The sequence below is a fragment of the Xenopus laevis genome, chromosome 3L (assembly GCF_017654675.1).
Source record: "Xenopus laevis strain J_2021 chromosome 3L, Xenopus_laevis_v10.1, whole genome shotgun sequence".
Lineage (NCBI taxonomy): Eukaryota > Metazoa > Chordata > Amphibia > Anura > Pipidae > Xenopus > Xenopus laevis.
In genome coordinates, this window is record NC_054375.1 from 113,261,718 (window position 1) to 113,333,806 (window position 72,089).

Genomic DNA, 72,089 nt, shown 5'->3' on the forward strand with positions numbered 1-72,089 from the left:
TGGGAGACTGGGGCACAGAGCCCAAAATCTGTTAACTCCTGACTTCTACACAAGTCAGTCCTATTGCATGCTGGGTATTGTAGTCTTACATTAAACTTGGCAGTAGTGAAATTGTTAAACAAATATTACATTACCCAACATGCACGGGGAGACTTAGGCTTGGTACATTAGGGCAAGAAAAAACTGTGGCTAGTTTCGAAAGTACAAAGTAGCCAAAATCCACACCTTGGCTAGTTTTGTAGTTTCAAAACCCGCCTGTGCTTTAAGTTAGTAGCCCAATTTGGCTGGAAAACCACCAACATGGCAACCCTGCCTGCTTCACATTTTAGGGAAAGGCCATACTGGGCGTATCCACAAACAATTTCCCTCACTCTGCGCCCGCAGGCGCTAATCACACGAGGCGATTGGTTTTCCGAAGTCGCCGGAAGTTTCCTCATGAGGCAATTACACTAATGCAGTGATCCCCAACCAGTAGCTCATGAGCAACATGTTGCTCTCCAATCCCTTGGATGTTGCTCCCAGTGGCCTCAAAGCAGGTGATTATTTTTGAATTCCAGGCTTGGAGGCAAGTTTTGGTTGTATAAAAACCAGGTGTACTGCCAAACAGAGTCTCAATGTAGGTTGACAATCCACATAGGGGCTACTAAATGGCCAATCACAGCATTTATTTGGCACCCCAAGAACATTTTTTATGCTAGTGTTGCTCTCCAACTCCTTTTACTTCTGAATGTTGCTCACGGGTTCAAAAGGTTGGGGATCCCTGCACTAATGTAACCCTGGCACCCACCAGTTCACACGCTGCAGACACTCCCCCATGACCATCCATTGGTTAGGACGCCGAGATGGGCGGAATGGTAGGGAAGCTCTACAGCTCAGGTGCTCTAGACAAAACATTGATTCCTCGTGACTGGGATTAGCCAATAGCTGAACGCGACTGAGTGTGAAACACGGAGGAGGAGTAGGAAGTTGGAACTAGACAGGCGACTCGGTTAGGGGACACCGGAGAGATGACTCGTGAGTATCCCCGAGAATATTAGCGTTTGGGAATATAGGACTGCGCAGCTTCTGCAGTAAATCTCAGTAGTTTCTTGCTGACTCGAGGGCTGGGGGTCATGTTAGAGACTGCGGCCTTGTGTGCCACGTTAATCAGGGCCTGGGAGTGTGGAGAGAATGTTGAGAAAGCAGGGCTGTTCTCTCAGCCTGTGATTGCTGTGTATTTATACAGTGCTGCTGCTGCAGGGATAATGTGTGAGAGCTGCTTTATACAGACACTCCCTGCCCCACAGACACTCGCCCATAGCCCGTTATCTTTATATGCCCTGGGGCTAACCCTGTACCTACATCCACTCACCTGTACTACATCCATTAGCCTGCCCCTGCACGCACTCACCTGTACTACACGCACTCGCCTGCACTACACGCACTCGCCTGCACTACACGCACTCGCCTGCACTACACGCACTCGCCTGCACTACACGCACTCGCCTGCACTACACGCACTCGCCTGCACTACACGCACTCGCCTGCCCCTACACGCACTCGCCTGCCCCTACACGCACTCGCCTGCCCCTACACGCACTCGCCTGCCCCTACACGCACTCGCCTGCCCCTACACGCACTCGCCTGCCCCTACACGCACTCGCCTGCCCCTACACGCACTCGCCTGCCCCTACACGCACTCGCCTGCCCCTACACGCACTCGCCTGCCCCTACACGCACTCGCCTGCCCCTACACGCACTCGCCTGCCCCTACACGCACTCGCCTGCCCCTACACGCACTCGCCTGCCCCTACACGCACTCGCCTGCCCCTACACGCACTCGCCTGCCCCTACACGCACTCGCCTGCCCCTACACGCACTCGCCTGCCCCTACACGCACTCGCCTGCCCCTACACGCACTCGCCTGCCCCTACACGCACTCGCCTGCCCCTACACGCACTCGCCTGCCCCTACACGCACTCGCCTGCCCCTACACGCACTCGCCTGCCCCTACACGCACTCGCCTGCCCCTACACGCACTCGCCTGCCCCTACACGCACTCGCCTGCCCCTACACGCACTCGCCTGCCCCTACACGCACTCGCCTGCCCCTACACGCACTCGCCTGCCCCTACACGCACTCGCCTGCCCCTACACGCACTCGCCTGCCCCTACACGCACTCGCCTGCCCCTACACGCACTCGCCTGCACGTTCTTGTGCCTGTGTACAGAAACAGACTATCATGTTTTCCTTTCAGACTTTGGAATCTGGTATGTTTGGTATAAAACAAAATATTTAGCTATAGGAGTTAAGATAGTGTTTGCACACCTTTTCTGCATAACTCCAGCTGATTGAGCTCATGCCAAGGGGAATGGGGAGATATGTTACCATTTATTGTAAATCCCTATTAAAGTGCTTCTTCTGCATTGAAAAACAATCCCAACTTGGCCAACTGTTTTATAACTGAGACATATCATTCCCTTTATCAGATTAGTCACTGTTTTTGGACTCTCTCTCCTCCTGCAGGTCTATGCCCCTTGTGATACAAGCAATACATTGCTGGTCCTTCTTGCTGCTGACTGGTATTGCCTCCTTGCTTTATTATATTCAAGGAGCCCCAGGCCCTTCTCCATGAAAGATTTGCTTAAGGTGTTGCTTCACCTAAATAAATACTCACCCAAGTTCTAATCATTCCTATGGGATATTTAGAAGCATATTTATCAATAGGTGAAAGTTAGAGCTAAAAATCCCATAGAAATTAATAGAACTTGAGGTATGAAGCTCTAAACTCATATTTTAATAAGTTTGCCCCTAAGTCTTTGCAGGACATGGAAACTCAATTTCACTTGAGTTTGTTTCCTAGGCCAATGCACTTTTTGGGAAATAACAGCACAGGCTCTGGAAAGTTTCTATCACATCGCTGCCATCTTACCTTGCTTTTCCAGTCTCCCCTCAGTTAGACTAGACTTGGCCATGCACAACGTATAAACATTTTTCCTACTGAGCAAGTATAAGGTGATCAGTATAGATGCCAATTTAAGAGGTAGGTGATTATGATTAGACAAGTGATTTTTCCCTGTGTATTGGAACTGAACAATAATTCTTGTGCAGGTGGAAACCAACGTGAGCTTGCCCGACAAAAGAATATGAAGAAAAGTCAGGATAAACAAAAGAAACAAGATGATGGCTTGTCTGCTGCTGCACGGAAGCAAAGGTACTTATTTTAACGTTCTGCCTAAAAGCTGTTGCACATATCCACTGGTAAACTGCCAGGCAGCTCCTTACCCGGGCCCTGAATGTACGAAGCTTCTGCCATGTTGCAGCCCCTACGCGTTGGGGCTAAAGTTCCCGTTGCTTCTCACTGCAGTTCATTTTATTTGTGGTGCCGCTACCCTCTGTCTCCCACTGTATTTACTGTGTTTTGGGTGCCATCATTTCTGCCCCTCACTGTATATTGTATTTATGATCTGGATTTATTGTTCCCAGAAGTCAATTTGCCATTATTTACACTGCAAGGTACAAGCCGCTCATAAGCATCAAGAATAGAAAGGCTACATTGGACTTTGCTAAAAAAAAAAAAACAACAACAACACATAAAACAGCCAGCACAGTTCTGGAAAAACATTCTTTGGACAGATGAAACCAAGACCAACGTCTACCAGAATGATGATAAGAAAAAAGTATGGAGAAGGTGTGGAACAGCTCATGATCCAAAACATACCACATCATCTATAAAACATGGCACTTCCACTTACGTACAGGAACACGGAGCAGAGGTTGGCCCGAAAATGCTACAACAAGCATACACAGCCGATAACCGACGCCCTCTCTACAATACCATTGTATTCTATTACAGAACTTCTGTTATCTGCTAAGTAGCCTGTGCCTTTTCTTCTGTTTCAGCTTGAATGGCATACATACATAGTTTATATAAACACTATATATTCGTATTCTTTCTAAACATAACACATAACTTTTACCAATGCAGGGAAACTGTTAAAGTAATTAAAATATCACGAAGAAGCTTTAACTGTTTACAAAAAAAAAAGAATCCCTTTAAAAATGACAAAAACCAACAAATGTTTAACCCTTTAAGTACCATAACTTGTAGAATTGATAGCACCTGAGTAAAAAGACCATTGTGCCGCATCCATAGATTCTATGTGTCTGGCTGGCTCTTTGATCTTCATGCAGCATGTTTCCATGTAAACCAAAAGGGCATTGCAGCACTGAAAGGGTAAATAAGGCTTAGTAGATGTAATGTAGGTGTGTGCCACTCATTGTGTTGCTCAAGTATTCATTTTGGGGGTATAGTTTTCCTTTAATAGTGTCTGCAAAGCATTTTCATTAAAAAAAAGTGTCCTGCAGTTGAGTGCTCTTTATTTTTTGTGCTTCCAAACTGACTGCACATTTCTGTTTCTGTAGAGATGCTCAAATAATGCAGGAAAAGCAGAAAAAGGCCACGCAAAAAAAAGATGACCCAAAATAGCCAATGTGGAATGCTACAAGTTACGGCAGAAGATGACAGACATTTTATAACATGATCCAGTGCTGGATAAGGACATTAACCTGACCCTTTCACCAAACCACAGTGCTCTCACTGCTATGTACTGTGTTCAGCCTTTTTATTTGTCACAGGCTTGTAGCATAGCTCCTTTATTGCCTCTTGTACATACTATAAATTCTCCATATGATTCTCTTTATTTTCATCTATTCCCCACTGATGGCTCTCTAACTGCATGCTGGTTTAGCATTGCTTAAGTCTGCTCTGGAAAATACATGTTTTGAGGGAGTACAAACAGATCATGTCCCTTCCTTCAACTCAAATGACCTTTTTGTATTCACGGTGACCCAGTTGAATATTTAATAAAGAATTTTTTTCTGTGAGTTGTGAATGTATTTTTAATTTTGTCTTTTGCTGATTTTGATGATGCTTTTATAATTCAGTGCTCCAACAATTTCTCCTCGGTTTTACGGAAAATACAAAGGAAAAATGTAAATTCTGTAAAACAACACGTTCACTATGTTGGCATGGCTGTAGGATTAGACACGTCACTGTCACTTTAACAAACAGCAAAATGCGTAAATGAGGCTTTTAACTAGAGATGCACAGAATCCACTATTTGGGATGCGGCCAAATAATATGAAAGATTTGGCATATGCAAGTTAGGCACCAGAAGGAGAAAAAGGGGAAAGTGGAAACAGTTGGTTTTTTTTTTTTTTTTTTTTTTTTAAACTTCCTTGTTTTGTGACAAAAAGCTGCACGGGTTTCCCTTTCTGCCCCATATTTGCATATGCAATTTAGAATTCGGTTCAGCCAGGCACGAATCGTGGTTTCGGTGCATCCCCACTTTTAACCCATTAGGAGTACAACCTAGACACTGGAGGATCAGTCGGTTTAGCTTTCACCTTTCACTGTTGGAAGTGCTAAAACTGTGTTGCTTTTTGTGTGGTGTGGATGAATTTTTCTCTTTTTTTATTTTTTTGTATTTTATTTTTTTACAATTTTTAATAGCAGTTAAGCTGGCCATAGACGCAAAGATCTGATCGTACGAATCAAGGATTGGTACGATTTTCGGACCGTGTTTGGAGAGTCCCGACATTTTTCCTCCGGCGGAGATCGGTCCTTTGGTTGATCGGAACAGGTTAGAAAATTTCTGTTGGCAGCCGATAATATCTCTGCGGGTATTGCCGATCGTACGATTTTCAGTGGGAGACTGTCACTAGCTTTGATTGGACATAGATATCGTACGATTGCTGTCAGGGGCAGAACATTGCTGATCTGTTCTTTTGTACTTTATTTGATCTGACTGGTAAGACTTTGATCTGAATGGTTAGTGGCGGGTCAGGAGATGGGAAAGTCCGATCGTACGATGATTCGTACGATCGGATCTTTGCATCTATGGCCAGTTTAAGGAGTATATAATTCTGTTTCCAGCCACCAGCATTTTTTTCTTCATTTTATCTGCCAATTGTACATTGTGCTTAAGGGGTGGTGGCAAACATGCAGATTCGGGGGAGAATAGTTACCCAGCGACAAATCTCACTTCTTTGGGTGACTAATCTCCCCAAAAAGCCTTCCCGCTTGCAAGAATGTTTATCCCGGTGGGATGGCATACAGATTGCTTTGTTTTCCCAAAGTCGGCCAAAGTTTCTTCGTGAGGCAACTTCAGAAAACCAAAACAATCCATATGCTGTCCCGCCGGCGATTCAGATTCTTGCTGGGGGGAAAGCATTTTTGGGGAGATTATTTGCCTGAAGAGGAGATTTGTCACTGAGCGGCTAATCTTCCCCCCCCCCCCAAATCTGCACATCTACCACCACCCTCAGCATTGTCTACTTTTGTAGTTGTGACAGGTAGCTACTACTAGTAGGGTTTTCATCCTTAAGTCTGCTGATTTTGGTGGGGGTAAACAGGAGACTAGGTTGCTCAGCATAGGGCTATCTGGCTTTGGTAGCTAACTTTACCAGCACTGCCACGCAGCTACTTACCACAGGCTAATACACTGGAGCTCTGCAAATGCCAGCGTTAATGTTAGAACTAAGAGCTATGACATGGACCAGATATGCTTTTAAACATTTGATCTAGATTCCTGTGAGGCAGAATGCAGCAAGAATTACATGGGGGCAGATTGTGGCAGAGCTCGCCACAAAAAACATAGCCACTTTCTAGTCATTCTTATGGGAGTTTTAGAAGAATATTTATCAATGGTCGAAAGTTAAGCTGGCCATAGATGTGCAGATATAATGGTACGAATCCTCAATTTGGACCGTGTATGGAGTCTCAACATTTTTTGTACTAGAGCTTGTTCGATCAGACAAGTTGGAAGATTTGTCAGCTAACTCTGCATGTATTGCCGATCTGACGATATCCAAGGGATTGCTGTCACGGACAGGATATAGTCTGATTTGTTCCCTTTGCTGCTTTTACTATTTTATTTGATCTGAATGGTTAGTGGCAGGTCAGAAGATGGCACAGAACGATCATTCGTCCGACATGAAGGCAATATCTGCACGTCTATGGCCAGCTTTAGAGTTCACGGTTTGATAAATGCAATTCTAAAAATTCCATTGGAATGAACAGCAAAGACCAACCGTTTTTCTGTGGGGAGCTCTAATTTCACGCTGTTATTAATAGTTCTCTCTCTTCTCCCACATTCTTTCAAATGGATCACACCTGGAAAACTGACCAGCAGGTGGAGCTGTTAGTGTAAAACTTGCTGCACAACCTATGTGAGTGCTGTCCAGAGCTTTTCCCATGCAGTGGGCCAGCTGATAAAACATTTCCTGAACTGATTAACTTGCCACACATGGACCAATGTTTCTGCATAATGTGGGAAACCTGTGGATTAGCCAAATTGCGCTAATGATGTTGTGTGTTTTCATCCAATCTAGTCAATGAGAAGGCAGTTCAGGGAGATTAGTCGCCCGAAGAGGCATCGATTTGTCGCTGAGTGACTAATCTCCCGAAATAGCAGCATGTGTCTCTGCCCTAAAGGTGAAACTACCCCCTGTGTATAAGATAGGCTATAAATGGATACCACCAGTGACAGTGGAGCAGGGCCGCCATCAGAATTTGACAGCTTCCGCTCCTGCATCAACTTCGGCGACTCAAGGGAGGCCTGGCTTATCTATTAAGCACAGCACGGCCGGGCCCCCCATAACACTTAGCCTCTGGGCCCCCTGATGGCAGCCCTGCAGTGGAGTAACTTTGCAGGACATATAAAATCACTGTGAACCCACCCGTGGGGGCCCCTGTATAGAGAAAGCAGTTCTGCCCCCCACAAATGCAGGGGATGCTTCCGCTATAGTTATGCCACTGATTAGTGACAAAATAATTATCTTTAGGCTCTTCATACAATAAGTATTTTTAAACAAATAAAATATTTATTAACAGTTTTAAAAAATTCCCTGTAATGCAGTACAGTTGCATTGTACAATTTCTATTACAGTCTCCCCCCCCCCCCCTTTTTTTAGACAGTTCATTAAAATGTGCAGACATACATTCAAAGTAAACATCCTGGTGGGGCATGTAACCCCCAGTAAATACTTATATACGATTAGGTATATTAAATGCCTCATAGAGGAGTGAAATCCAGTACGTTTTGCCATCCATTCTAGCAGGGCAAAACCTTAAGTACTAAAAAAAAAAAAAATATATATATATATATATATACTTTACATAATTCTAAAAGATCTTTTGTAGCTTCTCAAAATATTCAAGTTCTGTGGAATTTACGTTTAATGGCAGGCAGTGAAGCGAAAGATCCAATCAGAAGAAGGAAAAACAAAGTGCACTTTTGTAAGTCGCCTAAACGCTTTGTGCTCCTGTGCAACCATTTCTCTTGATTTAGCCCAAGGCTGTCAATGTCGATCTTCAAATTTCTTTTCTCAAAAGTACAATCTTTACAGTAAATTCTGGTGCAGACGTATAGCAATCCTTCATATTAAAAGCATTGACTTCAAGCCAATATGTCTCAGTTTATAGATGAGGTTACATCTTGCAGCAATTGGACTTCTTGTCCTGAATACCGAGTAACGTCACTGGCTCCTTGTTTTCTACTTCCAAGTCTGTACATTTCTTCACTTCTCTGCAATGGAAACATTAAGTAGCAAATTAATATTCTAAAGCTATAGAATGATCCAGATAAACCGATAGATGTGTCCTATGTGATTCCATTTTCTTATACCTGTACAGACCCATTCCCGCAACCCAGACCCACAACTTTCCCCCACTGATCTGCTACCTGACCAAACCCGCAATAGGCCAACATATTTTCCGACCCAAGGACATTCAAAACCGGAAGTGACGTCACTCCAGTGGTGAACCCACACAGAAATTGAAAAAACTACCACAACTACTGGGGAGGGTGGGAAGGCTCAAGTTCACACCTATGTTGGGTACCCAGCCAGGTTACCCACGGACTGCCCTCACAGCCAGGGAATCTGGAACTTTTTGCCTGAAACCTGACCACTTTACGGGTATTCCGCAAGTACCCAACCTATGCAGGACTCTAACATGTAGTGTATACATGATAACTGCAGCAAGCTGTTTAACTTTAGTAACACAAAGTACCAATTTATAGTTTATCAGGGCTCTTTTTCTTACCCCTCAGAGCAGGAATTGTCAGTGAATCAGACCAGAGCAGAACTCTGCATGTTGTGCTTACCTAGCAAGGTGCAGAACAGCTTCTACTACATTGGTACCGTCTTTTGCACTGGTCTCACAGAAGAGGGCGCTGTAAGCCTACAATAAAGGAGTTCTGAATAAGGCGCTGGACAAAGTCACGTCTGGTAAAATACCTACAGATCACATGACTGGATTCTGTACCTACCATGGCCAACTTTTCCCCCATTGATGTCTGAATGCCATTCATTTCTGTCCTTATGTCCGTTTTGTTGCCAATTAGCATCATGGGAATGGGTTTGTCAGATGTGTTCTGTAAGGAGAATAGTAGACACAGTCAGACACCATGAAAAAAAAAAATGTAACTTTTATTTAACTTACATGATACATAGATGATACATATTAGAAACATCAACGTTTCGGTCCATGGTCTGGGACCTTTGTCAAGATGCACTACCTCATTGACATCTTGACAAAGGTCCCAGACCATGGACCGAAAAATTGATGCTTCTAATATGTATCATCTAAGTTAAATAACTCTTCTACTACTCAACATTGACACAGCACCCGGAAGTGGAACACTCGAGTATAGCGTGTGCGGACGCCAAAGGCATTATAATTATAAATATATATCTATATATCACTGTCATGACTAGGTATCCAAGCCATAGGACTAGCCTGCCAAAACCTGGTGGGCCCAGATCTGAAATTCGTAAGCTTCTTCCTTCCATGAAATATATTTCGTGAGTGCGCGCATGTGCACACACGCGTCACAGCGTGGTTCGACGATCCGGTGCGCAGGCTCAGCAAGGAAGGCCAGAGGGGGGGCCTGGGACAGCAGCCCCGGTGGGCCCCCCAGTGCGACCCTGGCTCTATATGACACCTGTCTATATCTAATTAAGAATGGGTCCTGGAAGTTACGTGTTTGATGGGCGCAACGGAGCCAAGTCAAACCCTAAATGCTATGACAATACAACAAAGTTGAGGTTATTATGAATGATATGGTTACCTTTAAGGATAGATAGCAAGACAGATTCCACCAAATACTGAACTGAATCTGGATTCTAATTTGCATATGCAAATTAGGGTCAGGAAGGGAAAAAGTGTAAAAAAAACAACCCAATTTTTTCTTTGTTTTGTGACAAAAAGTTATGCGATTTCCTTTCCCGTCCCGTATTTGCATATACAAATTAGGATTCAGTTCGGCCAGACATGAGGATTCAGCCAAATCCGAATTTGGATATGGTGCATCCCTTGTTACCTTACATATAGAGCTATAACCATATTGCCATATTGATATTGACCTATTTTTTGTGACTCTATTAACTGGACCAACAATAAGTTGCAGAACCTTACCTTGATCTCGTCTATCCACTGTCGCACGTTAAGGAAGCTCCTCTCAGAGGTAACATCATACATCAGCAGAACGCCATGCGCCTTGCGGAAATAGGACTTGGCAATACTGCGGAACCTTATGGAGAATACACAGAATGAGACTGTATGACTTTCCAGAAGCACAAAGGGAAAACAAAGAAAACCCAGTGGCTGTATCAGGAAGGTGAATTTAGTTTGTCTCTGTCAAACAGTGATTAGCAGCCTGCGACTATGCACTAGAGTTGTAGTTTGATAACACCCGGGGGTTCACAGGTTGTCCAACCTAGCTTTAAGCTAATTCTAAATATAGGTATATACAGTAGATCAGGGATCAATCAGGGGTGTTCTAATCTTGCACTGGCTGGCTGTGAATATATACTGAAATTACGTTGTACTGAGGACCACAGGCGGACTACAGGATCCCAAATATTTTCAGTATGGCACACTGGTCAGACACGTCAGAATGTTGGCATTTTATGAGCTAGAAATTGGAGGTCTCTAGGACCTGATCTATCCCAAGTTACCACCCTGTGTGCTCGTGGGACATTGTAACCACTAAGGGCAAGTCTTACTCCCCTAGGTGCATTCTTGTATACCACTGTAAGCTGTGCTTGGGCAAGAGAAGTAGTTCATGGCCATCATTTATAAGACTCTATCAGTGCTATTTTCAGCCACATTTTCTTATCAAAGCAGTGAGCAGAACACATGCAAGGTCTGTTCCCACCTCTCCTGGCCAGCTGTGTCCCAGATCTGTAATGTCGTGTGGTCTCCATCAACCATGAGCTTCTTTATCTGGAAATCAACACCTAAGGGAAAGCAAAGAAAACGTGTGGCTGCCTTTTAATAGCCTAAACAAGTTCCTAAAAAAAAATCGCCAATGGTTATTTAGAGATACGTCAGGTGGAAAGACAAATAGAACAGGCAGGCAAAGGTCCCATGAGGCTGGGAAATCCACAGTATGATGAATCTTTTTAAAATCATTTGCATTAGGTTTTCATCATTCTCTTGCATATGTTGATAAAGAAAAACTGTATTTATCGTTGAAAAAACATTTAGCGAACCTACATGCTTCAAAGAATATATTTAATATGGATAGGAAGGTTTTGCCATCTGCCATACTACAACCTACACAACATATACAGTTTCAAACAGCTAAATTTACCCTTTAATAATAGTAAAGTTGAACTTGATGGATGTACATTATGTTACTCTGTAATACATTTGTTTTGGCATACTAGGCAATATGCAATCTATAATATCAGATACCATATATTATATTTTTGAATTACGGCAGCCATACTCTAGTCTAGATGAATCTGAAGTGTACCTGGCCAATCAGCCAAATGGATGAATGTCATGCAAGGGAGCAGCAGATATGGAGAGCTGGACATTTAAACTGTATGTTCACATACATAGATATTGGTGAGACTGGCCAGTATACCATAAGGACCAGTAACATCAACATTAAAAAAAAAAAAAAAATTGTTAGTATACTACGAAAAAAAAAAAAAGAACCACCAACAGATATTAAACTTTAAAATCGCAAAGTCTTTATTTGGAAATAACTTACTGAAACTACGCTTGCGCTCCTCTTCTCTTCAGAAAAGGCGTCAGGGTGATGATCCATCATGCGGCACTCCATTTCTCCTCCCTGGCTATCTCCTATAAGGAAGGCAGGGAGGAGAAATGGAGCGCCGCACGATGGATCACCAAATCGCCTTTTCTGAAGAGGGACGCAAGTGAAGTTTCGGTAAGTTATTTCTAAATAAAGACTTTGTGATTTTAAAGTTTAATATGTGTTGGTGTTTTTTTATGTAGTATAATAATGTATTTTTTATGTTGTTACTGGTCTTTTAAAAGAGAACTAAACCCCCTTTTTATTAAAACCCCTACCCTCCATAGTACTCGCCACACAGGAGTTAACACAAGTAAATACTCCTAAGCCAGTAATTACCCATTATTGCAGAGTCAGTGCAGTGGAGCTCAAGCCTCGCGCAGGCCATCTTCAGCCGCTAAATGTTCTGAAAATTACCGAAGCGTTGGAAAAAGACCCAAAAATTACTGAAGCGGCTGAAGATGGCCCCTCTCTCCGCAACAATGGGTAATTACCAGTTCAGGGGTATTTACTTGTGTTGACTCCTATCCGGGGGGGGGGGAGCAGGGAGGGGGACTAAAGAGGGTAGGGGTATTTTATTAGAAAAGGGGTTTAGTTCTCCTTTAAGACCAGCAGTCCTTATGATTTTATTGGTATATGTAACTAAAACATGAAAAAAAAAAATGTATGGAAGCTTTATAACAAGCCAGAAGATGACCTCAATAAAGACATAATGCTGAGTAACAACAGATTACACAAACAAGGAAGGATAAGGCTGGATCAAGAGAGAACAAGGGAAAGGGGAATATTGATCAATATTACTAGAAACTGGGTCAGTCAGATGGAAACAGACAGAAGTACACCCAACCTAATGTTGTAGGAATGTCTCCCCGGAACTCGTTCAGGCACAGTCTGAGAAGGAAACTGGATTTCCCAGAACCAGCGTCACCAGCAAGCACAAGTCTGTATATTGGGCTGGACGCCTGTGAAACCTCTTCTGCTGGCACCCCCTGTTTCTGCAAGGACATGAATCACAATGTGAGTAACTGTATCTGGAATGTACTCTGAAAAGGCAACATAACCTTCATCTACAAAATAAACGATTTGCTGGTTACTAAATTGCTAGTGTTGATGGAGTTGCCTGCCACACCTCATTTTCCCCTGGTCTTGTTTATTCTTGTGGGGCAAATATCTTCCCTAAGGGAAATCTCAAACTTTTCTGCATCGGGCAGCCTAACCGGCAATGCAGGAAGCAGTAAATAAATCAGAAATTGACATGACACTTGCCCTTTAGAATAGAACAGGAACTGAAAGTGTGTCACTAATGTTATCAAATCAGTAGTAAACAGGCATATATATACGGTACCTGCATGCCAATTATGATCCCAGGTCACTTTTGGAAACTTATCAGTTTATCTTGTATTGGGGTATCCATAACACTTGCAGCACCACCAAACTCAAACTTTTTTAGCTTCCTCAGTTCTTCAGTGATGCCTTCTAGCCATGCCACCCATATCGCCCTTTAACCCTTTAAAGGAGAAGGAATGTCTGTTTGCACTTGCGGATGCCAAATGTTAGGAACCCCCAAGTGATTGTATTTACTTACCCGAAATCCCCCCGGGGATTTTCTAGTGAGCACAACGGAGAGATCTTCTTCCAGCGTCTTCTTTCTTCAAATTTCCCCGGGCAATCGCATGCGCAGTAGACCGAAATAGCCGGCTAAGTTCCGCTTTTCGTTCTGCTGCTCATGTGCAACCGCGAGAAGAAAGAGGAAGACGGAAGAGGATCGCTCCGTGGTGCTCGCTGGGGTAACCCTAGGCCGGTGCAGTTTTCTGCTGATAGGAGCACCGGCCCGGGGTTTCAGGTAAGTAAATACAATCACTTGGGGGTGCCTAACTTTTGGCACCACCAAGTGCAACCAGACTTTCCTTCTTTAAAACGACCAACTATATAAGGAGCCTGAATAATCTGAAAAATTTATTTTAAAGGACAAGGAAAGTGTAAATCACTAGGGGCTGTTGAGGCCTTTCAGGGGCAGGGTTATACCCCAATGTCAGTGTGGTATTCAGCAAAGAGGAGCACCAGCCCAGTGTTTAAGTTTAGGAATTGTAATCACTGGAGGGTGCCTTACATATGGCTACCCACAGGTGATTTAGAATGATTTTGTCCTTTAATGTTGTGGCCAGAAGTTTCATGTACATTTCAATAACAGTGCATAGAATATGTCACAGCTACGAATAGGAAATCTAGAGCTTATGTTCAGCTGCAGAACACAGCCTATACAAAGACAAAATATGCCTACAAGCAAGATACTAAACAAAAATGCTCACAATTTATAATGTACAGGAGACCCACGGGAAGAATAGTTAAATATCAAAATCTTAATTTATTCTCAAACCCCAGAATATACTCTATATACTACAAGCATCTCTACGGGGATGCTGGAGCGCACACACAGGATCACTTCTACTCACCCTGGGTGTAAAGGCAGGGAGCTTTCTCTTCGATGAAGCTGAAGAATCAGCGCGGCTTAAAGGGCGAGACGGGCTCCATTTGAGTTTTCCATCTACTTCTGACTAGAAACATAATGTTAAAGAAACTGTATAAATCATTTTGGGCTGCAATAATTAGTTGTTGAGTGACGGGCATGAAAAAAAAAAAAAAGTTACCTCAATATCTGAGTTTGCATAATGGATGCTTCCATTCCAGCGTTCCTCTGAGCTATTGCTGTGCTCACTTCCAAATTCACTGTCCACATCACTGTAGCCCACGCTGCGTGGCAGGGATACCCCACTATCTATACATCTGTCCGCCCAAGTGGCTACATCGGAGAATTTTCTGTAGGGATCATCATCTACTGTGAAACTGAAGGAAAATCTATAGTGTGAGTGGTGAATGGACCAAGGGGACAAAGCACTCATGTCTATTTCATCCACTGTCTACATTTAAGTGGCCATTTGTCATTTGTGGGATTGGCTTTAATATGGATCTCCCAACAGTTGCTTTAGGACAGAGACACACGCTCAGATTCGGGGAGATTAGTTGCCCAATAACAAATCTCCTCTTGACTAATCTTCCTGAACGGTCTCCCGCCGGCTAGAATGTAAATTGCCGGCGGGGTGGCACTCGGATCGCTTCGTTTTCTGAAGTCGCCCGAAGTTTCCTTGTGAGGCAACTTCGAGCTACTTTGGAAAACTAATCGGGGAGATTAGTTACAATGTCTAGCCGCAATTAAAAAGCTTAAAGTGCTTAATCCCTTCCCTTAATTTATTTAAAGAGATACGGACACCTGAAATTAAACCTTTTTTACAGTACATCTATCATAACATTGTCTTTGCATGTTATTTGTAATTTTTCCATAAAAGTATTTGCCTGATTTTTTTACTTATTACTTATCTGATCCCCATACTCATCTATGAGGGGGCTGCCACATTTGTGCAGCAGGAGTCCGTTAGCATTAGAAACTGTAACTGACAAGCTGAGGTGGACAGTCAGGTTGGCAAAACAGTCAGGTTTAGGAACTTCAAGAAATAATTACTAAAGCAGCCCTATCAGCAAAAAATGATCAACATGACCTATAGGTGACTTTTAATGTAGTAGTTTCATGGTTTTAGTGTTACTATAACTTTAAAGGTCGGTGACACATGATAAGATTCTGGGGAAATTAGTCGCCCAGTGACAAATCTCCTCTTCTTCGGGCGACTAATCTCCCCGAACAACCTTCCTGCTGGTGGACTTCAGAAAATGAAGCGCTCAGAGTGCCATCCCATCGGCGATATACATTCTAGCCTTCGGGAAGGCTTTTCAGGGAGATTAGTCACCCAAAGAAGAGGAGATTTGTCTTTGGTCGACTAATCTCCCTGGAATCTTAGCGTGTCACCACCCTAAGAGTTATTGTTACACAGCATACTGGGCTTAATAAAGGGACTGGTTGGTGGCACGAAGAAAACTATTTTCAGTGCTGCTGAAGTGTTCTTTTTTTGGCTTATATCCCCTTTAATAAAGACTTGTGGCTTCAAAAGTTTAATAAAAACAAAATTATCCAGGCACATGAGAACTTGGTTACTCCTGTATATTGAGAAGAATATAATGCTGTCTTGATAGTCTATAGATCACTAAAGTAAACATGAGGTGCAGGTTCATATGACCCAGACCAACAGCAACCGGGATAACCAGGAACAAAAGAAAAAGCAGGCACTGTTAAAATGCTATATAGTCAGGCATAAAGTTAAATATTTATTGAAACATCGGTCAGGTATAACCCCTCGCTCATTCCGTTCTTCTAATGCGCCTAATAATAGCCTATGTGTAGGTGCATTAGAATATGAAACATATTATATTGATGCATCAATACATTTGCAGTTTTAATTCTACACCTGACTATGTGGAATTGCATGAGTACCTGCCCTTAAAAATGTAATCTTTTTATGTATTTAAGGCGTATTAGGGCTGATTTACTAACCAGTGCAGTGTGTTAGTAAATCAGCGCTGGTTTCTATAACAAACAAAACAGAGCATGTTCCTACTCTGATACAAAAAATATAGAATGCCCAACCAGTTATAGTTTGTTCAGGAAAATGTAAACAGCCCCTTTACCATCTGCTACATAATTCTCCCTAAACTCAGTCACCTTGGGCAGTGAACCTGAGCACCTGTGCAAAAAGAACATTTTCTCACCACTGCAGCTAGGGTTGCTTTTCTGGAAAAAAATACCAGCGTTCCCAGGGCTGGTCCTATCAAATGTGGGGCCCAATTGGGAGCATGTTGGCGGGGCCCCTAGACAAAGTGTTGCTGGCTACTGACACAGCAAGTATTTAGGAAAATAAGGGCATACAGGCACAAAATAGAAAGGAAAGGGGCAGTGCGGGGCCCCCAGAGGTGCGGGGCCCAATTGGCCTAAGGCCGGCCCTGAGCGTTCCTATATTCTTGCAGTTTTTTCCTGTTAATAACATTGGCATCAAGCATCATTTTTACCGGCCAGGCCAGTAAAATACCAGCCAGGTGGCAACCCTATCTGCACCTATTATACAGCTTCGCCCCTTGTCCTTTGTAGGTGGTAACATTATCCTCACAGACTGTCTGTTTAAAGGGATTCTGTCATCCGAAAACATGTTTTTTTCAAAACGCATCAGTTAATAGTGCTACTCCAGCAGAATTCCCCACTGAAATCCATTTCTCAAAAGAGCAAACAGATTTTTTTAATTTCAATTTTGAGATCTGACATGGGGCTAGACATTTTGTCAATTTCCCAGCTGCCCCTGGTCATGTGACTTGTGCCTGCACTTTAGGAGAGAAATGCTTTCTGGCAGGCTGCTGTTTTTCCTTCTCAATGTACCTGAATGTGTCTCAGTGAGACATGGGTTTTTACTATTGAGTGCTGTTCTTAGATCTACCAGGCAGTTGTTATCTTGTGTTAGGGAGCTGCTATCTGGTTACCTTCCCATTGTTCTTTTGTTTGGCTACTGGGGGGGAAGGGAGGGGGTGATATCACTCCAACTTGCAGTACAGCAGTAAAGAGTGATTGAAGTTTATCAGAGCACAAGTCACATGACTTGGGGCAGCTGGGAAATTGACAATATGTCTAGCCCCATGTCAGATTTCAAAATTGAATATAAATAAATCTGTTTGCTATACATAAAAACTTGCCTCTACTCAAAGCATAAAAATATTCACTACTTTGTATAGATTATTATTTATGTGTTTGTGTGAGAGAAGAGCATACATTCTTTAATGTAGATTTAAAGCTAAAAAAAGAAATTAAATTGCTCTACTGGGGACTCTCAGTAGATAAATAAATCTTAAAAATTCAGGTTAATTCATTTTATGATTTCTCTACAAAAGATTTAATGACTGACTCAAGCAGCCTCTCTGGACCTCTTCTGCATAGTATTCTCTCTTACTGTCAGTTTAGTTTTATTCAGCTGACGAGGAGGTAGAGAACAGTGCAGGGAGGCATCAGGAGGTGGCTCTGCAAAAGTCATGAGAATGAACAGGAATAAAAAAATAAGTATATTGCAAAAAGTGATCAGAAGAGTACTTTGTGCTATTTTACATTGATTCCCTTTAAATGTGGCTTTCTGTAGAACATATGTATATACTTTACCTACTGTAGGTGATCACAGAGGGCTCGCTGAGATGACTGGGGGAGGAATGCTGCAAAAAGAAAAATACCATTTACTTCCACAAAAGAAAATGCAGTATATCTATAGTGAGGACGTTCTTGCACTGGCAGGCCTGTAACGCTGGCCTATAAATACGTAGATTTCCATGGCCGATTAAACTTTGGAAAAACCCCAACCCTGCAAACATACATTTGCTTTGCCTACATCCCACCCTCCATTACTATACCTGCTTCCCGTCTGATTTATGCCTACAACATAAAAACGTTTTAATTTCAATGTGATCCTTGACCAAAGAAAGACTAGGCAAAAGCCACAGAAAATTACTATAACTTCCTGATCTCCATGAGGGACAGATTAATCCAATACAAAAGTATCTCCCCAATCAGATTCAGATCAATGAGAACGAAGTCTGTTGACACATGTCCTCTTTGTATCTCTATGGATGCAGACTTCTTTCACGTGATATGCCCACCAGAGCTGCATATTGGTCAAGGTTGAGGGAAGACTATATGAAAAGTTGGGCCTCCCACAAATAATATCTTCGCAACTGTAGCCTGGGGGTTTTAGATGACATTATTCCCATAAACCGGGACAAAAATAGATTATTATGCTATGCCAAGAAAAGCATAGAGGTTTCCAAAAACTTAGACCTGCTGGTATGAAATGGACTTCCCTTATCAATAATAGATTATCAGCATGACCCACTCACCTTACTGTAATTCTTGAACATTCATTTTAATGCAAGCCAGTATGACTATTTTTAAGCATTATTGTATAGAAACCAGGTAAAACATAGGGACTAAGAATAGGTTGAAGTACACAGAGGCCCAAACAGCCCCCCACCAGCCCACTAAATAGTGACCGTATGGCATTTTACAGCAGCCCCTCTGGCATTAGCCAGAGCCTACAGATAGCCAGTCCTGGACTGCTTTTCAACATTACATTTGTGTATGCTCAGTATATCAACACAGTGTACAAGACAGAATCTCCATATTCACAGAAAACATTGACTGTTAAAATCATTGATAAAAACTCACCCGCTTCCTTTCATTTTCCAGATTTGAGAGAGTGGAGCGCATGCTGTCATTGTTATCATACAGAGATTTGTTGGCTTCACTGCAAGTAGGACACATATAATTAACTCTCATTTCAATACATACACTGCATATACATTTACAGAACACATGCATGAAAAACAACCACGTAATCAAACTGTAGTGAGTTTTCCATTACCTGCTAATTGTGCTGCACTTAAGTGTCTTTGCAAGATTTTTTTGTAAACAGCAAATTAGGTAATTCAAGCAGAAGGGAAGGGTGTTACATTTGGAGAGTCAAGAAAGAAAAAATAATTATGACAAAACCAGTTTTTTTTTTTTTTCAATAGAAATAAATGTGCACTTTCAGCTTTTGCTTAACAGGCCCCTATGCGCTAAACTGTAAATGCATTGGCTGCAGAATTGGCAAAATTGTTAATCTGTTAAAACGTTCAACTCTTAAACAACATAACTGTACCCTTGTACATCTAAACTAGTGGTTGTCAAGCATTTTCCGTTCAAGCCTCACTTGAAGATCCACTCTTTGCTTATGGACTCCCTTAGCTCATGAAAAGGCATATCAGTCATTCAGACATAGTGCCAAGAATAACTAGGGTAGCAAACCCCTAACCAACCCTTCAGTTCTCCCCAATTCTTACTTGAATTGGCCTTCAGGCTTTGCCCCCTGCTCTAATATCTACCCTGCAGAGGGGCCAGCCCCACAGTTTGGGAGCCACAGATTTAAACCTTTAATTCAAGGCTGCTCAACTGGAATCTGCAGGCTAGATGTGGCCCTACTTGGAATTTGTATGGCCCACAGCTAGGGCTGCCACCTTTTTCCTGCATAATACTGGCCTATGAGTTTCAGCGAGCAGTGATGGCACTTGGAATGGAGCAGTGCCAGCATATGCAGGGAAATGGGCGGGTGGATAGACTGGTGAGGAAATGAGTGTGGCAGATGCAGGCCTCTGCTTATAAGGATAATTGGGCAGTGGAGAGGGTCAAGGAAGGATGGAATTCATAGGCTATTTCATATTCACCAGCAAATACATTGCCAGTAAATTTGTAATACCTGATCAGGCCCTAGCTGGTGATTTACTGGCTGGTCAAATTCATCCAGATGGCAACCCTACCCCCAGTCTAACCAGGGGCTATACAGACTTCTTTCCATGACACGTTTCTTTTTTTCATATAACCTAGTTCACCAACATCACCATAACTGTCCCTTTTCTTGCCATTTACTTATTATATAAAGTTTGGCATAGAAACTCCCTGGAGACATTATACTCACTTTAGTATCTGGATTTGGTTTGTAAATGTTCTTCTTTCCTCTACCATACTCTTCAGCTGTTCCTTCTCTCTACATTTTATAGAAAAATAATAATTTAAAAAAATTATATTATTATCAGTAAACATTCTAATTCTCCGATTGGATACAGCCTGGATTTAACGCAACCAGAAAAAAAAAAAGATTTTATTTATTTGATATATAAAAGGTTTGAATTCTCTCAAATAAGCCCACCCTTAAGATGGCCATAGACGCATGGATGTGATCATACGAATCTTCGTTTCCTATGATTTTTGGGCCATGTGTGGAGTGTCCCGACATGTTTCGTGCCATGGCGATCGGTCGTTCAGTCGATCAGACAGAACCCTGGCCCGACATCGAAAATCGAAGCACCATGAGTGCATTTCTGCAGGCGATTTTTCATTTTAGCAGGTGGAAGGCAGTTCGGGGAGATTGTCGCCCCGAAGAAGAGGCGATTAGTCGCCAGGTGACTAAATCTCACTGAATCTGCCCGTGTGCCCTGGCAGGTCGGGAGGTGGCACCGAACGATTGTTCTCCGATATTGAAGGTATATCTGCACTTCTATGGCCAACTTTAGTGTCAAATAATTTTCTGCCCATTTAATACCTTCCCCTTCCTTGGAACATGAAAAATAATGAAACCAAATAAATAACATGAATCAATTATCTGCCATAGATTGTAAATTTTACAAAATATGAATCTTATGAAATTATGCACAAGGTTTATTTTGCTGTCTGTACATGCCACATAATTGGGTAAACCTATGCGTACAAGGCCTTAAACTTCTTTTTAGGACGTTTTAGTTTTTGGATGCATAGTTGGCTACAAGGACATGAAGGAGTGATGTGCATGTCTCCACACACAATTCCTTATGCAAGAGTTTAAATTTTTGGTTTTAAGGCAGTGCTAAGTGTATAGCATGAGACATGTAAATATCTTCTGATTTCAGAAGGGCTCTTTGGTTTCTTTTAGGGCAAACAGAGTAAAGGCTCTGATACTCTCAGTGTGCATAGCTTTTGAAGGCTCCTCGTCCTGTGGCTCCATAGTCTTCTCACCCTAACCAGGTTGGTTTCTCTGCTTATATAGGTACCTAGTAAAATATGGGTGATAAGATTCTGTCTGGTGGGTTTTAAGGTCCCTGCCCTGTAGAGCTTGCAGATATATAAGTAATGCAGCAATGCACACACATTTACCTGTTATGGTGCGTCTGCTGATCAGTCATGTAGTCCTTCAGTCTGTCCACTTCTGTCTGCAGCAAAGAGATGTCGGTTTGTGCTCTCAGCAGGGTCATCTTCAGCTGCTCATTCTCCTGAAACAAGAGAATAACTACTCAGAAACATCTCTTCCACAACAAAGCATTTGGTGTTATTAAAAAAGTGTCCCTATCCATTATAAATACCACAGAATATAGTATACGCAGAGTTTTCATTTAAAACAGCAGTATTGTTTGCCTTACCATAGTCTACACTAGCAAACTGCTTTAGACCAGATGTACTGTTATAGTGTTTGGACATGAAAAGTTAACTTCATGCTTTCTTTGAACGGTTTAATATCAGCTCCTCAAGTGCCTCTGGGAGCCAAGTAAAGGGGCAGGTGGATTAATCTAGCTCCACCTTTTGGCTCCACCCTTCTTTAGTTATTGCACCTGAAAGTACAGGCAGAACAGATGATGATCATCTGAAATAAGTTAGCTTTGGTTCCATTCCCCCAAACTACAAAGGCTTTAAGGCATTAACAATATACACAAATGAGGGAAAAGAACGATAAGAAGATAATAAACATTAAATAATGCCCCACTGCACTTATAAATTCTACTGCCAGGCTGACAACACTGCACTACAGTGGAACAGGGCATTTGAGTTAACTTTTAGTATGATCTAGAGAGTGATATTCTGATATTGTAATTGGTTTTCATTTTTTATTATTTGTGGTTTTTGAGTTATTTAGCTGCTCTCCAGTTTGCAATTTCAGGAATCCGGTTGCTAGGGTCCAAATTCCCCTAGCAACCACGCACTGATATGAATAAGAAACTGGAATATGAATAGGAGAGGGATTGAATAGAAAGAGACAAAATAAAGAGTAGCAATAACTATAAATCTGTAGCCTTGCAGAGCAATTGTTTTTTAGATGGGGTCAGTGACTCTGAAGCTGGAAAAAGTCAGAAGAAAAAGGCAAATCATTCAAAAACTATAAAAAAAAAATAATGAAACGTTGCTTTTAATTGATTGTTCTATAACATACTAGCCCCCTTATGTAATAAAAGGCACTAAAGGTGGCCATAGATGCAAAGATCCGCTCGTTTGGCCACATCGCCAAACGAGTAGATCTTTCACCGATATGCCATTAACAAACATGGCTATATCGGGGGTAATCGGATTGTTCTGCCGTATGGCCGAACGATCGATTACGATGTGCCATGGGCTCCGGCGGGATCGGTTGGGTCAAAATCAAACCTGACCGATCGACCAAACGACCGATCTCCGCCAGACGAAAGATGTCGGCACACGCCACACACGATCCGAAAATTGTACGAATCCTCGATTCGTACGATAGGATCTGTGTGTCTATGGCCACCTTTAGTTTGCCCAGGAGCAGTAACCCATGGCAACCAAAAAGATTATTGCTTTTAAACAGGTGACTAGTAAATTCTTCCTGCTGATTGGTTGCTATGGGTTACTGCCCCTAGGCAAACAGTGCCTTTTATTACATAACCCCTCAAAAGACTTAAAGGTGAACAACCCTTTTAAGCAGAAAGAGAGTATGTTACTGGACAAGAAACTGAGATGGGCCCCATCACCTAACATTTCAACATGAGACATTCAAATGCACAAAGGGATTGCTGGCAGTTCCAAAGGAATTCCCAGAAGTTTTACATTTTCTCTAAAAACATGTTTGTTTCATTCAGGAAAATATTTATAAAGCAAGACAGATGTGCCAATTCATCAAGACATTCTTTACATTGACAGCTTTGTGATTATCGGAATCATAATCCCTCATGTAAATAGCAGGAGACATTGTTTAAAAATCTAGACAAAATGTTTCTACACTTAAATGAATTGTTACAACAACAAAATCAAGAAATGGTTACATAAAAAAAAGCATTGCTATATAGTTTGAGTGGTAACCATGATTACTGCTTGTAAAATGTAACAAGGCTTCACTAGCAACTAGCAATGTTCCATCTCAAGGATGCAATGTATTATCTGCCCTCAATAACAAGGACAGGGGCGAGGGTCTTTAAATGTTAAATATTACACCCAAAATCAACGTTCTATTATTTAAAGGCCCAGTGTGTAGACTAGAATAGACTAGAATAATCCACATGAGCAATGTGACAAAGCTCACTTTCCAGTGCTATGGTTTGGCTACAAAAAAAGTAGAGCAAAAATCACACATAGGAAAAAAGCAAAATTCTGTTATGTGGTGTATACTGTAGGTTTAAAGGAATTGTTCAGTGTAAAAATAAAAACTGTGTAAATAGATAGGCTGTGAAAAATAAAAAATGTTTCTAATATAGTTAGTTAGGCAAAAATGAAATGTATAAAGGCTGGAATGACGATGTCTAACATAATAGCCAGAACACTACTTCCTGCTTTTCAGCTCTCGTGGTTTACACTGACTGGTTACCAGGCAGTAACCTATCAGAAACTTGAGGGGGGCCACATGGGTCATATCTGTTGCTTTTGAATCTGAGCTGAATGCGGAGGATCAATTGCAACCTCACTGAACAGTTATGTACCATGTGCCCTTCTACTAACTCAGAGTTAGAGAGTACCGCCAACAGTCCTGCACCATGTGCCCTTCTACTAACTCAGAGTTAGAGAGTACCGCCAACAGTCCTGCACTAGGTCACCAAGCCTAGCCCGCAACTAACTCCGGCACCGAATTCGACTGCAGACGCCCGAATTGGACAATCAGTTGCCGCTGACCCCCCCCCCGGCCAACTCCCTTTCCAATCCCCTCCTGACCCTCTACCGAGCCCTCCCGACCCCCCCCCCCCCCCACCCCTTGCAAAAAAAAATTTTTCATTAACACCGGTCCCTGGGCCAAAAAAAGTTGGGGACCGCCGTTATAAAAGCCAAGCAGTAATAGCAATAATGTATATCAATTGGTGTATTTGTGCAGATCATTATTTCTGGTAAGTTCCTAGGGGACACTGCTTACCTGTGAAAGGTCAAAGATCTGGTTTTTCAGCTTAGTACTTTCTTCCTTGTTTTCCATTACCAACCGTTCATCTTTGCGCTTTAGGGGAAAAAAAAGTATTTTGAGGTCATTATGGATTCAAAATAGCTAGAAAATATATTATATACTAATATAGGTATACTAATGACTAAAGCACCTAATAATCCTGTTAAGTAAAATGAACGTGTCTCTATGTCTTTGTATGTTTGCACAAAAAAAAAAAAAACAGCATTAATTACATACACCATAGGTTTAATTCCATCTGGAGCCTGTACTGTATGTTCTATCCATGCAAAGCACACTGGCAGGTGAATTTACCTCTAACTTAATTAACCCTTCTGTGTTTGTTTGGGGGCTTTAGGTGCCTATCACTTCTGGGTGGGCACACTGTAAGAACTATAGTACCAGTGAAAAGACTGCTGCCACTTGAGAATGCCTTTTTCCATAATGGAAGGTTTAAGGTTAATAGAGGATGCTGGAGTTAAATGAAAAGTAAGACTTATTTTAAAATCCCCTAAAAAGACTTTAAACTAGTTATGTCATGGTCAAAAAAAACCCTAACTGCCCACTCCCAACCCGCACCTGACTGTAACTCGGGGGCACTTCCATTCTTAGACCTGCGCTCAACCAGTCCCATCTCTGATGTCACAAAAGGGGAAAGGCCAAGCGTACATCAATAAATGGAGGCTGCTGGTGTCGAAAGCTTGCAGAGTGAGGTCATAGGCGGGAAGAGCTCAACCTGAACCCACCTGCAAACTGCAAAATGTGCTTGCTGCCTCTGTTCCAATGGAAATCAACCAGACATGCACAGCAGGTACCTCTTTGACCGTATTCACAGTCAAAGAGAGAAGGAGAGCTCAGGAAAAAAAAGGAGATGGAGCTTCGCGCTAGACCAGTAACTAGATTTAAAACGGACACGAGACTGAATGCAGGGAAAGGTTTATTAATGTGGGCATTTTTTGAGATTAAAATTTTTTTTTTATTTATTCTTTAAGTGGCCTGCAGCTACTTTGGTTGCTGTTCAGCAATGTCTCTGCAATTTACTTATAGTAATGCATTTCAAGGTTTGGATATTTTAGTGAGCTCTCCCTTTACTACAATTGTGCTTTGCCAGTGGCAAGTAGAAGCTGAGAAAAGCCAGGGCCTGACTGCTGCCATTTGTTGGATATGTAAGTTAGACAAGAGATCGAGCCTAAAGAGGCAGCATTTACCTCTTATTTAAACTCTATATACAGCAGTTCACACTGGGCTGCAAGCCACTTTTAACAGTGAATCAGGATTGTGCTACTAATTTTCACTGCTGAAATGTGCAGTCCAGTCTCCGCTGGTAAAGCTGCTAATGGTAAAACTCTCCCAAACACTCTGGCATAGCTAACACATAGGTTAAGAAACCTGCCTGACCACATAAACATCTATGATCACACAAATTGTACCATTAGATTCTGTGTGAAGGTTCAGGGTACATAACTATTCTACCAAGCTTGAAACACCTATTATAAGAGCAATAACTCTATATAAGGGTGCAAATTAAAGCAGAGCTTCCTAAACGTTGAAACTACTCCCCTACCCCCACCCATGCACTTGAATGTTTTAGAAACAGGGGCACAATGTAAGGACAGCATGGTGATAGGCTGATCTGGATTTAGTTTAATGGTGGCCATACATGGGCAGATTAAAGCTGCCGATATCAGTCCTTTAGACCAATTCGGCAGCTTATCTGCCAGTGTATGGGGGCTTCCAACAGGTCTTCCCGATCCATATCTGGCCTCAATATCGATCGTGAAGGTTGAATTTTTCTGGCGATCAACCCGTCGGAGCCCATTGGTCCTCGTTGTAATCTGATAATTTGGCCCTAGGGCAGAACGTTCGGAATATAGCCCTGCGTTGGTGAGCATATCGGGGAAAGATCCACTCATTTGGCGATGTCGCCAAACGAGCAAATCTTATAGTGTATGGCCACCAGCTTTACACTGCTGTTATTCTTCTTCATTTATAGAGTGCCAACATATTCTGCAGACTTTATATATCATTTACATCAGCCCCTGCCTCTGTTGAGTTTACAATCTACTCCTTATCTCTCACACACATGGTTTACGTGTAAAACAATTGTTTTAGCTCAATTGGTTTCAGATATTACACCAGAAATAAACAAACATTTTCCTTTATATTGCTTTCTATTGTTTTAGTTTCGGGGGTTGTAGTTTTTTTTTTTTGTTTTTTTTTTAAACTGAAGTCAAAACTAATGTTTTCAGTGATCCAGGTGTAGAGTCTGAACTGTTACAATTTGCTACATTATTTGATATATTTCTCAGCAGCATCTGTGGAATATTAGCAACTATTGTATCAATTATAACAACTGCCTTTAATGCTTTGGAGAAATGTATCAATGTAACAAATTGTAACAGCTCAGAGTCTGCACCTGCACAGGTTATTTCTTATATAATGGGTTAAGGTCAATAAACAAATCAATTGTGTATTATATATTATAAATATTATTAATAATAATAATAATAATAATACCGTAAGTGCTTTTGTTGTGTTTCTGGCCCTTTAAATGATTCCAAAAAGAGCCACATGAGCTTCCTATTTGAAATTCTTAATTCCTAGTCATACCTATGCACATTGGCCTATAGATTAGAGCAGTGGTCCCCAACCAGTAGCTCGCGAGCAACATGTTGCTCACCAACCACTTGGATGTTGCTCTCAGTGGCCTCAAAGCAGGAGCTTATTTTTGAATTCCAGGCTTGGAGACAAGTTTTGGTTACATAAAAACCAGATGTACTGCCAAACAGAACCTGCTGTAGGCTGCCAGTCCATATAATGGATACAAACAGCCAATCACAGCACTTTTTTTGGCACTCCCATGGACTTTTTCATGCTTGTGTTGCTCTCCAAATCTTTTTACATTTAAATGTAGCTCACAAGTAAAAACGGTTGGGGACCCCTGGATTAGAGAGAACAGGGCAAGCATTGTGCAACCTTAGTCATTTGATCAATCTTTGTCTGCAGGCTGAGGGTTTCCATCTCATGCTTCCTTTGTAGTTCCTGGACAGCAGCATTCAGCCTCTGCGCCTCCTGTAACAAAATAGAGAAATTTATACATATTTTTCACAGCACCTTCCCCCAGCATTACACTTCTGGGTGATGCTTTTGCACACAAGTTATTGCAGTCGAAATAGTCTTATGCCACTTGACACCCTTGAGTTGCAGCACCATCAGTTCTGCTGCTGATACATGACTATGGACACAACACGACCCCTTCACAACTGAAACCATGGATTTGCAGCGAAAATTCCCGAATTTTGCCATGTACAAATTTTTATGCGAAGCTGCTGTAAAAATTTGCCCGTGGAAAATTCACAGAGAAAAAACACCCATTGATTTTAATGCATTAGGACAAAAAAGTCGCCATAAGAAAAAACACCCATTGATTTTAACGCATTACGACAAAAAAGGCACCATAAGAAAAAAACACCCATTGACTTTATTGTATTTGGAGCAAGAAAAATTGTCGCGAACATAAAAATTTGTTGCATGTAAAAGCGACCATTGACTTCAATACATTTAGCAAAATTTCTCTGTTTCACGAGTTTTTAGGCAAGCCAAATGGGACTGACTTGCTCATCACTAGTAAGGAAGAGACTGGCATTTTAGGGCAATGGCACACAGATAAATTCTGAGCTTTCTGTTACGCCTGTTGTGTTGTTGCTTGTTATGCAGCTGACAAAAGGCTCAGAATCACTCCTTCATTTATATAAATGGGAGTCTCCCAAAGTAACCTGTCTTCATTTCCAATTCAAATGAACGGAGATGCGACAAACTGTACATTATCACCCTGGGCGCTACGGCCCCTGATTTTTTTCTTTTAGTAACCTAAACCATAATAATACCACTTTAATCTGATTTGGAAATAAGGAAATCTTCAGCAAGTTGTCAGCATTAGCAGCAGGATTCCAGCCATGTCCCGATCCTATTGAGTCAATCTACTATGTGGGGCATCTTACCAAGTGTATTTACCCCCCCGAGAGTCAAGAATTAGGTGTGGCCACAGCCCTTTCACTGCCGAGTGCTTACATTAAGTTGTTTATTTAGTTTAGACATTTACAATAATTACAGGATAATTTAATATCTCTCATACAGGAAAATCAATAATGCAGACAGGCATCTTAATTGTCTAATAGTAGACGGAAATACTAATGGCCATGCCAAGATACAAACAATTATTGTGCCATTATAATTACAGTGCATTTGTTTGGTGCATATTTCCTGGGACACTATGCAAATCTTATACAATACAAACAGGGATATAAAACAAAGGACAAACTGCACAACTTACAGTTGTCTATATTATGGGGCATCCTATTTATTTACTCTGGGGGAACTTAGAGTATAAGCACTTAGTCATTTCAGCATTCTGGAGGGCTCATTTAACAATGTTAAGGATGGAAGCAAATATGTTGGCAATATATAAAATAATATAATAACGGCAAATGAGGCTATGAGAGAAATTTATTACAGAAGTGAAATATAGGCACTTAACATTCTGGGAGTCATGTTTAAGGGTATGTGATACAAGTACGTTTGTAGAATATCAGCACTCTGGGGTAATTTATTAAGGATGTGCGATATAAAGCAAGTTATATTATATCAGCACTCTAGGGGTCATTTAATAAGGAGTATAAGCTCTTTGTAATTGCAACATTTCCCGAGTCACTAAGGAAGTACCTAAACACAATATGTTGCACTACTCCCCTAATAAATGTACATAATGCTGGTTCTTAATATGTGGCTCACACCTAAACTTAAGACATCATTTCAGTTGCACAAAGCCAGTATTTAGTCTGGTGTAGACAGGTGGCAGAGACAAGTGTAACCACACGTGCACCCAAGCCTATACTTACTATCAAATACAACCTGGCCAAATTTATGTAGTCTATCAAATAGTTGGAGCTAAGCAAAAAACCAAGGCCTGTAGTGACTAGGAGGCAGTATTAGGCTAAAGGCACACAGGGCTGTTGGGCTGCTGTAAATTTTGTCAAGGAAAAACCATGGTGATTCAATAGGGGAACTGCTAAACATTGCCAGTGTTGGAACCATTGACTGCACTAAGTTAATGGAATTTTTGCCACCAGCAGAGAAACCAAATATACAGACCCATATCTGTAATAACTAGCACGAATGGCATCTGCTATCTCTGCAAACACAGGGCTGTATTTAAGCCAGAAAACACTAAAGTGTGCGTTTTCTGGCCAAAGTCCACCACAGATTATGGCAGATGCCATAATCTGTGGCTGCAGACACTGGGCAGTAGGAGGCTGTATCAGAGTTTCTGTGCTGGCACTTCAAGCAGACTTTGCTGCTTAACTAGAACTTGACCAATTAGCAGGAAAATATTTTGCCTTGTAGTTATCGGCATCTGTACAAGAGGGTGGTAATCTTGAAAATAGGTTTGAACTCCCAAGCAGGGCTCTCTAAGCTTTTTTATCTATCATAAGTGTTCAATACCTTATTCTACTAAACATACCAATGATAATTGTCTCTAAACCTTTTTTCCTACCTCCTCTCGTATCTGCCTCTCCATCTTGGTTAGGTGATGCTGTAAATCTTCCTCCATTTCTGCAATCTGCTTCGCTGTTGCCCCTTCAGTCCTACAGACCAAATGCACAAGGTGAGGAACAACAGGCAAAAACTGAAATACTGTAACACTTGGATGCCAACATAGAGGATGCATTATCTTGTAAATTAGACCTTGCTGGCTAGGATGATTTTAGAATAGGACAAAGGGCCAGAGTTGACATTTCCTCTGGCCACACAGAATTACACGGCCTTCCAGGAAAAATAACTTTTAAAAAACACATTCTAATTCTAAGTACATACATTGTGAAATACTTCTTCACAATATTTTCAGTATTCTATACAAAATGGCTTTCCATCTTGCGGCTCAGCTGATTCTGAAGAACAACTACCAGAACCTACTGAAAAGCAAGGGGTAGTGTGGACGCATTTTATACTTTTCTGACAATTCAATGTCTTTACCTTCAGATTGGAGGGCCTGGCCTTGCTAAATCAATGTCTATATAACAATTTATTCATTTACATAACAAAAGCTTTAACAAATTCAGCCTGGCTGCAGGATATTTTTAGGTCATAAACTCTATTGAGGTGGCCCCTCTTCCTCTTGTATTGTTCATATATTAAATCTGTATGTTTAAATCTGTATCTTTGAAGTATGCACCTACTGTATAATGTAATAAGTAAATAATAATAATACATTCAGCCTGGTAAAAAGTGCCTACCAGTTTAAGCAGCCAAGTACAAGGTTAAAAGGGACAGTATACCCTCCTGTTCAACATGAGTGCAAATAATCTGGCAACATTTTTGTTTTTTGTTATTACTTGAGCTAAACAGGGAAACTGAAGTTACTCCATGTTGGGTCGTGCAAAGGGAGATGAATAGTCTACCAGAACACAGATAATCCCCATGAGAATGGGCACCTACTTTACTTTGCTTTGTAAACCAAAACAGTCACAACAAAGAGGGAAGGGAGGGGGTTGCATACTGGTAATAATCTGCCTCTCAAGGACCAAGCATGGAGTTTAGCTCAAGAAATAACTAAAACCACAGATTTTTTTCATTATTAAAATAAAAGGAAAAAAGTATGTTCAGCACAAGCCCTATTTATTGCACTCCTGCTGAACAGGGCTATAGTCTGTCCCTTTAAGATAAGCATGATGTTTGATCCGGTGTCCGGTTTTCCACCCCCATGCTGTGTTTCTGACATGGTATCATCCCCACTGTTCCTCATTTCAGATATACAAAAAAGTTTCCATTATCTGGTGCCTGTCTGCAATCTGCATGGTTATGGTTGCCATAGTAAAGCCACAGGATGGGAACAGAGACAAAATCTTTTATCTTAACCTCGAATAACGAGATTACGTCTTTTGAAAATTACTTTAATTTTTTAAACAAACCTTTTAAGGACAGATTCCAACTTTTCAATGTTGAGCCTCTGAGCCCGTAAATCATATGACACATTCTCAACCACCCTCTCATACTGCTGAATGAGTCCCGGCACAGATACCCCCTGGAGGTCTTGGTAAAAGCCGTACAACCATTCTTTTGTTGAACTGCAAATAAACAAAGTAAATATGTCAACTACAAGATTTACAAACAGAAGCATTCCTTCCATATTTACATACCCTTTACTCGAGGGATATACCTTGCTACAGATCAAATATTAAAACACACACACTTTGGCAAATTAAACACTATATAAAGGTAAACTAAAGCATGTATCAGTCTTGCAGAACATTCCAAAAAAGCGAATTCTGCAGAATTTAAATAAATAAATAATTACAAAAGTGGCCCAAAAGCACAGGCCCTACGTGCTTTGACAATTGAGGTCTTCATCAGGGGCAAATCATACAAAATAAGCAAAAGTAAAAGGCAGAGACAGTCTTGCAGGGCAGGGAAAAAATAAAATAATTATCTTCACACACAGGTATGGAACCTCTTATCCAGAATGATTTGGATCTTTATACCTTCTAGAAAATCATTAAATACAATTAAATAAACCCAAAAGGCTGTTTTTTTGCGTCCAATAAGGATTAATTCTATCTTAGATCAAGTACAAATTACTGCTTTATTATTACAGAGAAAAAAGAAATCATTTTTAAAAATTTGAATTATTTGGATAAAATGGAGTCTATTGGAGATGGCCTTTCCATAATGCGGAGCTTTCTGGATAACGGGTTTCCAGATAACGGATTCCAGATAACGGATCCCATACCTGTATATACACACATATTTATTAGCAGTTTGACAGAATTTTATTATTCCTTTCAGAAAAAAAACTTAGAGATTGAATTCACTGGGGGGGGGGGGGTCAGTCCCAAAATATTATTATAAGTAGAAATCAGAAGTTGTCGGACGACAATAAAAATAAATAAAAGATATGTTGTTCATTCTTAGAATGAGAGGCAAGTTTGTCTAACGCTACATTTCTTCTTGACTTTTATGCTACAGTAATCACAAGTGGGTGAAATGTAGTTCATATGAGAATAGCAACAGGTAGATTCCAATCAGATAGCTGGGTGGGGTGCAGCGAGGCAGGATTATGAACACAATACCATTATATAAGGCCGTAACTCCCGGCTGTTCCTGGCTACGGCTGTAAGGAATGTGGGAGGTAACGTGTCCTTTATCTTCTTTAAACAGGTGTAACACGGTCTCTGAGACTGCCTAAGCACTAGCTAAAATAGCACCACTGGCATCTCTATACTGTTTACAGTGAAGGTGGGAATGCACTATGCTTAGTCAGTAGCCAATGAATCATCCGCGCAGGCGTTTGGCTATACAACCCCTTTTACAAAACTATTTTTATAGCAAAGGTGTGCAGCGGTCGACTGGCTTTTTTGTAAAGGTGAGATCAAAAAAATGCGACTTCTCCTACAAGATCTCACAGCCCCAACTGTGTCATCCGATATCACGGTTTTTAAATGACAGGTCAATCAAGTTATACAGCCCAGTGTTCACTTGCTAAAGTCTTAATATATTTAATGTATATGTGACACGAGGGAACAATGTTAAAGGGGTGGTTTACCTTTAAGTTTCCTTTTAGTATGTTATAGAATGACTTATTCTAAACAATTTTTCAATTGGCCTCCTTTTTTTCTTTTTAATAGTTTTTGAATGATTTGCCTTCTTCTTCTGACTCTTTCCAACGCAGTGACCCCATCTAAAAATAAATGCTCTGTAAGGCTACAAAATGTATTGTTATTGCTACTTGTTATTCAGCTTTCTATTCAGGCCCTCTCCTATTCATAATCCAGTCTTTTACTCATAGCAATGCATGGTTGCTAGGGAAATTTGGACCCTAGCAACCAGATTGCTGAAATTGCAAACCGGAGAGCCTCTGAATAAAAAGCTAAATAACCACAAATATTAAAAAATGAAAACCAATTGCAAACAGTCTCAGAATATCACTATCTACATCATACTAAACATTAACAATAATTCCTGATGGAAGCGAACACACCAAAAAGCATTAATTCTCATGTACAACATGCTTGCTCAAGGAGTGTGCAGTAGGTATTAATGCCTTCAAGAGTGGCTTGGACGACTTCTCAAACAAGCATAATATCCAAAGCAATTGTGATCTTAAGATCTACAATTAGTATATATATACCAGCCGTGAGTGCCGAGTGCAAAAGTAGAAAATAAAAGAACAGAACTAAAGATTTCCTCTTTTAACCTTGGTGTTACTTCATGCTCTACAGCACCGTTATCAACCCGTCGGACGTGATACTCTGTATTTCTGAATAGCGATGGAATGTGAATGGGATATAAAGCGCTGTAATGAAATGTAAGTCAGCCAACTGAGCTGGTTTTACTAGTCAATCATCTGACTGGGAAGGTACACCTGCCAAAAACATAATCAGGTGAGTCACGCCAGCCCTTATTCCTAAATATCCTTGTTGCTAAGGGCTGGACTAAACAATATGTTAGCTTATATCCTTGATATTTACAAAGTGCAAATATGGGCCCTATTTCCAAATTACTATATATAAAAAAAGGAATGGAACACCAGGCCCTCTATAAGTTAGAGGAAAAAATATTAAATTCATATTACATTAACTTTTTTAGGAGCACTTGGGCATTATGCAGATTGAACTGCGCATCGATGCTGGGCTAGACTTTGCAATGAAGGTTGTTGGAGCAGTGGGGGCCAATTGCAACAATGCTGCAAATAGCTACATGGCAAAGCTCTTGCAAAACAGCAGCTACATTCATAGGATGAGTCAACAGACTCCACTGTGCACCACAAATTGAACAGTTGTAGGCGCTGGCAGTTGTAGTACTGAATAAAATCTCAGGGAGTAAGTGCTGCAGCCTGGTGTTGTTGCTGAATCGAAAATTACTCCCTATTATCATGAAAATGAACATTTTATATAAGCTTCATCTTGCTGAAATAAGAAACTTTCTGTATATAATCAATTAAAAATTCATAATAATAATCCATTTATGAAATAATTAAATTAATCATCACTCTCCCCCTCTGAGCAACCTGTCTCTCTTCATTCTGTCTTCATGCAGTAGTGGAGTCAGTTTTTGACATTTGACAGTTAGGTCTAATACATCCTTTGGGAAGGTTGCACCCTTATCCTAGGTGATCACTAAAAATAACTGGCACTGATGGAAATCCTGTTTCTCTGCGCGGGGCGTTTGCCAAGAGTCTGTTATTTTGTTACCTTTTGTTTGTGCTGGAGTTGGTTATTTTTGTTATTCTGCTAAGAAAGAGAGAGTCCCCCTAAAAGATGTATTTGACCTGTCAATCAAAAAAAATCGGACTCAGACCTAAGCATGAAGAGTGACAGGTTGTGGAGCAAAAGATACTGAAGACTAACTTGACTATTTCCTAAATGGTACAGAATTTTTAATGGATTGTATTTAGAAAGTGTATTATTTCAAGCTTATAATAAATTTTCATTTTTGTGAGCGATCACCTTTAACTGGCAAACAGTGTAGCTGAGCATGATGGGAGTTTAAGTACAACAATGGGGGGGGGGGGTGGAAGTAACTTCTTAATTACAGCTGAGAGGCTGTGGGATTGCCCAGGGCTCTAGGGAAAGAACCACTGAAAATGGTGGCGTCGCTGTGTGGCTGATGAGGTGCTGGTGCCCATTGTAAAGTGGTTCTTAGGCAGACTGTTTTTAGTGCAATTAGGTTGTCTAGATTTTCTATGGGTTTTAAAGACGTAGCTGGATAAAAGGATTTACTGTTGTTAATATGTTTGTAATAGGTAGCATGCAAATCTGTGTAATTGGTGTACAAACTTTCCATCTACTGCATTCAGCAAATTTCCCACTTAGCCCCTAATTAGCACAGGCCCTAATTAGCATAGGCTGAAGAAACCTTGGTTGAGTAGAAGATGCTTGCTATTGACAGCTTTTATTGTGGTAGGAAAAGAGCACAATAGTACACTCTAGAACAGTGATCCCTGGCAGCCTATAGGAGGCTCTGTTAGGCAGTACATCTGTTTTTTTATTCAACCAAAACTTGCCTCCAAGCAGGCCCAGACTGGTAATCTGTGGGTTCTGGCAAATGGCAGAAGGGCTGCTATAAGGTGCCATAGAAATTCAGTATTTAGTGGACTGGTGGGGGCTGTTTGGGCCTCTGTGTGGACTGATTGGGCCTCTGTTTACCTGAAATGCCAGGTACTATTTTAATTATCAGTCCGGACCTGCCTCCAAGCCTGGAATTCAAAAATAAACAACTGTTTTAAGGCCACTGGGAGCAACATAAGGGGTCGGAGAGCAACATGTTGCTCAGGAGCCACTGGTTGGGGATCACTGCTCTAGAACATAGCAGCTCACACTTCAGTCTTTACTGCTATTCCTTATTTATATATAGAATGGAGGACATGGATGGCACTACAGAAATGCACATGCCTATTATCCTTTGCACACATAGATAATGGGGAAATAATGTATATTTATCACTCCAGTTGATGGAAAATACTTTGCAATTTGCAATGGTTTAGTGTGGTGCTGTGGGTACTGTCACAACAGGGTAGAATGGGTAATGTTAACTCATGTGTTCCCATGTGGTGGAATGCATAACAAAGCCACCGTAAGGGATCACATGAAGAAACACCAGTGTAAGAGCCATAAATGACTAAGATTAGCCATGCCCATTTACTGCTCCATTGTAGGCATTCAGCGTGGAACATTATAAGCTCCATTTCCTGATAGACAATATCAGCCAGTGGGGTGATTTCTCAAAAGGGTCTCACTTCAGTAAATGATTAGATGGTTCCATTGGATTCTGACCAGTGAGAAGGCATTCCACTTATTCTCTGGGGGCAAACAGTTTCCCAGGCAACACACAGCAGTGGGACATTATAGGTGGCCCACAATGGTACTTTTGCCCTTGAGAACACTTTATGCCCAGATTTGGAAGCGAGAACAGTGAAATCAGGAAGTTACACCCTTTTACTGGAAAAAGGCCCCGTTAAAGGAAAAGTAAAAGCAACAGCAAAACATTAAAGCGTTTTAAAGTAATGGAAATATATTATAATATAAAACTGGTGTGTTTGCTTCCGAAAACACTAATATATAGCTTATATAAACATGCTGCTACTTAGCCATGGGGGTAGCCATTCAAGCTGCAAAAAGAAGAAAAGACAGGTTACATAGCACAGAACAGATACACTTTGCTTTACAGCGGGATTCTTCAGAACTTATCTGTTATCTACTGTGTATCCTGTGCTTGAATGGCTGCCCCCATGGCTACACAGCAGCTGGTTTATATAACCTATAGTTGTGTTTCTAAAGCAAACACACCAGTTTTACCAGTGCATGACAACAGTACATTATTACTTTAAAACACTTTACTTTTTTGGTGTTACTGTTCCTTTAGGCATGCTACCACTAGTACCTTGCGGAGTGTTTGAATCTACTACAGTCATTACATATGCTTCGTGTGTAAATATACATATACCAATGAGCGGTTTGTATTGTCAAATAAATATTCATTCATATTCATCATTGGTTTTGCACTTAGTAAACAGAACACACACACACATTAACCCAAAAGTAAAACGGATATTTGCGTTTCTGTTTGTAGAGGCTACTAACAGAATGGTTTACAAGTGGAGAACGTTTAAATATTAATATACAGCAGTTGATCTATTTTTGAGGAGGCCAAGCCTCCCTAAATCTTAATTACACTGTGCCTATGACAAGTGGGTATAAATACAGGTGACCGGTCAAAGGTTGGGTGAAGGTCTACCTGAGTAGCCCCATGTGAAGAGATCGGTTATCCCCGACTCTTGAAAATTAAGAGAGTTTATGGTACACTGGGCTGAAAATCTGACATTTCAATTTTTTTTTTTTTAATATGATACTGAAATAAGTCCTATTAATATGAATGTGTCAGTTAAGATATCTTTCCATGGTCAAACATGAGAGTGTTGACTTGTCCAAACATATGGCCGAACTACACAATAATACCTTAAAGAAGGGATCCCCAACCTTTAGAACAATTGAGCAACATTCAGAAGAAAAGGGAGTTGGGGAGCAACACAAGCATCAAAAATGTTCTTTGGGTGCCGTGCTCTGATTGGCCATTTGGTAGCCCCTATTTGGATTGTCAACATACATTGGCTCTGTTTGGCAGTGCACATGGTTTCTATACAACCTAAACTTGCCTCCAAGACTTTAAATCAAAAATAAGCACCTGCTTTGAGGCCACTGAGAGCAACATCCAAGGGGTTGGAGAGCAACATGTTGCTCACAAGCTACTGGTTGAGGATCACTGCCTTAAGGTGGCCATAGATGCAAAGATCCGCTCGTTTGGCGATGTTGCCAAACGAGCGGATCTTTCCCCGATATGCCATTAACAGGCATGGCTATATCGGGGGTAATCTGATCGTTCGGCCGTATGGACGAACGATCAGATTACGATGTGCCATGGGCTCCGGCGCGATCAGTCGGGTCAAAATCAAACCTGACCAATCGACCAAACGACCAATCTCCGCCGGACGAAAAATGTCGGCACACGCCACACACGATCCGAAAATCGTACGAATCCTCGATTCGTACGATCGGATCTGTGTGTCTATGGCCACCTTTAGAGAGTGGGCAGATATATGGGAAAATAATTGATGGAATCAAGATGAAAGTGTCACATTCACACAAAACACACACACATACTGCATATTGATTCCACTTATTTGCTTAAGGTTGTTATGCACAGATACACATTCTTTGCATGTATCAACATATTTTACGTGCAATAAAACACACTTAAAATCCATCACCTTGCAGAGTGATATAATAATAAGTGATATAATACAGTTACACAAATTAACAGACGACTCTTACTCAGCCAATAACTGTCTCAGTAAATTTGCACTTATAATTGGCTGGAGAGGTTTAGATGCCACTTAACATTGCTGTGGTCAGGGCAGCCAAGTAAAACCAAGTTGGTCCGAATAATAAGGGTGATGGCAGATAGGACAATGTGTTGCCCGCAGGAAATCTGCGCGAGGTATTATAGGGGTTGTTCGCCTTTAAATTAACCTTTAGAATGTTTTATAGGTATGGGATCCGTTATCCGGAAACCCATTATCCCGAAAGCTCTGAATTACAGAAAGACGGTCTTCCATTATAATCAAAAAATCTAAAATTTTTAAAAAATTATTTCCTTTTTCTCTACAATAATAAAACAGTACCATATACTTGACCTCAAATAAGATATAATGAATCCTTATTGGAAGCAAAACCAGCCTAATGGGTTTATTTAATGAGTTTATTTTAATATATAAATGATTTTCTAATAAACTTAAGGTATGAAGATCCAAATTGCGGATCCGTTATCCGAAATAACGCAGGTCCCAAGAATTCTGGATAACAGGTCCAATACCTGTAGTAAGGCCTAGACAAGTTTGCATTTGGTTTTCATTTTTTATAATCAGAGGATGGCATCACCTATAATACTTTTACACAAGGAACTTTGCTCTAATCAAAATTTCCTTTGAAAGAAGCATGCTCGGAGCTGTGATATTATAGGAGTTGTTCGCCTTTAAATTAAACCTTTAGAATGTTGTAGTAAGGCCTAGTCAAGTTTGCAATTGGTCTTCATTTTTTTTAAAATAATTTTAAAATGATTTGCCTTCTGCCACTTTCCAGCTTTCAAATTGGGGTCACTGACCCCTGGCAGCCAAAAAATGGTAAGGTAAGTAAGATTGGTAAAATTAATTGGGCCCGAGCAACCAGAGTACTGCTGAAATTCCAAACTAGAGAGCTACTAAACAAAAAGCAAAATAAAAAAAATAAGGACTAATTGCAAATTGTCTCAGAATATCATTGTCTACAACTCTACATTATAATGAAATGTAATTTTAAGGTGGAAATTCCTTTAAATGCTAGGAGCCTATCCCTTTGTTGGTACTGAACTTTGATTGGCCATCACTGTGGGTCATATGCATGCCTTAGAAAGGTGTGCTGCTGGCACTAATCTCTGTCATTCGGCTTTTGAATAAGATGTTTTGCTAGGCATACTTGTATACTAACATCCACTTTCCCTATTATCGGCAAGTCCAAGTCTGTGCCTTCAGCCGTTTTTGTCTTTAGAACCAAACAACAAAACTTTGCCTAAAACTAACAATTCAATTATGAGTTTGTGTAGCTTACTTCTGCTTTGCCTGGGTCACCTCCACCTGAAAACTTTAGACAGAGAATGACTGCCAGGTCCAGGTGCCTGCTTGAAACTAAAAATCTATTTTAACAAATAATTCCCAATGGATCACCGAGTACAGCCTGTGGCCCTAAAAGGCCCCGAGTTGTGTAGTCATAGCAGCAAGGCTGTCAGAGTACTAATAAAATGATAATCTATGGGGTGCACTTACACTACTTCTGCACTTTTGACAGGTGTCACAGAGCAGGAACTAATAAAATCAGATGTTTGCTTTAGTGCTTATACAGGTATGAGAGCTATTATCCAGAATGCTTGGGGCTTTCCAACTAACGGATCTTTCTGTAATTTGGATCTTCATACCTTAAATCTACTAGAAAATCATGTAAACATTAAATAAACCCAATAGGCTGGTTTTGCTTCCACTAAGGATTACCGTATATACTCGAGTTTTTCAGCATCCAAAATGTGCTGAAAAAAGTGTACCTCGGCTTATACTCGAGTCAATGTGCACAATCACCTGAAGCGCGATCATGCAATGTCCTCCATGCGGCAGTGGCATACAGCTTCCCATGTGCGCTCCTCCCATTGGCGTCTATACTACTCGCCTAGCTCCGCCCACACAGCACACCAACTGGCAGCCTCTTGTCTTAGCGCCCTAGCTTACCAGACTATTGGCTGGCTCAAGCTGTAAGCTGCACGGCGCCTGACCAGGGGACCCGATCCGGCGCCACAGTGGGGCCCATCGGACAGGACCCCACAGGGCAACTGCTCCAGCCCCTGACCCCCTCTCCCCGCCACCACCGGATCCCGCTAGGGAAATGACACAGACGACAGCAGCACGGAGAATGAGGAGCAGCCGCATCGCAAAACTGGTGAGACAGTGGCTCCTCCACGCCCCCAAACCTGGACCCGCGACAGCGAATGTGGATGCCCCCAGCACGCGGCCGGCCAAGCCACTTGAGCCCATGTGAGTAGCTGCTCACCAGGCTAAGTTCTGTTCATATCCTGGCATGCAGATTGGTGGCATTCTGTAATTACCTTTATTTGTTGTTCTGCTTTTTATTAACACTGGCGCCTGCATAAAGAGGCATTGTATAGGATCCAATCACAGGCAGGACCCAACCTGTAGCTCAGCATATTATCCCAAGTGGGGGAACCACTACTCTAGGGATGAGAACTATAAACTGCATTTCCCAGCAGCCTTTGCCAGTCTGAGTCACTAAAGGATTCTGGGAGTTGTAGTTGCAATAGCTGCTGAGTTTCAGGTTTACATTGTCCTCCTAGTGACTTATAACCCTGTCTGGTCATTGTTCAACACCATACTCTCCCAATAAGAGTAAGAAATGTCAAGTGCTTTCATTTGTGTCTCTCTCTCTCTCGCATTGCATCTCATGTGTGTATGTACATATATCACAACACAGTGTGTACTGGAATGCACCCTAGGTTTAAACTCGAGTCAATAAGGTTTCCCAGTTTTTGTAGGTAAAATTAGGTACCTCGGCTTATACTCGAGTATATTTGGATCAAGGTACTCATTATAGAGAAAAAAGGAAATCATTTTTAAAAACTCGGATTATTTAATTATAATGGAGTCTACAGGAGATGGCCTTTCCGTAATTCGGGTCTTTCTGGATAATGGGTTTCCGGATAACGGATCCCATACCTTTACTAGTGACTCCTGACTGCTTGGGTTAAAGAATGAGTTGAAGGGCAGCAGATACACAAATGAGTCCCTTTGCAGATGACAAGCCACCCCACAGAGAATGACAAGGGCAACAAACAAATTTAAACCTATTTATTTCCCCCACCGCCAATCAAGTGAATGACAAGGGGAAAAGGAAATTAAACAATGGCAGATTTAACCCCTTCTTTGCCTGTTGGGTTTATACCAAACACATCCCCTACCTGCTCAGGTGCTGCAACTCTCCCCCCAGCCTGTCCTCCAACTCCTCCCAGGCAGGGGTCGGCAGGGGCTGATGGAAAGCCTGCAGATTGAGGGTTTGGGAGACCTCCTCGAATCCGGCTGTGAAGTCTTGGAAATCAATGATCCCGTCCCCATCCACATCCAGCATCTGAAAGAGTGGTCGGACCAGGCCTGGTTCCACCCCCAGATCCCCACACACCGAGGCAAAGTCTTCCAGCAAAACCAACCCCGAGCCCCTCACATCACACGCGGAGAACAAGTTTTGAAGTTGAGCTAATTCCTGAGACGAGCCCATTGGATTGTCAGGCAAGGGGGAGACAAAGGGGAGAGTGCACTGCAAGCTAGACCCCCCTCCCCACACACAGGAATTGGTTTAGACCGTTGTACAAATGAGACTGATGGCAGGTCAGAGTGCACCTGTATGTCCTGTCGGCTCAAGACTGTCTCCTCCTCCTCCTCTCAGAAAAGGTCCTGTGGTGAAACAGCAACGGAAATCTCTTGCTTCTATTCCTTATCTGGCTTATTCCAAGGTAAAACTCAGGGGTGCATCTGTTACACTTTATTCTGAAGTCCCAGTTCTTCCCGAAAGTACACTAACTGCTGAGCACCACATACACACACGAAACTCCCGCACGAGTTGTTGCGCGTTCAGTTCTCTCCAGTTCCCCTATATAAAAGCTCCATTGAGTACGTTACAGCGATTCCTCCATACACCAGCCCTCAGTTGGAATGAGACCTTCCCCTTGTGTGGCTGGGACCTTGAGTGCTTGAAAGTCCCAGGGGCCAAGTCGTTCAATCTGTTCCTGTAACCCCGCCCCTTCTCTGTCATTACACACACAGTAGCCTGCACGCCCCGCCCACTGCATAGTTCTCTCTGTCTTTATTGCTCAGGTACCGGCAGCTGAACTTCTGTGGAACACAATTCCTTGTCATGAATCATGATCTTTAGAAACTCAAACCCACACTCCCCCTTCCCCAGGCCGACTCCAGCACTGCTCTGCTTACAGGATCACCTGGGCACCACAGAGAGAGAATTACACACTTGAGTTTTTCCCACTCTGCTATTCCAGTCTGGGCAAGATGGACCTGCAAGGGATTTACATTTGTTTGGAAGTTGGATTGTTGTAGTTCTACAGCCCCAAAGCTTCCTATTTTATAAAAACAAGTGTGTAATAATTGTATGAAATATCATGTAATTAAAAACATAATTGTATAGGGTTGCCACCTTTTCTGGAAAAAAATACCGGCCTTCCTATATATTTATCTTCCCTATTAATAACATTGGGAACAACCATAATTTTTTACCTGCCAAGCGGGTAAAATACCGGCCAGGTGGCAACCCTAATGACATATCAACCACCTTTGTAGTGCCTTAAAAATAATAAAGATATTATTCTCACTGTTACTTCTCAACAAAAGCTTACGACTCATTCCAGGTATATCTCCATCATGCTGTGCTCTGATTATACTCACAATATTGCTAATAAGCATATGTCCCCATCAGGCCCGGACTGGCAATCTGTGGGTTTTGGCAAATGCCAGAGGGGCTGCTATAAGGTGTCATAGAAAGTCAGTATTTAGTGGGCTGGTGGGGACTGATTGTCCTCTGTGTGGGCTGATTGGGCCTCTGTTTACCTGAAATGCAAGGACCTAATTTAATTCTCAGTCCGGACCTGGTCCCCATGTATCAGTTTGCCAGCAACCAATTATTTGCTCCACACAAGGGAAGGCAATAGAAATGCGAACAGCGTCATTCTATTTATTGAATAAAAATATGAATATATCTGGATTCAGTGTCAGAGTGGGGTGCCAGGGGCCCACCAGGAAACCTTGGATCACAGGCTCACTCAGTAACCCAAAGCAAGCAGTCAGGAATCACTAGTATAAGCACTAAGGCAAACATCTGCACTGTCGCACCTGTCAAAAGGGCAGAAGTAATGTAAATGCACCCCATAGGTTATCTTTTTATAATACACAAAAGCTATGAATATCTTGTAAATTATATCCTTATAAACGGTGAGTTCTGATGTAATTTCTGTCACATGACTCACTGAAATTTGTGTATTATAATAAATAAAGTACCCCCAGTTGTAAAATATGAGGATATTAGAAGTTACCACGGAGTTCCATGACCTGTAAAAAAACACTTGGCCTTTGCCTCATGTTTCTATATGGTCATGGAACTCCTCTTCTGGGCCCCATGGTCCCCGCCCACTCCAGCACTGCCTGAATGAAGACCCACCCAGATCCCGCCCACCACACAGTAAACAGTCCACACAGACATCAGCGTTAAAAACGGTAACCCCCCCACACACACACTCACAAGTTATAAAAAGCTATTGGTGGTCAGGGCCCCCTTATAAGTTAAAAAAAAAATTGGCGGCCAGGGTTCTACATAAAAGTTTTTTAAAAAACATTGGTGGTTAGGGCCCCCCTACAAGTTACAGGGACCCCCTATAAATTAAAAAGAAAACATTGGCACCAGAGCCCCCTTAAAAGTTTTTAAAAAACGGTGGTCAGGGCCCCCCTACAAGATAAAAAAACAATTGGTGGTCAGGGTCCCCCGGTAAATTAAAAAGAAAACACTGGCACCAGGCCCCCCCATAAAAGTTTTAAAAAAAACATTGTTGGTCAGGGCCCCCTTACAAGTTAAAGAGAAACATTGGTGTTCAGGGTCCCCATAGAATATTTTAAAAAACCATCGGTTGACAGGGGTTTAATAAGATAAAAAAAACACATACTGTAGGTGTTCAGTGGAACTTACCTTATGTTCTTCCTCCGCTTCTTTAGCTCCTTTCGTGTCTTCGGGTCTACAGCTTCGGCTCCTTTCTTGAATTTGGGTCTTGGCAGCTTCAGGATTACAACTTCAGGTCTTTTCGCGGCATTGGGTCTTCTGCGCTGCGGGTCTTCAGCTCTTTCGGGACTTTGGCACTTCAGCTCTTTTGGGACTTCAATGGCGCATCACTTTGGCGCTGTTAAGGGCAGCCCAGCTAATTCGAAAGTGCAGCACAGCCAGGCCCCCCCTTTAGGCCTGGCCCAGTACAACTGTACCCCTGTGCCCCCCTGATGGAGGCCCTGACTACACAACATGGGGCCCTTCAGGGCCACAAGCCATACTCAGTGACCCATTGAGAATTGTTTCTTAATAGATTTTTAGTTTCAAGCAGGCACCTGACTCCTGAGCATATGAGAGAACCTGGCAACTGACACCTTTCTTTGTCTAAAGTCTTCAGGTGTAGGTGAGCCAGGCAAAGCAGAAGTAAGCAACTAAAACTCATAATTGAATTGTGTTTTTAGGCAAGGTTTTGTTGTTTGGTTCTAAAGACAAATACAGCCGAAGGCACAGACCTGGCCTTAGTAAAAGACACTATTGGGGAAAAGTGGATGTTAGTACATGAGTATATTTAGCAAAACATCTTGTTCTAAAGCCGAATGACTTTATTAGTGTTGGCAGCACACCTTTCTAAGGCATGCATATAAACCATAGTGATGACCAATCAGAGTGCAGTACCAACAAAGGGATAGGCCCATAGCATTTAAAGTGGTTGTCAACCTTCAAATTAAATTTAAGTATGATGTAGACAATTATATTCCAAGACTATTTTCAGTTAGTCTTTATTTTTTGTGGGTTTTGATATTTAGCTTTTTGTTTAGCAGCTTTCCAATTTGGAATTTTAGCAGTTACCTTGTTGCTAGGGTCCACTTTATCCTAGCAACCAGGCATTGGTTTTAATGAGAGGCTGAATGATGAATTGGAAAGGGACCTGACTAGAAAGATAACTAATAAAAGTAGCAATAACTGTACAATTGTAGCCTGAGCGAGCAATCATTTTTTGACTTCCGGGGTCAGTGACCCTAATTTGAAAGCTGGGAAAAGGCAGAACTAGAAGGCAAATCATTTTAAAATCATTATAAAAAATGAAGACAAATTGCACACTTGCTAGACTAGGCTTTTCTACAACATGTACAGCTCCGACCATGCTTCCTTCCAAGGAAACCTGATTACCTGATTGATGTTTTTTATCCACAGCAAAAATTTAGTCAATTTGTCACCCGCCCTACAAATGGCCCCTGTATGCCCTTATTATTCTGACCAACTTTCCTTGGCCACCCTGACCACAGCTATGTTAAATGGCATCTAAACTTTTCCAGCCAATCCAGGGAATCATAGAATCAATATGCAGTATGTGGGAGTTTTGTGTGAATATGGCAGTGTCATCTTGTGTCCATCAGTTATTTTACCCAACCACCAAGTGAATGACAAGGGGAAAAGAAAATCTAGCACTAGATTATTTCATGGCAAATTTTACTCTTTCCTTGCCTGCTGGGTTATGCTGTACAGATCCCCTACCTGCTCAGGTGCTGCAACTCTCCCCTCAGCCTGCCCTGTAACTCCTCCCAGGCAAGGGACGGCTGGGGCTGATGGAAAGCCTGCAGATTGAGGGTTTGGGAGACCTCTTCGAATCCAGCTGTGAAGTCTTGGAAATCAATGATCCCGTCCGCATCCGCATCCAGCATCTGAAAGAGTGGTCGGACCAAGCCTGGTTCCACCCCCAGATCCTTACACACCGAGGCAAAGTCCTCCAGCTCCACCAGGCCAGAGCCCTTCACATCGCATGCGGAGAATAAGTACCGAAGTTTCGCTAATTCCTGTGAAGAGCCCATTGGATTGCAAGTGTAGAACAGGTGGTGCCAGGGCAGTCAAAGGGGAGTATGCGCTGCCAGCTGATCCCCCAACCTAACAGAAGTTGAGAAACCTGAACTAATGAGACTGATGGCAGGTTGGGGCTCACCTGTAAGCTCTATTAGTCGGCACAAAGACCGTCTCCTGTTCTGAATAATGGTCCCAAGATGAAACAGCAATGCAAGTCTATTTCTTCTATTCCTCATGTGGCTTATTCCAAGCTAAAACCAAGGAGTGCACCTGTTATGCAGGGGGAGGGGTGGTATTCAGAAGTCCCAGATCTTCCTGAAAGTAAACTTATTGTTGAGCACCTCATACACACGCATCTATTTTAAGTCCATAGAGAAAGTTCAATCTGCTCCAGTTCCCCTTTATAAAAACTCCATGAGTAGATCCACTCTACAGCAAATCCTCTATATGCCAGTCCTCAGCTGGAATGAGACCTTCCCCTTGTGTGGCTAGGACCTGGAGTCCCTGAAAGTCCCTGGGGCCAAGTCATTCATTCCATTCCTGTAACCCCGCCCCTTCTTCTCTGTTATGCCCTTAGGCACACACAGTCACCTGCACTCCCAGCCCCTCCCGCTGCATAGTTCTCTGCCTTAATTGCTCTGGTACCAGCGGCTGAACTTATTCTCTGGAACCACTCATTTCCTTGTCATTATGATCTTGTCATTATAGGTTATCTAGAAACCTAAACCCATGCCCCCTGCCCCTTCCCCAGGCCTATTAACTCCAAAACTCACTGGCATCACTACCAGACCCCATGGCCACGGTGGGTCCTGAGCAACAGGGGGCCCAAGCCTTGTGGGTCTGCTGCATCATAGTCCCCCTTCCCTGACCTATCTTTTACCTTTAAAATAGAGTTACAGTGCTGGCCCAGGAGGTGCAGTGCAAGAGGGTTGATGGGGAAGAGCACTGTTTGCGCTAGGCCCCCTCAGTAGATTTTTTGATTGGGGGGGCCACTGCCAGCACTGCTCTGCTTACAGGATCACTTTGGCACCACAGAGATATTTACACACTTATGTTGTAATTATACAGCAAAAATCATCCCATTTTTTAAAAACAAGTTTGTAATAATTGCATAACATATCAACCATCTCTACAGTGCCTTAAAAATAATACAGAAATTAAACACACCTTTATCTTTAACTTCTTCAAGTTATATCGCCCTCACTCTGTGCCCTCGTTATACTCACAATCTTGCTTCTTGCTGTCCCCATGCAACAGCAATCTATTGGGCTGTTGGGGGGCTGTTCGGGCCTCTGTCTGCTTGAAGTGCCAGGGTCCTTTTAAATCGCAGCCAAGACCTGATAGTATCATTCTATTTACAACCGGAGGCTGCTTAACAACTAGGTCAAGTTATTATTACGAGTGACTTCAATTATCCAGAAATTGACTGGGGTAATGGGGTTGCCAAGTCAGAAAAAGCTAGCAGGTTTGAAAATATGCTGAATGGCAAATGTTTATTTATTTAATGAATCAGAACTGAGAGTTTTCAAAATAAAATCCTTGAGTATTGGGAGTTTCGAGTGTTGGGGGCTTTCCTTAAAGTAACAGTAATGCCAAAAAATGAAAGTGGTTTAAAAGAATGGCAATATCCTGTGCCTCTTTCAGCTTTGAATGATTACCCCCATGGCTACATAGCAGCTTATCTATATACAGTATAAACTATAGAAGTGTTTCTGAAGTAAACACACCAGTTTTACCAGAGCAGCACAACAGTACATTATATTTTCAAAACACTTTTTTGGTGTTACTGTTCCTTAAATTGAAAAGGATCTGGCCATTTTTGTAGGTAACCAATTGTCTAATTCCAGGCAGTGTCATTCTGTGGCCACTAAAGCAAAAAAGTACTGTCTTGCTTAAAAAGGGCATAAACTCAAGGGATGAAAACATTATTTTGCCTCTTTGTAGGTCCCTGGTAAGTGCAGTAGGTCCCTTGAGTATTCAGTGCAGTTTTGGGCTCCAGTCCTTAAAAGGATATAAATGAGCTGGAGAGAGTGCAGAGACATGCAACTAAACTAGATAAAGAGATGGAAGATTTAAATTATGAAGTTAGACAGTCAAGGTTGGGGTTCTTTTCTATGGAAAAAAAAGATGTTTGTGAGGGGACATGATTACTCTATACAAATACATTAGAGAACATTATAGACAGATAGCAGGGACTCTTTTTTTTCCCATATAATGGATCACTGCACCAGAGGCCACCCCTTTAGACTGGAGGAACAGAACTTTGAAGCAGTGTAGGTGGTTCTTCGCAGTGAGGACAGTGAGATTGAAGAATGCCCTGCAAGATGATATTGTGATGGCTGATTCTGTTAATGTCTTTAGGACAAGTATAATATCATAGGCTATTATCTTCTCCATTTACTGCCATGAGGTGAGTTTAGCAACTTGCATCAGGTGGCAGTTCTTGTAAATCCGACCTTAATCTTAATCACTCTCTAAACATATCCCTGAAAAAATTCAGAAAATCCCTGAGAATTCTGTATAGCACTAAAGCCACATATGGGCAGAAGAGTACAGTAACCATATGGACTCCACTCAGCTCCTTCACTGGCTGCAGTACTTTGGGAACAGCCCTAGATAGGAAGCAAATTGCCATGCTGGTGCCTCAGGTGTCTCTGAGAACTGCTTCCAAAATTAGCACAATTATGAACACGGCTAAGCAAGATCTGGTACAAACAAAAAAGACCAGATATTCAAGTGGAACAATAACATCAGAGGTAGAATAGAAGGGAAGGGACCTTAGGCAATGCAACTAGAAACAACAGCTTCTATGATCCAGGGACCTCTTTGGGGCTTGGGGCCTTTAATAAAACTTTTTCAGACAACCACTTTCTGAGTGATAGCATAACTAAGGAGGCAGACCTCATTTAAATCCCTCCCCTTACTCATGTGCTTTTCTACTCAAAAATAGTAGAATTATCCAGTGGCACCCAAAATATTCTGCTCTAAAATTACCAGGGTTTACCTTTTGCTGCCCTTGGTAAAGTGCCCCCTAAGGCAAGGTTTTCATTTCATGGCAGAAGCACCCCATGACCCACCTGGAGGACACGAGCTAAATAAATTTGAAGGTGTTCCTGTTTTCATGTGACAACGTTTGAGATGTTTGAGGAATCACCAATGTACTATTACAGCAGGAGTTAGACTGGTTTGTGCTGTTTAGTGCTATCACCACTGCAGCCATGCTATTGCTGTATAGTAGAATACAGCTCAACAAGAGCAGATACAAATATCTAATTCAGTGGCACAAAAGATGCCGTATGCAAATACATGTTTAGAAATTGGTAGCTCTGGCATGTCAAAGAGAAAGCACGCTGTTTAAGCAGGGTTTTTTTTTTTTTTTTTTTTTTCTTTAACTAAGCCGCTATATATAGATGCATGTAATATCCTGTACACAGACCATTCTTTCTCTTCTTATTTACATATACTGTATATGGGGAACTTCCAACTGGCAGATGTATATTCTACATTAGAGTTTTGCCCATGCTGTTTAGCTAAGAACAATGAACAATGACTGTCCAACACAGATATATGGCATCAACTACTAATATGTACAAATATGCAAGCTGTACCTTCTCAAGGTGGTCTTGAAGGGGAAGAGGAAGGGGTTGGTGGGTGGAGGTCAATTAGAGTGAGAATTTCCTATGAATCCTTATCTTGGTTGCCCTGGATATCTCCTAACCTACATAAGGGTGACAAATAATGATATTATTATATATATATATATATATATATATATATATATATATATATATATATATATATATATATATATATATATATATATATATATATTACAGCTTTGTTGTACCTGAACCATTGGATTGCATGAGGTGGAGAGTAGGATGAACGCAAGAAGCCTGAAAACCGCTATTTAAAGCAATTAAGGCACACCCAATTTCCTTAAAACTCTATGGAGATAAAACTTAAAGTGAGATAACATTCTTTGTGCAGCTATTAGTTTAGTCTGAAAGTGTAGTATTCCAAAACATGGTTTTGTATGAAGTGGTGCTAAATGTAAAGTTAAAGGGATACTCTCATGGGAAAACATTTTTTTTTCCAAAATGAATTAGTTAATAGTGCTGCTCCAGCAGAATTCTGCACTGAAATCCATTTCTCAAAAGAGCAAACACATTTTTTTATTTTCAATTTTGAAATCTGACATGGGGCTAGACATTTTGTCAATTTCCCAGCTGCCCCAAGTCATGTGACTGATGCTTCGATCACTCTTTACTGCTGTACTGCAAGTTGGAGTGATATCACCCCCCTCCCTTTCCCCCCCCAGCAGCCAAACAAAAGAACAATGGGAAGGTAACCAGATAGCTCCCTAACACAAGATAACCGCTGCCTGGTATATCTAAGAACAACACTCAATATTAAAACCCATGTCCCACTGAGTCACATTCAGTTACATTGAGAAGGACAAACAGCAGCCTGCCAGAAAGCATTTCTCTCCTAAAGTGTAGGCACAAGTATTTGTATACAGTAATCATGTCACTCACAAACATCTTTTTTTCCAGAGAAAAGAACCCCAACCTTGACTGTCTAACTTCATATTTAAATCTTCCATCTCTCCAGCTCATTTATATCCTTTTAAGGACTGGAGCCCAAAACTGCACTGAATCACATGACATGGGGCAGCTGGGCAATTGAAAAAATGTCTAGTCCCATGTCAGATTTCAAAATTGAATATAAAAAAATCTGTTTGCTCTTTTGAGAAATGGATTTCAGTGTAGAATTCTGCTGGAGCGGCACTATTAACTGATTCATTTTGGAAATTTTTTTTTTTTCCCATGACAGTATCCCTTTAAGCTGGCAATATAGGCAGGTCCATTCACCTGTTGACTAACTTTATCTGTCAGTTTATAGTGCATTAGTATATAAAGAAGTGAAGAGGAGCTGCAGCAACTAGATAAAAAGAAATACAGCCATACCGTGTACAGTCCTTTGTATGGCCGCCTTAAATGTTCTTCCGCTGGCAGTTTTACAGTATGGCTTGCAATTTGCATTTATCATCATATCAAATTATAATCTAGTTTTTATTAACTGCACTAGGCCCCATACCAGAAATACCAAATGGCTCTTGCACATAGTTTATTTTACTGCTCTGGCTCTTGTTGTGGTAGGTGGGATTTGACAAGGCAGTTATGCCTTTATGCCAATTTATATGGTTTTCCCAGTGACTAATTGCTAATCACTAATTGCTTACTTCTCACCCATGGAGAAGGCTTTTTGGCGCAAGGAGTCTAGGGTAGAGAAAGCCTCAATGAAAAAGCAAGCTCTAGGGTAAAATCAGACTCAGAAAAAGCTGAATGTGCACTAGCTACTGGTTGGCTTTTTAAAAGCAGCCCAGGGATAAATTTACCAGATTATGACAAATCTTGGTAAATTCACTGATTGTATTCAGTTTTAAGTGCTCCCTTACCTCTTATTTTCCCTCTCACTTGATGTGCCTGCATCTATCTCTTTCCTTGTTATGTGTTGTTAAACTTGAAAATCATTAAATTCATTGCAGACCAACCACATGCATTTTTAGAAAAGCACCGCGTATCTTGACAGCGCTATATAAATAAATGATGATCAAAATGATGATGATGTGCACTGTGTGAATTAAAAAGTGTGATTTCTTTTCATAATTCACAAGGGTGAATCTGAGTCAAAAAGTCTTTTGCTAGGGGATAGCCAAACTAACCTTATATGCATTAGTTTATATTAGGGATGCACTAAATCCGCTATTTTGGATTTGGCCGAACCCCTGAATCCTTCGCGAAAGATTCGGCCGAATACCGAACCGAATCCGAATCCTAATTTGCATATGCAAATGCAAATTATGGGTGGGAAGGGGAAAACATTTTTAACTTCCTTGATTTGTGACAAAAAGTCACGCAATTTCCCTCTCTGACCCTAATTTACATATGCAAACTAGGATTCGGATTAGGTTCGGCCGGGCAGAAGGATTTGCTGAATCCGAATCCTGCTTAAAAAGGCAGAATCCTGGCCAAATCCCGAACCGAATCCTGGATTCGATGCATTTCTAATTCATATGGGATTAGGCAGAAAAAAGTGACTGCCCCTTGATGCAATGAGAAAGATGAAAGTTCCTTACCACCATTAAATATTTCACTTATTTCTGGCACAGTTTGGCAAACATAAAATGCCCCACCTATCAAAAAAGTATCACCAAAATCTTCAAGTAAGATTGTCTTTTGTAAACATTTTATATGGTATATTTTGGCCAGTGGCATGTTGTTATAGATACTTATTCACTGTCATAATGTAGGAAAGGATTGGGTGTGTTTGAGCCGTGACACTCCATAGAGACAGCTATGCTGGAATGTAAAAGAGATTAACTGAACAGCATTATTTGTTCTTCCTCATTCCCCAGTGTTTATGAGAAGGTTTAATCAATCTTTTGTCAGGCTTGATTGTGCTTTTTAAGCATAATGCTGTAAAAAGGGGGATTATTTTAACAAAAGGAAAACTTGTTAGCTTTCTCTGTTTAAAGGAGAGGTTTGTTTATGGCAGTGGTCCCCAACCTTTTTTACCTGTGAGCCACATTCAAATGTAAAAAGAGTTGGGGAGCAACACAAACATGAAAAAGTCCCTTGGGTGCCAAATAAGGGCTGTGATTGGCTATTTGGTAGCCCCTATGTTGACAGGCAGCCAACAAGGGGCTCTACTTGACACTATACTTAGTTTTTATGCAATTAAAACTTGCTTTCAAGCTTGAAATTCAAAAATAAGCTCCTGCTTTGAGGACCCTGAGAGCAACATCCAAGGGGTTGGAGAGCAACATGTTGCTCGCGAGCTACTGGTTGGGGACCACTGGTTTATGGCAACCATTCCTTTCTGACCCCAAACTGGACAAACAGAATATCCCCATGCATTCATAGCAAAAATTGCAAGTTCCCTCTTTCTTGATAGAAAGGTACACAAATACTTTTAAACCAAGCTTTTCATCCTACCTTCCTCGGATTTCTTTTACAGTACAAAACCCCTTTCTATGCTGGTAGCATTCTAATTTGTTAATGTTTCACCACCGAGATTAGGGAGCATTCACTGATTCCAGCCAGAATACTACCTGTAAGGAGTGTAGGTTCTCATTGTGCATGTGTGGGTTTCCTCTGGGTACTACGAATTTCCACACAAAAACATTTTATTGAATCTCTAAAGAAAATGTTAGAGCTATATGAATAATGAATAACAACAGATACATCTTGGTACATCTTGGTAGATGATCTATTATCCAGAATGTTGGGGACCTGGGGGTTTCCAGATAAGGGATCTTTCCATAATATGGATCTCCATATTATGGAACAGATTTTTTTTGCTAAAAAAAAGCATAGAAACATTAAATAAACCCAATGGGATTGTTTTGCCACCAATACCGATTCATAAATGATCTTAAACAGAAGGGATGGTGATCCAAATTACAAAATAATCCCTTATCTGGAAAAGCCCAGTTCTTCAGATCATATCTTTATTATGTTTTAAAAGAAATTCTCAACACAAGACACAAATTTCCTTCATGTGTCTATTGTTACAGTTTATCATGTGCATTTTTATTATATATAAAAAGTTTATATAGGTAATATTAAAAAGTTCTGTAAAAAAAAAGGTGTGAAAATATTTGAAAAAAAATGTCACAGCTGGCAAATACAAAAAAATAAAAAGGAATTTTTTCAACCTTTCATTAATATGAAAATAATTCAACCTTTGGGGAAAAACACAGTTTGTAGCCAACTAATCAGGGTTAAAGTTTTGACCCCAGTGTAATTTTATTCACTAAAAGCTACTGCTTACATTCATCAGTTAATATGGACTATTTATACACCAACAGCAATATAGACAGCAGCAGCTGTATTACTAATGCAGAGGTCTCTACATCACAGGTTGTGTATTACTGCACTAGCATTTTTAAACATATACATATATTAAATGCCCAATGGTGGTCACTATTGAGACATTCAGGGGGTTATTTACTAAAATCTGAATTTATTAAATAAAAAAAGCTTGACCAAACTCCCATCCCCAATGTTGCCTTGTTTATTAATAAAATAACTCAAATAAATTGTAAAAAAACTGAAAAAATTGCACCAAAACCTGAATAGTACGATTTTTGTTGGCCTTTTTTCCAGATTTGCCAGATTTTTTTGCCAAAACCCCCCGAATTTATAGGATTATCGGGCTAAAGCACGATATCTTCCAGTTGGGATAGGGACATCCCATTGACTTATATATGAACTTGATAGGCTTGAGATGGCGGATTTTTGGATTCAGACTTTTTGCAGCATTGGGGTATAATAAGTTTTTTTTCCTATGAAAAATTCAAGTTTTTGCCCCAAAAAGCCCAACCAGATGAATTCCAGGTTTAGTAAATAACCCCCTAAATTGTGTCCTTTATCACTACAGGTATGGTATCCAAATTACAGAAAATCTGTTATCCAGAAAACCCCAGGTCCCAAGCATTTTTGATAACAGGTCCCATACCTGTACAAGCAAAACAGGAAAAGTATAAATCTTTAAAACCAATTGATCAAATTAAAAAACTAATCATTATTTCTGTTATTGGCATCTGGGTAGAAAAGAGTTTACATGTATACTACCCCTGATATTTGTGGAATAAAACAAGGAAGCCTTACTTATGTCCAGATTTAAAGGGATCCTGTCATCGGAAAACATGTTTTGTTTCAAAATGCATCAGTTAATAGTGCTACTCCAGCAGAATTCTGCACTGAAATCCATTTCTCAAAAGAGCAAACAGATTTTTTTATAATCAATTTTGAAATCTGACATTGGGCTAGACATTTTGTCAATTTCCCAGCTGCCCCTGGTCATGTGCCTGCACTTTAGGAGAGAAATGCTTTCTGGCAGGCTGCTGTTTTTCCTTTTCAATGTAAATGAATGTGTCTCAGTGAGACATGGGTTTTTAATATTGAGTGTTGTTCTTAGATCTACCAGGCAGTTGTTATCTGGTTACCCTCCCATTGTTCTTTTGTTTGGCTGCTGGGGGGGGATATCACTCCAACTTGCAGTAAAGAGTGATTGAAGTTTATCAGAGCACAAGTCACATGACTTGGGGCAGCTGGGAAATTGACAATATGTCTAGCCCCATGTCAGATTTCAAAATTGAATATAAAAAAATCTGTTTGCTCTTTTGAGAATTCTGCTGGAGCAGCACTATTAACCGATTCATTTTGAATTTTTTTTTTCCCATGACAGTATCCCTTTAATTTAACTTTGCCTAAAGGTTAAGTAAGGAAGCAGGGTAGGATATAGTGACTAGCATCACATGAAAATAGCCCATAAATAGCTATCATAATATAACGCCTACTTTAAAAACAAGTATATAAAAAAACACGCCAGTCCCTTAAAAAAGGCCATGTAGGCTAAATGGGCATTTTCTTTGCCACAAGACCTAGATAAAGCCCCAAATGTACAGTGGTGAAGAGCATGTTTTATCACACCATTTTGGGCAGATTAAATATAGTCTGATTATGTCTTTGTATACACCTTTTTTAAGATGGTTCTTATTTTTATGAGATGTCCAGTTTCCATACCAAATCTTTAGGCATAGTCTAGTTATGTACGTCTAGGCATATACCGGATTCCTTTCTCATTAGTGCTCTAATATATGCACTGCTTTAATCATGTTTGATATTTAATCATGTTAAACTGCACAAAGAATTTCATACATCTTGTTGCTCCCTTGTAAACATCGAATGAAAGAATGTATTTAAAATAGCAGCCTTATTCTTATTGCTGATTATCGCTCTGCCTGGTATTTTAGTGGATGACACATTGATTTTATATTAACATATGATATATCTTTTGGCATTTGTTTGAGAGTCCTTAGTTCATTCTCTACAAAGCTTCCCTGAGTACATCTCATGCAGGGGCCTTAGGTGGAATCATTGGCATGTGTAAGGGGGTAGTTTGCCCTGTTTGTTTTGGATGCAAAAATTTTTCTTCACTGGCATTAGCAAAAGGCTACATTGCAAATTTCCACTGCAGGCCAAGTCTGATAATCTGTTGGTTCTGGCCAATGCCAAATGTGCTGCTTTAGACAGTCACTATTTATTGGTCTGTTAGGGCCTCTGTGTACTTAAATACCAGGGCCTATTTTGAATCTCAGCCCAGACCACATTTTTAGCAGTGACAACGCTGTGGCTTATGTGCAGGCATGACCTCTTTTCCTTTGCCAATTTCGAGATTCTGACATAAAATAGGATTACACATATCAGTCTGCTTAGTAACCTACAAGTTGTATCTGGCCCAAAATAAGATTTTCGTTAAGACCTGTCAGCTATTTTGAACAGGGGTCGCTCTTATTATAATCTGTTTCTGAACCAATAATAAAACTACAAGTGTCAGTCTCTCCATGTAATACAAGACAAGGAAAGGCATTAAACCTGCATAACTGCATATTTACTTCAGACCATGTATATGTTATCTCGTTCCATAGCTTTGCAAATGTAACCACCTCTAGACACCTCCTACAGCCTTTGATGAGTGTCTGGATTCTGGAAGGTGGTATTTTTGACCATTCGTCCATATAAAATTTCTCCAGTTCAGTTAAATTTGATGGCTGCCGAGCATGGACAGTCTGCTTCAAATCATCCCATACATTTTCCATGATATTCAAGTCGGGGGGACTGTGACGGCCATTCCAGAATATTGTAATTGTACTCCCTCTGCATAAATGCCTTTGTAGATTTCAAAGCGTGTTTAGGGTCATTGTCTTGTTGAAATATCCAACCCCCTGGGTAACTTCAACTTTGTGATTGATGCTTGAACATTATCCTGAGGAATTTGTTGATATTGGGTTGAAGTCATCCGACCCTCGACTTTAACAAGGGCCTCAGTCCCTGAACTAGCCACACAGCCCCACAGCATGATGGAACCTCCACCAAATTTGACAGTAGGTAGCAGGTGTTTTTCTTGGAATGAGGTGTTCTTCTTCTGCCATGCAAATAACTCAATTTTTATCTCATCAGTCCAAAGCACTTTGTTCCAAAATTACTGTGGCTTGTCTAAATCATACAACAAGCAACTATTTGTGGTGTGAGTGCAGAAAAGGCTTCTTTCTCATCACCCTGCCATACAGATGTTCAAATTGCGCTGAATTGTATAACGATGTACAGATGCACCATCTGCAGCAAGATATTTTTGCAGGTCTTTGGAGGTGATCTTTGGGTTGTCTGTAACCAGTCTCACAATCCTCCGCATATGCTGCTTCTGTATTTTTCTTGGCCTGCCAAACCTGGGTTTTGCAGCAACTTTGCCTGTGGCCTTCCATTTCCTGATTACATTCCTTACAGTTGAAACTGACAGTTTAAACCTCTGAGATAGCTTTTTGTAGCCTTCCCCTAAACCATGATACTGAACAATCTTTGTTTTCAGATCTTTAGAGAGTTGCTTTGAGGATCACATGCTGTCACTTTTCAGAGGAGAGTCAAACAGAAGCACAACTTGCAATTGGCCACCTTAAATACCTTTTCTCGTGATTGGACACACCTGCCTATAAAGTTCAAGGCTGAACAAGCTAATCCAATCAATTTGGTGTTGCGAGTAATTAGTATTAAGCAGTTACATGCATTCAAATTAGCAAAAGCCAGTTTTTCACCTTTGATTTAATTTCATACAAGTGAATACTGCTTCACTAAAAATCTTTGTTCAGAAAACAACCCAGTACTCAGATGTTCCTGGGAAATGAAAGACATAGCAATGTTATCTTTTTTTGTTGAAAGTGGAGTAAATTATGCAGGCTGAGAGGGGTTCCCAAAATTTTTCATATATTTATATGTGACTTTGTGTAATTATTGTATGAGTCTGCTGTGCCATTTTTCAGAGGCTTATGTTCCATACAATGCACTATTGCGCACTAACCACTTAACTTTTCATTTAGCTTGACATGATGTATTTTTCTATTCAGTGGCATAACAGGATTCATCCTGGCCCCACACAGAAAAAAATTCAAGGACCCCTGAAGGTGATGACCTGCACCATCTACCTGACTCCCCCAGACCACCCCACCCATGTTCAAACCCGTGTCCAGGACAGAACAGATTGATATGACAGGTTGGAAGTGAATAAGAAATTTTCGTACAGCACCAATCAATTTAAAATGCCTTTATTGGTACATTTTATGGCAAACAGCTTGGTCTGCTGTAGGTTGGAAGTGAAGTCCTTACCAGGTCCAGGTCCTGATTTCCTCACTTTTTGCTTCAGTATTAGTTTTTTCTGTCTTTGCTGCAGTATTATGGATTCTGCTGTAAAGCAGAGACACCTTGTGGTAAGAATCCATATATGCCCATTTTGGTAAGAAACATTGATTTCTAGGTTGATACGCATCTATGCTTTATAAAAATATTAATTTCTGTAACTCAACTGTGCCAACAAATAACTTGAGTTTATTCTAAAATTCCTACTAATCATGAATCTGAGAGTTTCAGCATTACAGCGATGAGGCAAGGTAAACACCTTACCATGGGCAACACTGCTGCAAAGACAACCAACTTCTTCTGGGCAGGTTATTTATGCTCCAAAAAGCTTCTGTAACTTTAAAGCGGAATTCACATTATGCATAATTTTATATTGATGGGGCTATTAAGTAGGGTGTAATATAAAATAAAATAAATATAATATAAATGTGTTGTCTATACAAAGCACTGCGTATCTTGACAGCGCTATATAAATAAATGATGATGATTGTTGGAATATATGCAACAGCATTCATGCTTAAACTTTGTGTGCTACACTAAAATTGTCACAGGGTGGCACTGTGAATTTTGCTAATGTGTGTTTTTAATGATCTATGTCAGGGCTGTCCAACTGGCGGCCCGCGACCCCCCCCCCTCATGTGGCCCTCCACATCAAAGTCTGCCTGCTGTGTCTTTTTACCATATGCAAACTTTAAAAATTATCACTACAGAGATTAACTGGCCCCTGCATTGTCTAAACCTCAAATTCAGACTAATCCCCTGCATTGTTCACACCTGTGATCCCCCTGTATTGTTCACACTTGTTACACCTCTATTGTTCACTCCCCTAAAGTCCTGTACTGTTCACACCTGAGACCCAGACTGAAACTGCCCTCATTATTCACCTGTTCACACTTTATACAAAATGGTAATGGAGCACCAGCACTGTGTCACTGTATGTAGTACATATTAGACTGGTCCTGATTCCTGTCTCCTGCTCTGTTCTGCCTTCCCTATGCTCCCTGTGTGTGTCATACTTTGGTATTTGTTCTGGGGGTTTGTTAGCATTTGAAAATTATTGTTGGTGGCCCCTAAGGTGTTTAATCATATGCTGGGGTACTGTATTATACACAGGGGAGGAGGAGGCATATGGCATTAAGGGTATGTCTTAATATGATTTAACTGTTTTCACATATGAGTGGCATCCTTGCCAGGGTAGGCACAAGGTAGTTTGGCACCCAAGGCAAGAGCTTCACTCAGCGCCCCCTGTCCTGTATTACCATTTCCCTCCTTACCCTGATGGCTGTTAAATAAAGAGAGCAAGAAAATGTACAACACTTTTTCATTTATATAACTGCTCCCTTTACCTGTGCAAGCAAGCTCAGCAGCTATCCATCATACAGCCCTCCTGCAGCCATCATATTGCCCCCAATCTTTACCTGTGTCAGCAGCAGCCAAAAATAAATCTGATCACATCATATTGCCCCAAAGTATTTATGTACCTGTGCCAGCGCCCAGCAGCAACAGCAAACATATGGGCCCCAAATCTGTACCTGGTTGTGCCAGCAGGAAGCTTCAAACTTTACAGTAATAGAAAGAATGTCTTCAGTTCAGTGCAACTGTGCAAGGCTGAGAGCAGCGAGAGCCACACCAAGCAGGCCGCCAGCTCTCTGCCATCCAACACATCAGTGATGTCATTGACACGTGTATGCACATTGTGGCACAGAAGTTGCTATTACCGTACTTGCCGGCAAGAGGGAGAAGGGGAAGGAGATGGATTCCACCCAACTGGGTGACCATGAGTACCGAAACAAATGATTAAATAAACGCTTGAAAAGTGCGCCCCTCAATGATGGTGTCCTAGACAGCTGCCTACTCTGCCTACCCCTAGTTCCGGCCCTGATCCCTGCAGTGAGCACCAACCATTTGGTTTTTTGGTGTGCTATTAATGTGGCATGGTCTTGCGGTAATATGGGTGTGGTTTAAAGTGGGTGTGGTCTAAAACAGGGAGTTGCTAACACTGGCTTCTGTTATCGTCCCTCCACCATGTAGATTGGAAAAATTCCGGCCCTCTGTACCATAGAAGTTGGACAGCACTGATCTATGTTGTTGTATTACTGCAATCTGTTGTTTTTTTTCTGTTTCCACTTCCTTCCACTAGATTGTTCTTGGCCTTCCACAGTAAATGTGCTGTGTATTATCCCTGAGTAATTCACAAGTAGGGTTGCCACCCGGCCGGTATTTTACCGGCCTAGCTGGTAAAATACCGGCCGGGGCCGGTATTACAAATTTACCGGCAATGTAGCTGCCGGTAAATTTTTAATACGATCAAAAGGAGCCCTCGGCCTGCCCCCAATCCCCTGCAACTTACCTTTTTCTTTGCCTCTTCTAGCATCCGCGGGTCTCCGTTGCATGGCCCCGCCCTTTTGACGTCACACCCCACCCCTTTTGACGTCACACCCGCCCCTTTTGAGACCCCACCCCCAGCAGCCGGTAAAAAAATTTATAAAAGGTGGCAACCCTATTCACAAGTAAATCTTCTTCTCCCAAGTTGCTGTGCTGAGAGTTCCCTGTGTGATCATATATATGGATCAAGAACGACAGCAACACCAATGGGAACTGAAATATTACATTGGTTGTTCATGCTATTTTAAATACATAGGATTGATTTTTTACAAAGAATCTTGGTGTTGCTGGTCTTTTTTTACAGTACAGGTATGAGGCCTGTTATAAGAGATAAGAGATCTTTCTGCAATTTGCAAGGCAGCAATACTAACCATTATAGCACCATGCTGTCTCTTTAGCTATCTTCCAGTTTAATAAATGGATTCTCCATTTGTTTTGTTATTTTAGGTTAGCAGTAAACCAGTGCAAATTTTACAATTTTTTATAAAAAGCAAGCTTAATTTATTTTTCTTTAAAGGATGAATAACAAAGAGAGAGAGACAGGCAGGAGGGGAGCTGGGGAGAAATGGGAATGTGTTAAAGAAAGTATGTGAAAGGCCAGTGTGCTTATGCTGGAAGCTTGTAAAGTAAACCTAGCAGAACTGTTTAATTTAATGGTGTCGTACTCAGTTCAGCATCTCTCTCATTACAGATATATTTATAAACACTCAGCCCAGTCTGTCAGCTAAAGGGAAAATTATCTTTGCACAAAGTGCTGCAGAAAGTCCTTAAAGTACTATGTGAATTCCATGCCGTTCCTGAGGAGCTATGACTTCAAACAAAACAGATTGCAGATAATTATAGGATTAAAATATGCTTTATTGAAATGGCTTGTCATCTGGGCCTTTTGACTCTCATAAACTGATAATGTAGTATTATGGCATGGGCATGGAATTATTTGTGGTGCAGAGGTAATGGAACATGCAGAGCTGCTAAGTGTCTGTTAGATAATCACATGTCTCTTCAGCCAAACATTTCTTTCCTGTTTCATACTCCAGGCACTGCGTCAGGCACAGTTCTGCTCTTCAGCAGCAAAAATGAAGTCCAATGCAGAAGGCCGAGGTACCAAATTGCATAAACAATCATGAATGTCCAGTCTGTAGTGTTCCTGTTGCTGCTGAACTACACCTCACTGAATCCCTAAATAGCTGTTAGCTAAGATGTAGTAAATGTTAAAGAAAAGATGTCAGCCTCCCAAGTCATTAAATCAGGTGAATTATTTTGGTTCTGCTGAAATCGCACCTGGTTCCACCCATACCATATGCCACTTCCTTTGCTATGACATACAGTATAAATAAGTGGTGGAGCAACAGGTGTGAATGTAACCACTCCCATCTCCAATTTGACCTGCTGGTGACACCATGAATGTAACATGTAGGCCCAAAGATGGATAGTGTGTGTGGCACATGTCCAGGGTGGGTGGGGTGGCTGATTGGTTACAGTTTTTGCACAGTGTGTGTGTAGGGGAGGTTTGTGGGTGTGGTGGGGACCCATAGTGTTAACTTTCTTCATGGCTTAGATATCCCCTACTAGTTTGGACAGCGAAAAGCTTGACCAAAGAGCAAAGGGGGTTGTTTCCCATACAAGATTAAAGTGCTCCCCTGGTCGTTCTACATTTGGCCAGAAGGTTTCATTATTTCCTTCCACTTCATAAAAGTGAGGCTCCACATGCTCTTTCTCTTTGATTTTCATCTGCCGAGGCTGGTGGATATCTGCTGGAGAACCTGGGACTTAGTACCCAGTAAAGAAAAGGCCCAAAGGGAATTAGGCCCTTGGTAAAGTTGGGGAACAGGGCCCCATGAATGTGGTTTTAGATAGTTGTAGGTGTAGCTCCTGTTTTAGTACACTCTAGAAGTGTAAGTCAGATAGGTAGAGCTAGAAAGAGCAGTTCTGAGCTTAAAGGATTTCCCTGGAGGTTCCACCAGAGATGATCCCAGTCCACTAAAGGGTGTCACAGAGGTGAAGTGGGATTCCTGTCAAATCTACCTCAGAGGAGTGTCAGTATGAGATATACTCTATAATTGACCTTGACAAATTAACCTCAGAGAACTATACTGTGAGTACCACTGTTATCTGTTAGAATTACAGATGTATAGTGTCTGGTTGTGAATGTGCTGAAACCCCATTTACATTTGTTCTTTTGCTTCCTTACCTTCTTACAAACATGTATTATGTAATGGTCCCTGCTGGTTGTGTCTATTTTTGTGTCTATTTTTGGTGCATATCCTAGAAATTTGTCATGGAAAACATAAAAGGGTGCCAAGTTTCCACAATCTTCTGTGAAGGCCAGCTGAGTTCTACTGCAATCTGTATTACTATTTCCCAATTTATCTCTGCCTCAGACTTTATCTTGGTTTTCATGGCACCTTCACCTTTGCCCTAGTGTGGAGTAATATGCAGCAATTTCTTCTTCTTTCCTCTCCTTGTTAGGGCAATACAAAAATGTCACATGCAGGAAAGGGAACCTGAATAAAAAGTTATGCACTTTACAAAATAGCCTAGTGCAGGAAGAAGAGCCACAAATTCCCTGCTCTTGACTGTACAGGGTGTAAACCACAGAAACCAGGAGCAGAGTAGAGTCCCAGTTTTCTGCTTAGTAACCATGCATACAAGTTGGTAGGATAGGGTATCCTTACAGCATATACATACATCCCAACTTTCCCATTTTCTGCAGTATAGTCCCGATTTTGACAGTTCAGCCTGCAGTCCAGAGTTTCTTATTGAAAAGTCCTGACTTTCTCTTTGATCTCCTGCACTGACGCCAGAAAAAGATTTAAAGTTTCTGAGGTGTTTGGTAGAGAGTCCAGAACACTCAGCATCTGTACTTGGATACTTTTTGGGGCAGAGACACCCGCTCAGATTCAGGGAGATTTAGTCGCCCGGCAATAAATCTTCTTTCGGGGCGACTAATCTCCCCGAACTGCCTCCCGCCAGTTAGAATCTAAATTGTTGGCGGTATAGCACTCGGATCGCTTAGTTTTCCAAAGTCGCTCAAAGTTTCCTCGTGAGGCAACTTCGAGCGACTTCGAAAAACGAAGCAAACCGATTGCCATCCTGCCGGCGATTAACATTCTAGCCAGCTGGAGGCAGTTCGGGGAGATTAGTTGCCCTGAAGAAGACGAGATTTGTCGCTGGGTGACTAATCTCCCCGAATCTGAGCATGTGTCTCTGCCCTTGTAACAATTTAAGATAAGCAAAGATACAATTGTAACTATTTAAAGGAAAACTATACCCCCCAAACAATGTAGGTCTCTATAAAAAGATATTGCATAACACAGCTCATATGTAAAATCCTGCTTCATGTAAATAAACCATTTTCATAATAATATACTTTTCTAGTAGTATGCGCCATTGGGTAATCATAAATAGAAAATTGCCATTTTAAAAAATAAGGGCCGCCCCCTGGGATCGTAGGATTCACTGTACTGTATGTTAGGTCACATGAGCCAATTAACAGACAGAATTGTGTCTTTTGCTTCCACACTGGTCAGGTGATCTCTGAGCCAGCACACAGACGATCACGAAGTGGTGGCTAAAGGCAAAAGATGTAAAAGGGCAATATTTACTTAAATATATATTCCAGTTTGGTGAGATTCTTTAATATGCCACTTAATATGATATGAACTATCTGTTGCTTAAGTGTTCATTTTGGGGGTATAGTTTTCCTTTAAGGTGGTAGTGTATCAGACAGGCCCTCCTGAGGGCACCATACATGTGCTAACAAGATGCCAGCTCGGCCTTTGTATGGCCTTTAAAGTGTAAGAGCAGAATTCTGTGGTGGTACTACACAAGAGTCCAGGGTCAGACTGGGGGGTTCTCAGCCCACACGGACTGCGCCAAATCAAGCCCCTCGCATCTCCCAAGGGCCCTCCTCCCCAGCTGCAAACCCCCGCCGCCAGCTAGTACCTGCTTTATGCGCATATCTTTATGCAGTTGGGGGGGGGTCAGGAGCACGTCTGTTTAGAGCGAGTTTTTTCCCAGTGTCCTGCTAGCCCAGTCCAACCCTGTGAGAGTCAGATAGAAAGGGCTAGTGAGCCCTTGTGGCTATCATTAGAGTAGTGATCTGCGTGTTAAGCTGGCCATAGATGTTGAGATTTTTAAAAGATCAGATCCTGATCGTGAGACCACGATCTTCTCGGAACGATCGTACGACCGTACGAATTGACCATCAACTAAAAAGACCAATTTGCCAGGAAAACAAAGGGGAGCTGCCTGCTTGGCCCTGCAAACATAGATACATTGCACTGGGACTGACAAAGATTTTTTGACCTGGCCGATCAATTTCCTGACAGATGTCGGCCGAAAAATTGTAAGATGTACTATCGTTCGAATCCCACTAACCGCACGATAATTTCGAAAGGATTGGTCGGGCTTCCCTAAAGTCGGTCGTTCGGCAAGAGAAATCTTTGCGTCTATGGGGACCTTTAGGGTAGTGTCCAAGGTAGTACAGGAGCCTATTATGATTACCAGACAATTGCTATTGTCAAATGTTTACTTTAATGCTGTGAAATCAGCATTTTTAGGAGCATAGGTTGCACCCCTGTCTTCTGTGTTGTAGTCTGTTGCACTCTTTTCTCCCTACCTTCGAACCTAAGTGTATTTTACCATTATGTTAGAAATTAGCTGCTAATTGTTTTTTAATTTTTGGCAAAGTCTGCCCATCTTTCTGCAGAACCCACAAACTTGCAGAAGTCACAGATAACGGGATAAACTACTGGTTCTCAGCACTTAGGCTAATGTCACTTGTGGCATCTGTGCCAGCAGAAATATACAGGCAGAGAAAATGCCAATTTGCTGCCATCTACCTCTTGCCTCAGCAGCATCGACTTACTCAGCATTCACCTGTCAGTGGATTTTGGCCCAGTCGTGCATTTGCAAGCCAAAAATCTAAAACTGAAATAGACAAGTAAAGACAATTCCATGTGCGACATTAGCTTTACAGATCTAAGTTGACTGCCCTGATGAAGAAGCACTGTCCTGATGCCATGGAGTTTCCCACATGCAATAAATATACAAAATGTACACAAAAATGCCAAACAGAGACTTCATTTTTACAATACACCCAGCAGTGCACAGATTCAAATCAATTACTGAGCAGCAATGAATGAAGTGAAAAGTGATTTATATGTGCATAGTGCAGCCAGGCAATTGAACATAAAAAAAGGAGCACAGGGCACCTGCCCAGCAATCACACAAGGAAAGTTTCCTCCTGTGCCAGATCTCAGGGAACTAAAAGGTCTGCTATGGCACCAAGGGGATATGCTGAAATACAAGCCTTGTCTGCAGTGATAAGACATGCCAAGCTTGTCTGCAGTTATTGTGTTATACTGATTAAGGAGTCATACAGTACATTTATTATACCACAATGTTAAAATAGTTGGCTTTGTATTTCCAAAGTAAGGCATCCTGGCACTACCTTACATGACCCCTCCATGTAGGCTCTGCAGGTGCATAATATTTACTGCCCTTTAAGCATCCAGCAGCACTCTATCCTACAGTCTGCCTAATCCTGGTGTGGGATATGCTGTCAATAAAAACAACTGTTGGTCAGTACTATAACATATCCCTCTACCTTGGATGCACCCTTCGTTGTATACATGGGGAGGCCCATTTACTAAGGGTCGAATATCGAGGGTTAATTAACCCTCGATATTCGACCATCAAAGTAAAATCCGAAGTCAAAGGATTAACCGCAAATACTTTGATCGAACGATCGAAGGAAAAATTGTTCGATGGAACGATTAAATCCTTTTTCGAAGGATTTTAATCCAGTGATCAAACTATTTTCTTTCGATCAGAAAGCTTATGGGGAAGTTGTCAAAGTAGGTAGTCAAAGTTTTTTTCGAATGGTTTGATTCAAAGTCATAGTCGAAGGTTGAAGTAGCCTATTCGATGGTCGAAGTACCACTTCGAAATTCGAAGTTTTTTTGCTTTGAATCCTTCACTTGAGCTTAGTAAATGTGCCCCTTAGTGTCTGATTAATTTTGGTGGTTGCATTTTGCTGTGAATTCTTTACAGTCCTCACTGTAAAAAGATGGGTTCTCCTTACTTTGGTGTATAGTCCTCTTGTATATTTATACAAAGAAAACATCTCTCCTTTAGTATCTTGTCTTTCTCATGCTTTTTGGACATTCTCTATTTTCTTATCACACTTTTTAAGGATTGCAGACATAAACTGCACTGCATATTGAAGAGATGGCCTTACCAGTGCTCAGGGCCAGGTTAGGAGAGGGCAGGTAAGGATCAAGCTCCGTATCACCGCTGGCCAGACATTGTTTTGTATTGAGATAGTTTTGATGATACTTTAGAAGCAGGACTGGCAAATCAAATGGACAGGGCTGCAAATTAATGGGGAGGCACAAAACCATAATGAAACATACATATATAAAACCTAGATGACAGAATGCATACAGAGAAACTGAGCCTGGGAGTTGGTGAGTAGCCACCCCTCACCCCCTACATAGTCACACACAGAGAAACAAGTAGCAGCCACAGGGACCTGCAAAGTTATCAGGACAGAGGCACAGAATCAGCACTTGCCTCAATCCTAGATTATTGAAAAATCCAGAATGGTCAAATGATCCCTCCATCTATCCATGTAAGTACTTAGTGAAAGAAGTTTGAGATAACTTGAAAGTTAGTACTGAGATGGAACAGCAGAGGGGGATAGAGAGTCATGTGGAATGGTGGAACATCTTTTAAAAGATACCCAGCCAAAGGAATATTTTAGTTTTGCTAAGGGTGTTTACAGGATTGTTACAGATAAAACACACTGCCCTGGCATAAGAACAAGGACTGTCTACCCCCAAACATCTTTTCTAATCTTCAAGGAATTCTACTTTTATAAAATGTAAACTTATTTTATATTGCTAAACTAGAGCTAGTCCTTTTTTTGAGGGGTGGAAGCTGTTTATTCCACATACAGTAAGTAATGGCTACCATACATGTAAGCACTCAAACAGTGCAGGGCCACCATCTGGTGGGGTACTTAAGTCTGGGCACTTGAGGCGCCGGGGGGCCCAGGGGCGTTGCACCAATGAGAAGAGGGCTACTGCGCTCTCCGCACAAGCGATCCAACCCCCCCCCCTCTTCCCGGGTGAACAAATCCTCATTACAGGCCTGGGCGGTAAAAATTATGGTTGATTCCAATGTTATTAATAGGGGAAAAAAGATAAATATATAGGAAGACCGGTATTTTTTTCCAGAAATGGTGGCAACGCTTCAATGGAGGCAGCAGAGTTGATTAGTAACTGGAAAACACACAAGTATTTATTTATTCTCAAAAGCAAAGACAAACTTATGCCAAATACAGGAGAATTTTAAATTCAAGAACAGAATAAAAGAACAAAACCAAACTCCCAACCCCTCTCCTTTAGGGGGTTGCCCTTTTATTTTCTATTTAAAGGGATATTGTTATGGGAAAAAAAATTCCAAAATGAATCAGTTAATAGTGCTGCTCCAGCAGAATTCTGCACTGAAATTTCTCAAAAGAGCAAACAGATTTTGTTATATTCAATTTTGAAAGCTGACATGGGGCTAGACATATTGCCAAATTCCCAGCTGCCTCAAGTCATGTGACTTGTGCTCTGACAAACTTCAATCACTCTTTACTGCTGTACTGCAAGTTGGAGTGATATCACCCCTTCCCTTTTCCCCCCCAGCAGCCAAACAAAAGAACAATGGGAAGGTAACCAGATAACCGCTCCCTAACACAAGATAACAGCTGCCTGGTAGATCTAAGAACAACACTCAATAGTAAAAACCCATGTCCCACTGAGACTCCTTCAGTTACATTGAGATGGAAAAACAGCAGCCTGCCAGAAAGCATTTCTCTCCTAAAGTGCAGGCACAAGTCACATGACCAGGGGCAGCTGGGAAATTGACAAAATCTGTTTGCTATTTTGAGAAATGGATTTCAGTGCAGAATTCTGCTGTTGTAGCACTATTAACTGATGCGTTTTGAAAAAAACATGTTTTCTGATGACAGGATCCCTTTAAAGATATTTTTTATATTTAGATAAACTGTAGAACTTGAGGCTAAATACAGCAGACTGAAATGAGATTGAAAAAGTCTTTGTGAGATAAGAAAATGTAGCTGGATATGAGTCTCACAGGATGTTTAAAATAAAAACCACTGGGACAGTTATTTATGGGGCAATATTTCCAAAGCCTTAGCAAAATGTAACTATATTATATCCACTGTAACCTCACAGTCTGACATCTTACATCTTACTCCTTCAAAACAATTTGTTTGAGCAGATCTGTCTCAGCTGACTTCTTTTTATAGCAAACAGCTCTATATAACATAATAGAGATAAGTAATAAACGCCTCCCTAAAACTATTAGAGCCCTTTCAAGGCACAGGTGAAGGAACTGTGATCTCAATAAACATTGTAACATCTTTCATATTATGCTTCTCAAATTTACAAGTTTATACTTTTTGGTGTAAAAGCATATTTCTTTGAAATACCGATAAAATATGGGACCATTAAACTCAGTTAGAGACTCAGGGGTCATGGGACCTTATCTTTTGTTAATAAATTCAACTTTTGTTTTTGGTACTCCCACTAAACAAAGGCTGGCCATAATTGTATTGTACGATTGTGTGATTGGGACAATTTATGTCCTGGTTTCAGTATTGTTTAAAGCCAGGCAGGTGGCAACCATAACCACCAGTTACTCTTCACTTCTTTCTTTTCCAGTCGGGCAGTCTGACCAAACAATTAAAACACTATGCCATATAAGGACCTTCATATGGGATCTGCCCATTCAGCCCATGGATTGATCTAACACCTACATGTACTGTATGTCCTGGGGGAAGTAATGATATACATAGGTTCCCACTGATTATCCTGCTTTTGCTCTTCCACACCTTCATAAACTTCACAGACTGGAAGGAATGTATACATTTTTGTGCCTAAACAGGCTGATATTGTGCTTGTCGATGCACAGTGATTTTTGGGCAGTAAGAAGCGGATCTGCATTTTTCCCCCTTGTGTAAATAGGCCAGTGGAGAAAACATCTTGTTTGATATGGCCCTTAGATGTTTTAGATATACTTAAACAATTACTGTTGCAGGTGCCACCTTGCTTTGCATGTATGACAGTTTCTACAAATTAAGACTCAAACGTAACTGTTCTACAATAGAATATTTTAAAGAACAGGCTACTGAATTGAAAACCAGACTCAAACAGAGGGGTTATTCCGGCAAGATAGTCAAAAAAGCATACCACAGAGCATTGGTTACAGATAGAAATAATTTATTGATAACAAAAGATAAAATACCGCAATCTAACAATCCAGTTCGATTCATAACTACGTATAATGCTGATAGCTCACAGATACAAACCATTTTGAACAAACATTGGCCTATACTGTTGGAAGACGATACTCTTGGAACATTATTACAGAAACGTGCATCAATATGCTACAAGAGAAGTCCGAATTTGAGGGACTTATTGACCAGGAGTCATTTCCAAATATCACGAAATAAGAGGCAGAAAAACTGTGGGTGCTTCCCCTGTGGCAATTGCAATATGTGCAGTAAGATGTCTAAAATCACCAACTTCGAGGATCGTTTCGGCACTATTCATAATGTCAACTACTATATAAATTGCCGAACCCAAGGCGTAATATACTGCATAGAATGTCCGTGTAACAAACGATACATAGGAATGACCACCCAAATGCTTAAAACAAGAATGCAGCAGCACTGTAGTACAATTAGAACCGCTGGTAATGAAAACAAAAGTGATAAAACAATTTCCACCGTGGCTCAACATTTCAAAAAACTACATAACAAGGATCCCTCTACTATGAAGTTCTGGGCATTGGAGAAAGTTGAATTGGGAATACGTAAGGGAAACCTGGAACAAGCTCTGTTAAAAAGGGAGAGCTTTTGGATCTTCAGAATGAATACAGTATCCCCTACAGGAATAAATGAAAATAATCTATTTACATCATTTATTTAATTAATTTTTAATCCATTTGATTATCAGAAACCAAGAAACATGTTTATTCTTAACCGATGCTCTGATGATATATAAATATATTTTATAAAATATGCAGTGGATGATATTTTAATTGATACTTAATAAATATGGTATTTTAAAACAATCACAGTTTATATATATATGTACATTAATTGATTTAATTCATCTGGAGTTAGGTTAATAATAATAGGTTCATATAATAAGAACAGTCAGTCCTCCTGAGACATTAAGAATGCAGGCGTTATATAAGTTAAATAGTTGCAATAAGTTTATGATTCTGTGCATTAAACGCTACACATACGCTACATGGTATCCATGACAACACATTGTAGCTAATCCTCGCGACAGATACACTGACCGTTGCGAATAGGGTTTAAGTCTCGCGATATTTCCTATAGTGACGCATCGTAAGGAAGTGATTTAAACCCGACGCTGGAGGTACGTTCTTATTACGCCTTGATAAAGCTATCACTGCGAAACGCGCGTCGGCGTTTGGAATTCCTTTAACTTTAAACTTTTAGAATAATTTCAGTCTTTGAGAAACGGAATAGAAGGGGTGGGAAAAGAAATCTATCTCTATTGAGTGCTCGGGTATCTCCTTTTTCTCTGCTGCTAAAGCTCACAAGAGCCCGTGGATTCGTGGTTTTTTTAGGCTTATTTAGCTTTCTTACAGAACAGGATTTAGTTAATAACACAAGACCACAAGTCCCGGGTACTCTGCCTCCTTATCTTTGTGGTGTCCCAGGGATAGAAAATAATTCAGGTAGCAGCTTTTGGGACAGCTCCACCCTCTCCAATTTTCTATTTCCTACTTGAAACCTTTTAACCTGAGCATTTTTGTGTGTTTTTAACAATTATTTATCCCATTAATTGCGGTCCTCCTTATATCAATTACACTATTTATTGATTATTA

At 41.1% G+C, this 72,089-nt stretch overlaps 2 protein-coding genes and 1 long non-coding RNA gene across 4 annotated transcripts; 2 read left to right on the forward strand and 1 right to left on the reverse strand.

The window, feature by feature from the left end:
- Window positions 1-863: 863 nt before the first annotated feature.
- serf2.L (small EDRK-rich factor 2 L homeolog) lies at window positions 864-4,866 on the forward strand. The gene is made up of 3 exons (XM_018253165.2): window positions 864-1,014; window positions 3,091-3,193; window positions 4,405-4,866. The coding sequence occupies exons 1-3, from the start codon at window positions 1,008-1,010 to the stop codon at window positions 4,466-4,468; spliced, it is 174 nt and encodes a 57-aa protein (XP_018108654.1). The 5' UTR covers window positions 864-1,007; the 3' UTR covers window positions 4,469-4,866.
- A 2,978-nt stretch (window positions 4,867-7,844) lies between these two features.
- LOC108711436 (ras and EF-hand domain-containing protein) lies at window positions 7,845-47,125 on the reverse strand. Of its 2 annotated transcripts, none has more exons than XM_018253167.2 (17): window positions 46,198-47,125; window positions 31,693-31,848; window positions 30,279-30,369; window positions 27,701-27,796; window positions 24,704-24,781; window positions 21,733-21,848; window positions 20,522-20,590; window positions 19,234-19,312; window positions 18,178-18,227; window positions 14,744-14,939; window positions 14,549-14,650; window positions 12,943-13,090; window positions 11,205-11,286; window positions 10,463-10,577; window positions 9,315-9,419; window positions 9,150-9,226; window positions 7,845-8,570 (listed from the first exon to the last, which is right to left on the reverse strand). In XM_018253167.2, exons 1-17 carry the CDS (start codon window positions 46,509-46,511, stop codon window positions 8,474-8,476), a joined length of 1,971 nt encoding a protein of 656 aa, XP_018108656.1. In that variant the 5' UTR covers window positions 46,512-47,125; the 3' UTR covers window positions 7,845-8,473. The 2 variants fall into 2 exon arrangements, with proteins under 2 accessions (XP_018108656.1, XP_018108655.1); XM_018253166.2 differs by lacking the exon at window positions 46,198-47,125 and adding an exon at window positions 41,828-42,905.
- On the forward strand, window positions 42,236-45,650 carry LOC121401557. Its single transcript, XR_005966349.1, has 2 exons — window positions 42,236-42,376; window positions 44,637-45,650. It is a non-coding gene; the product is annotated as an uncharacterized LOC121401557 (long non-coding RNA).
- Window positions 47,126-72,089: the final 24,964 nt, after the last annotated feature.

Bases quoted from the DNA above. Each gene is read 5' to 3' on its own strand.
- serf2.L (XM_018253165.2), top strand. The intron at 3,194-4,404 runs GTACTTATTTTA...CTGTTTCTGTAG, and splicing joins GCTGCTGCACGGAAGCAAAG to AGATGCTCAAATAATGCAGG.
- LOC108711436 (XM_018253167.2), bottom strand. From the start codon at position 46,511: ATGGGCTCTTCACAGGAATTAGCGAAACTTCGGTACTTATTCTCCGCA. The intron at 14,940-18,177 runs GTAAAGTATATA...ATTTTCCTTCAG, and splicing joins TCTGTGATCACCTACAGTAG to TTTCACAGTAGATGATGATC. The intron at 14,651-14,743 runs GTAACTTTTTTT...TTATGTTTCTAG, and splicing joins ATGCAAACTCAGATATTGAG to TCAGAAGTAGATGGAAAACT.